This window comes from Haemaphysalis longicornis, unplaced genomic scaffold (genome assembly GCF_048455015.1).
Source record: "Haemaphysalis longicornis isolate Haplotype H1 unplaced genomic scaffold, Haemaphysalis longicornis Haplotype H1 scaffold_9, whole genome shotgun sequence".
NCBI classification, from domain to species: Eukaryota; Metazoa; Arthropoda; class Arachnida; order Ixodida; family Ixodidae; genus Haemaphysalis; species Haemaphysalis longicornis.
Window position 1 is genome coordinate 65539234 of NW_027526460.1, and position 72089 is coordinate 65611322.

The 72089-nt window shown below is 47.7% G+C and overlaps 2 long non-coding RNA genes across 2 annotated transcripts; both read right to left on the bottom strand.

The window, feature by feature from the left end:
- Positions 1-11562: 11562 nt before the first annotated feature.
- Positions 11563-21930, bottom strand: LOC144152313 (uncharacterized). Its single transcript, XR_013319142.1, has 3 exons — positions 21761-21930; positions 16998-17106; positions 11563-11709 (listed from the first exon to the last, which is right to left on the bottom strand). It is a non-coding gene; the product is annotated as an uncharacterized LOC144152313 (long non-coding RNA).
- A 19154-nt stretch (positions 21931-41084) lies between these two features.
- LOC144153795 (uncharacterized) lies at positions 41085-46232 on the bottom strand. The gene is made up of 3 exons (XR_013319381.1): positions 46141-46232; positions 43573-43603; positions 41085-41145 (listed from the first exon to the last, which is right to left on the bottom strand). It is a non-coding gene; the product is annotated as an uncharacterized LOC144153795 (long non-coding RNA).
- Between the last annotated feature and the right edge of the window lie 25857 nt (positions 46233-72089).

Sequence of the window (72089 nt, forward strand, 5' to 3'; positions counted from 1 at the left end):
GCCGCACAGTCCATCGCACAACATGTACACGCGATGAGAAGGAGCATCGAGACGCTGTGCGAGGAGCATGCCACAACCTCTTCGACTCGATGTATTCCTAACGACAAGGTCGGCACCGTTGCGAAGGGAGCAGTCGCCGGAAGTAATGCCGCCGCTGTCTCGGCGGACGGGAATTAACCCTCTCCGCATGCCATCCACCCTTTGCCCTACCATCCTCTGTTGTCTGTGTGTTCGCTGATAGCGACAGCACAAGATTTTACCCAAATGCTTCATTTATTTCCCAGGTAAAAATAAAAATAAACAAAATTTCGAGGACACATCAGTAATGCTAAGGAGTTGTGAATGCAAAGGCAATAATGTCCTGTAGAACACGTCTGAATGCTATTTTGAATAGTGTGCCGTCATCATCATTGCCTAGAGGAATGCCGAACGACGCCCGCCCTTGACAATAGCCCTCTGCAGGTATGTGCTACTCTCCGTAGCCAAACATAGCCAAGCGAAAGTTTAGGAACCGCTTCGATAGCTACCTTCCGTTTCCAAGTCATTGCAGGCGGGGAACTTCCGACGCGAGGCAGGACTTTAACTTAACGTCCTTATACGCTCCTCTCTGTAACTAAACTGACCTAAATGATAACAAAACAGTCTTATTTAAGAAAACAATCCATAGAATTACCCCAAAGAAGCAATTTCCTAATGGACAAAAGTTCTCCGAATTAAAAAAAACGTGGACTTGCTGGGGATAGAACACAGGGCTTAAGCCGCGACGCTCTTCTAGGCCACAGAGACCGGACAGCAAGTTTGTCTGTGCCATTACGCAAGGGGATTGCGCCAGTGTTAAAATCTAACCACTACACAGCGCGAGGTGAAACAGGAAGTCACACCTAGCGCCCTTGCTTCCCTAATTTCAACAGAAGCCAATTGGATTCAAGTGAACGCTGTGCAATGCTGGGGGCAAAGTTTTCAAAGAAAGTTGATAAGTCCCGGTTTATACTGTCGCTGATTGAATAATTGATTGAGTGTAGGGTTTAACGCGCCCACGCAACGCAGGCGATGAGGCGCGCCGTAGTGGAGGTCTCCGGATTAATTTTGTCCACCCGGGCATCTTCAACCTGCCACGTAGTCTCGACAGACGGGGGTTTACGCTTTCCTCCAGGATTAGAAAGAAAGTCGGTTTTCTTTCAACATTTCGAGCACCTGCAACATTTCTATCACCTGCCTACGTGGCCTTAGCGATCAATTCACTGTGCATGCCTCCTTCTCGTGCAGTTTACAGACCAGTAAACAAAAAAAGCGGAACAACATTTACGCTGTACGACAAAGGGGATTACGACAGTATGAATGCGGTGGCCGCTTTTCTGGTGGAGGCGAAAGGCAAAAATGCACATTTTACGAGATTTCTGCACACGTTAAAGATCCCTAGGTGGTCGTTAAAAATCCCCAGGTGGTCAAAATTAATCCGGAGCCCTCCACTATGTCATGCCTTTTGGCCCAGGTGCAGCTTTGGGGTCCTAAATTCACCATCAAAAAGAAGCAATATTTTCTGCAACTTTTTATTTTCCGCTGTGGAAAGTAAATTCAATCTATGAGCGCTGATAGTAGGCTGATTGACAGCCAACACTTTAAGGCTGGCCAATCAACCCCGTGTGGGTACGTCTTAAACACTCCAAGTTTTAACCAAGTTCTAAAAACGTTTTAAACACTCCATGCGTGTACGTTTTTAAACAGTGTTCACCGTCATTATTATTCTAGGAACCTTTTGCTATGACACAGATTGTTTATTGAATATCTGTAATTTTCTTAGAGGATTTGGTTGCGTTATAGCAGTGAACACCTGGTCAAATTCCGGTAAATTTGCCTTTAGATTTTCAAGTAGCTCGTTGTCGCTATCTCGAAACTACCGAAATCATAGTTACTTCTCTGGGTCTGAAGATTCTATTTGACGGTTCTAACTTTCTTGGGCAGAAATCGAACGTGCTTTAAGAAGTACGTGTTACGTAATAATTGAGGGGAAAGTACTTTTTTTCCGTTATTAATTTAGTTCTGTGCTTACTTCGGTAAGATTCTTTATTCGTATGCTGTGATGGTGATCATAACTTTATTTTGACCAGAACTGGGCGAAAGGAGGAAGGGGAAACGGGAGCCTTCCTGAATTGCTTCCCCTCAGATAGCGGCCTGGAGCCCTTGGGCGCGAGCAGCATCTTCGTCCAGTTAGACCACCTTGACCTGTATTTCAGGGTCGGAGCTAAGAAAACAAGTCACCCAATGCTCCGCACTGGAAATTTGTAAGCATGCTTGTATAGTTCGTGGCTCAGCATGCTGTTTCACCCGACTATTCGTTGTCTTTTAACTGCTTCGTTACCGCAGGAAATTGTCCAACTTCTAGGTGTCCCAGAAAACATTTTTTGAGTGCTAAAACATATTGGTTATTAGAATATTAAAGCGATATAAAATGCACATAATTTCACGCCCTCTCCAACAACAAACGTTTTTAAATACTTCTGTAAGTAATAGTTACTCAAAAACTAATCAAACTCAATATTTTTGTACAGACGCCAATGAAAATGACAAACAAAGAGTGTATGAAAATCTGCTGATAGTACACAATTTTAGAGAATGAATTTATTTATTTATTTATTTATAAACACAACAGGCTCCAGGTGGAGCATATGGTAAGGGGGGCATACAAAAAACCGGAACTTGAAGCATATAGCCAACGCACTGGCAAAGGGGAATATAAACAATATTGTCACGTAGACAAAGACGAATAGGCCTAATCAAACTGATTTATTTGGGGCGCACTTGGGCCCGCAGACAAGAGAACAAAAGGGGTGACCTTGCTCGCTGCTCGGCGTCTCACACACACCCGCGCCCAGCGTCTTCGTCAACCTGCGTCCCGCACGACGCAGTCCCGCACGACGCGGTCCAGTCCACTTGGCGATCATGCGAGGGGTGGCCGGGTGGATAACCGATGGTTAGCGCGTCGCGGCAACACCAGCGTGCGTCTGTGGGACGCGCTTAGCTCTGAGGCGTTTGGCGAGCATGCGGCATTATTCCCCTCTTAAGGAAAGCATCGACCCGATGCTCAACTAATAGGCACGTAATAAATGGAAAGTGAAGAAGGGGGAAAAAAATGTCCCGACAGTTCCTCGAGGTCGATAGGTGGTTATGACACGGCACAAACCACAGTTTCAGGCACACACGATGCTAGTTGCCACTACTGCGTAGATTGCAAGGTACGATACACCACACGCACACGCGCACAAGCACATCACACCGCAGGTTGTTACGTTGTTACCGGCGAAAGTACGGCTTTAAGCGGACTACGTGTACTGTTTCGGTACGCGGTTGACGGCGTTGTCCCGCTGTTCCATCCGGGATAACTTCGTAGGTGACATCGGAGAGGCGTTGCACTATCTTGTAAGGTCCGAAGTACCTGTGCAATAGTTTTTCTGACAACCCCGGCCGGCGTATCGGTGTCCACACCCACACTCTGTCGCCTGGGCGGTAGTACACTTCTCTATGGCGAATATTGTAGCGCGCGGCGTCCGATAGCTGCTGTCGTTGGATGTGAAGCCGGGCGAGTTGGCGGGTTTCTTCGGCGCGCTCGGCGAACTGCTCCGCGTCTGGCGTTGCCAGATGCTCTTCTTCGAAAGGTAGCATTGCGTCAAGCATAGTCTGCACTTCCCGTCCATACACCAAACGAAATGGTGTGAAGCGTGTGGTTTCCTGCGTCGCCGTGTTATATGCAAACGTCACGTACGGCAGTATTTCGTCCCACGTTTTTTGTTGTACATCTACGTACATCGATAACATGTCGGCCAATGTTTTGTTGAGTCTTTCCGTCAACCCGTTGGTTTGCGGATGGTAGGCTGTTGTTTTCCTGTGCGTGGTATGGCTGAGTTCTAGCGTTTCTTGCATCAGATGGGCAGTGAATGGCGTTCCCCTATCTGTAACGATGCGCGACGGAGCTCCGTGTCGTAAGACGATGTTTTCGATGAAGAATTTGGCCACTTCAGCTGCTGTTCCTCGCGATAAAGGTTTTGTCTCGGCGTAGCGAGTCAAGTAGTCCGTTGCGACTACGATCCATTTGTTTCCAGAAGCCGATAATGGGAAGGGTCCTAGCAGGTCCATGCCTATCTGCTCAAAAGGCTTGGCGGGTGGTTCTATAGGCTGAAGTAAGCCCGCTGGCCTTAATGGCGGCGTTTTCCGGCGCTGACATTGACGACACGTTTGGACGTAGCGTTTGACGCTTGCGGTGAGCCTAGGCCAGTAGTATTTCTGACGCACTCTGGCCAAAGTCCGCGTAAAACCCAGGTGTCCCGCTGTCGGCTCGTCGTGACACGCAAAGAGGATGTCGTCGCGGAGGTCTTGTGGTATGACAAGGAGATATGCCCTGTCGCTGGACTCGCCGTTTTTCTTGTATAGGACTCCGTTTTGTAAAACGAAAGAAGACAGTGCTCTAGAAAGGTACCGTGGTATGGTGGCGCTTCTACCCTCAAGGTGGTCGATGAGCGGTAGGAGATCCGAGTCAGCACGTTGTTTGGCCGAAAGTTCGGACGTGGTTATTGCACACAGAGAAGTTGTTTCATCGTCGGCGTTTTCGTATGGCGATTCGACTGGGGCACGAGATAGACTGTCGGCGTCATTGTGCTTGCGGCCTGATTTATAAGCTATGGTAACGTTGAACTCTTGCAGTCGCAAGCTCCAACGTGCGAGGCGCCCAGAAGGGTCTTTCAGGTTGGCTAACCAACACAGGGAATGGTGGTCGGTTATTACTTTAAAAGGGCGGCCGTAAAGGTACGGGCGGAATTTTGTTATTGCCCAGATCACAGCAAGGCATTCCCTTTCAGTGGTACAGTAATTCGATTCCGCTCGCGAAAGCGCACGACTTGCGTATGCAATGACCTTCTCGGCTCCTTCTTGCCACTGAACTAGCACCGCGCCCAGTCCCATGCTGCTGGCGTCCGTGTGGAGCTCGGTTTCAGCCTCCTCGTTGAAATGAGCGAGCACGGGAGGCGACTGTAGGCGATGACGCAGTTCTCTGAAGGCTTCCTCTTGTTCCTCGGTCCACAAAAATGGGACGTCCTCCCTGGTTAGGCGCGTGAGGGGTTCAGCGATCCTTGAAAAGTTGCTGATGAAGCGGCGGTAATAGGCACAAAGACCCAGAAAACGTCGCACGCCTTTCTTATCTCGTGGGGCAGGATAGGAAGCCACGGCAGCTGTTTTTTCTGGGTCCGGTCGCACTCCGTCTGCGCTCACCACATGCCCTAAGAACTTCAATTCGGTGAACCCGAAGTGGCATTTTTCCGGCTTCAATGAGAGGCTAGCCGACTGAACCGCTTCCAATACCTTTTTCAGTCGCTGTAGGTGTTGTTCAAAAGTTTCGGAAAAAACGACGACGTCGTCTAAGTAGACGAGACACGTCTGCCATTTCAGACCGGTGAGGACGGTATCCATCATCCTCTGGAAAGTGGCTGGAGCCGAGCATAGACCGAAAGGGAGTACTTTGAATTCGTACAGTCCATCGGGGGTGACAAAGGCTGTCTTCTCCCGATCCCTTTCGTCTACTTCGATCTGCCAGTAGCCACTCCTGAGGTCGATGGAAGAAAAATACTTGGCTCGCCGAAGTCTGTCCAACGAGTCGTCTATGCGCGGCAGTGGATACGTGTCCTTTTTCGTCACGCTGTTCAATTTTCTGTAATCGACGCAGAAGCGTAGCGTTCCGTCCTTCTTTCTAACGAGAACCACTGGAGACGACCATGGGCTGCTTGACGGCTGGATGATGTCATCTTCAAGCATTTCCTTTACCTGTTTTTCGATTGCCTCCCGCTCCTTTGAGGAGACGCGGTAAGGCTGTTGTCGTATAGGACTTGCATCGTCTGTTATGATGCGATGTTTCGTAATAGGTGTTCGACGTAGTTTGGTGGATGAGGTGAAGCAATCTTGAAACTTCGACAGCAGTTCCGCGAGTTTTGTTTTTTGTTCTTCAGAAAGTTCCGGATTGATGTCGACGTTCTCGAGCGTGGGCTTCCTATTGCAATCACCGCGATCTTCTTCGAATGCGAAGCATTCCACAACCTCAGTAATTTCGTCGACGTAAGCAACAGTGGTTCCGCGAAAGAGGCGTCTGTTTTCGTAGCCGAAATTGGTGACGAGTAATTCTGCCCGACCATCACGAAGCTGCACAATGCCCCTCGCAACACAGATGTGTGCGGTGAGCAAAAGCGAATGGTTGCCTTCCGCAATGACTTCACCATTTTTCATTTCAGCGCACTCAACCTGAACGAGCACGCTCGTTCGTGGTGGCACGTTTACCCCTTCTTCGATGACGCGAAGTTTCCGTCTGCAACCATTGTTGTCACTTTTCTCAGCTGCCTGCTCAGTAGCAAACGCGATTCGGCGTTCCCGAAGGTTTATCACCGCAGCATGTTCGCGGAGAAAGTCCATGCCGAGTATCAGGTCGCGAGAGCATTCGGGCATTATGAGGAAGTTGGCGACGAACGTCGATTCACGAATACTCACGCGGGCGGTGCACACGCCGAGTGGGGTGACTATGTGCCCTCCAGCCGTTCGAATGTTCGGTCCCCACCATGGCGTCGTAACTTTTTTCAGTCCTCTAGTAAGCCTACCACTCATGATGGAATAGTCCGCTCCGGTATCCACCAACGCATTAACTGTATGACCGTCAATTAACACTGGTATATCTAAAGACAACCGACCATTATCATCAGGTTTCGCCGTCGCCGTTGCTGCGTGCTGCGTTGGAGCCATCGGTGGAAGCTGTTCAGCAACTCTTCCTTCAGCGACCTCGCCTCCAAAGGCCGCTGCCCCTAGTTTTCCTGGACAGGGCTTGGGGACCGTCCCCGTGGGGCACTTGTATAACTCGAACGCCTTGGAGAGACCCGGCGTGGAGACGGTGACCTTGATTGATGGCGTTGCGGTGAGAGTACGGGGCGCTGTTGTGCAATGTACTCTGCAATGGCCTGGGGTCTTTGGCCGGGACGCGGACGAGGAGAGTCGATGGCAAAGCCCCGCAGTCCGAGTCGTCGGTAACGACACTCCCTGTACAAGTGTCCGGCTTCGCCACAATGGTAGCAGAGAGGCTGCAAATCCGGAGTGCGCCACACATCCGTCTTCCTTCGTCGGTCCCCAACGTACACAGCCGGCTGCGCCGACTGCAAAGGCATGCGGGGTCTGGGTACAGAGTACACAGAAGGAGCTGCTGCGGAGTGCACCGACTGCACGGGGATGATGGGTCCGGGGTACACAAGAGGAGCTGCTGCGGTAGCAGGACGCCGGAGAGCGTCTGCATAGCTCATGTGCAGAGGGTCGGGAACCATCACTGGCGGATCAGCATGGACAGGAGGCGCTCGCAGGGCATGTTGCACCTCGTCACGAACGACGCTAGCAATAGAACCCATCGAGGGTTGGCGGATGTCGCGGAGTTTTTGTAGTTCCTCGCTGACTATTGAGCGAATCAGCTCTCGAAGTGCATCAGGGTTCTCGAGCGCGTTGCCAAAGCCACCGGAGTGCGACGCGAAATTAGCTTGGCGCTCATACAGGCTTGCACGCTGCCGTAGCGTTCTTTCTATCATAGTAGCTTCGGTAATAAATTCCCGCACAGTCTTAGGCGGGCTTCGAACAAGGCCCCCGAACAGCTGTTCCTTTACCCCGCGCATGAGGTGTCGCACCTTTTTTTCTTCGGCCATGGCGGGATCAGCTCTTCTGAAGAGGCGTTCCATGTCTTCCGCGTACATGGTCACGCTTTCGTTCGGGAGCTGAACCCGGGATTGCAGCTCGCGCTCGGCGTTCTCTCGGCGGTCGCTATTTCCATGTGCCTGCAGAAACTCGCTTCGAAATTCCGTCCACGTCTTTAACCTCCGTTCATTGTTCTCAAACCACGTGCGGGCACCATTTTCTAGGCTGAAGTACACGTGTCTTGACTTCGCCGCGTCGTCCCACTGATTAAAGGCAGCTACTCGTTCGAACTGGTCCAGCCAGTCTTCCGCGTCTTCGAACAGTTCGCCATGGAACGATTTTGGATTCCGAGGGTTTTGGAAATTGATGACGGGGGTGGCCATACCTTGCTGCTGTGCTTGTGGTGCACCGGTCCTAGCTCTGGTTTCTTGGAGAAGTCCAAACTCTGGCGACGCTCCTTGAAGCCGCCGGCTCGCCCGGTGAACGGGAGTGTCCACAAGAGGAGGCTTCGAAGGGCTGGTGTTGCGGCTCTTCGATGGCGTTTGAAGCATGGGATAGGTTTACCCCGCACCTCCACCAGTTTGTCACGTAGACAAAGACGAATAGGCCTAATCAAACTGATTTATTTGGGGCGCACTTGGGCCCGCAGACAAGAGAACAAAAGGGGTGACCTTGCTCGCTGCTCGGCGTCTCACACACACCCGCGCCCAGCGTCTTCGTCAACCTGCGTCCCGCACGACGCAGTCCCGCACGACGCGGTCCAGTCCACTTGGCGATCATGCGAGGGGTGGCCGGGTGGATAACCGATGGTTAGCGCGTCGCGGCAACACCGGCGTGCGTCTGTGGGACGCGCTTAGCTCTGAGGCGTTTGGCGAGCATGCGGCAATATTAACAGGACATCACTATACATTTCTAATGAAAAGGTACCCTCAAAAATTCATAAACACTTAAATCAAAAGAAAAGTTTAGGGAATGTGTAAACAGAGACTGAAAGCATGGTTATCGAGTACGTGGAAGCACAAATGTCAAGTAAAAACATTAGAAAAAATGCGCATTTAGTTGTACCCGAAAACTGTCATGGTTCCTTATAGAAGCAATAGGGTCTAGAAGTTCATTCCAATGAGATATGGCTCGAGGTAGATCTGATGAATCTAGATATGGACACAGCGGCACTGTGCGATCTGCTCATCACAGCTGACGCGCCTTCCAGATTCTGCTTCGCGTTTGTTGCTATTTTAGTGCGAAGCACTCAAGCGCCCTCTACTCTGGTTTGGCGGCGTCGACGGCGTCGTAACCACGTGCACGATGGGAACACCGAAGACTGAAAGAAACGAAGGAGAAGAGTTTCGCGAATTTGGGAGGAGGAGGGTGGTTTGCCGAGGCGGACCGAGACGCTCGTCCAAAAGTGTGAGGCGGAGGGCAGTATGCCGAGCCAGCGCCATACACGTGTGTGAAAACCGACCTCGGCGTTTAGTGGCTCCTGAGAAAGAAAACGCAGAACCAAGCATCCATGAAAGCAGGCGTCTGCTTCTTTCAAATTCACAAAAGCACGGAAGCCAGGCACGCGCTGCGTGCTGCACGTTCATGGGTCCGTCGTGCCCATCATCATTGTTGTCCTCGTTGCGCGGTTCACTCGAATCACGTGAAATTTGCGCGGGAGGTTCAACACGATTCACAACAACATGCTTGGCGGCGCCGGCGGGCTGATAGATAACGGCGGGGTAGCGCGCGCCGCTCTTCGTTCGCTGATCACGCGATCACTTCTTGAGACACAGCAGCATGCGCCCAGACCGAGAAGACTACAGTTCCTGCTGCGCAGGAATTTCGCATCAGGGAACACCCTAATCCTCAACCATTTTTTTTAAATGGCTATCGAATTTTTTCGGTGCTGTAACTAACAGGAAGCCAGACAGTGGTCGGGAGACTGACGAGTGGAGTAATTAGTGAGCGCACACAATGCCAAGTGCGGAAAGTGAGGGAAATCTTTGGAGCAAGTTCTTAGGTTATCTCATAGGTGCAGAGCAGTAATTTGCGTAGTTGAAGTACTTCGTTAACCCCTATTCGAAGTACTAGATACGTTTGTTGACTTTGTTCTGAAAACAGTACAGCTTTTTAAAAAAAATTCCCCCGCAATTCCCCGAGGGGGAGAATGTGAAAGTGCGAATGCACGGTTGTCGGCCCGCTTGCGGCGCTTGCGCTCGGCCCCCGCAGCCCACCGCCTCGCCGCCTTCTCTTCCATCTCTTCCATCGGGTTTGTAGTATCACGTGTACACCACGCAGTTATCAAGCCGCTATAACGCCGCTGAGTCGCCAACGCACGCCGCTGACGACGTAGTTTGAATGCGTTAAAGATATAAGGCGCGTCACTAACACTGATATCAGCGTCGCGTCCGTGGCTTGGTCGGTAGAGCGTCGCGCTGCTCGGATCGAAACCTGGCGCCGGATGCTGTTTCTTTTTTAAATATACAGGAGCACTGCGGACGCCGCCGCCGCCGCCGCCGGCGGCGGTGGATGGTTTGGGGTCGCTTATAAAGTGCATTTGCACTTAAAAAAGTTGGAGAAATAGTGTTGTGGAATTCCAGCCTCTCAGTTTATTGTCATGACCGAGAACCTTGTCTGTTACTTTACCTCGTAGTTTCCATCCTCACGAAGGCGTGCCGTGGGTGATCGTCAGTGGTGCCACGAGAACAGAAATTCAAACATCAATGGCTGACGCAGCTGACGCAGCCTTTCTATGGCGTACATGTAGGTTTAACCAAAGTGAACAGAGGTGTGAAAATTGTGGTTGCAGTTTAAACAACAATGTATATTTAATAGCAGGTTTGAATTTATGTTTAATATTGTGTTTCGAATCTCTCATGAGATATAATCCTGATATTTAGCTTAGTACTACTACAGTGAGCGCACTCTAGAGTGTGTTATGTTCAATTTTCGTATTGAATATATGACCGGAAAATTTATTTCCTCACAACATAACAATTGCATTAATACTTCCTTAGCTGACGTTTACTAAAATTCTATTGTTTGCATTGATACAATACTATCCATGTCACACTACCGAAGAAAACAAGCGCAATTTAGCCGCGGAGAACACCAGGGGTCGGCGGTGTGCGTCTCAAGATATCTTTCTATGTTCCTTGAATGCAGGATTGAGAAATCACAAAATACTTTAACAGCGACACAGGAAGTTTCGAAACAAAAAGTAAAATTAAACGCCGTGGACAAACTCAAAACTGTTTTGATATACGACTGGTCAAAACAGGAGCAAGAGTATTACTAAAGGAAAAAAAAGAACAGGTTTACAACAGCGCTGAACCGAATTACAAAACGCACAATTTACCAAATGTGCGCGTCAAGGTTTTGCGCAGGGTCTTGTTGGCAACCCTTCACAATTTGTGAAAACTAAACGATGTGTTTTCCGGCTTTGTTGTATGAACGTAATGAACGTACACTTTCGACCATTCCGTGACTTTTCTTGCTCACCTTTTTTTTTAATATTGTCCTAAACAGTAATGTAAATATCGTGCAAGTGCATTTTTGCGTTTGCAGTATGTTTGCTACACTTCATTAATTAAAATAAATTTCTTGGGATGTATCTGGCGCGAACAACGTTCCTTGTTTGCGTAACATATAACACTTCGTCTCCGGGTACTTTAAGTTTTTCTATGTACGTATCTACTGCCGTGTCTCGTCTCATTTCTCCTTCGATTGTAGTCGTTCTTGCGTGCCTCATGATATCTTTTATATATGGGGCACACACACGTAGCGCCAATTTCTTAATGCCCTGTCAGGGCCTCCCAGGTATTTTAAATAAATGAAGAAAAAATAAAGAAGAACGTGCAAGTTTTATTGGCTGAATTTTTTCTACGATTATCTTGACGGACCATTCTTTCGGAGGGTGGAGGATATATTGTCAGGCGGGCATAGATTCTTCTTCGGGAGCAAATTCTGCTTCATGACGTTCGAAGGACAATAAGGAGTCCGACATCGGGCCTTTCCAACGGGACGGTTCTTCCTGCAAAAAAATGAAAATTTTGGCAGGGGTTATACAAACCATGAGATACGCTGAAAAATAATATTAGGCTACAGTTGAAGATGTGTAAATTGATTATCACTACAGATGAAAGGAACATCCTTAATTGTAGATACATTTATGTGTGCAACATTTTACCGTTGTCACCGTGTGAATACAGTACTCGGAGAACTTCGCACATCGCCAAGCCTCTCTTGTGGAAGTGCGCGGGGACAAAGACGGCTCGAGACGGCGCGCTCAGAAAGGTTGGTCTCCGGTAAGATAAACTGAATGACTACAGCCGCTGGGTGCAGGAAGATAAATGCTGCAGGTCACTGATGGACTTTCTGCACGCAACTGGACTGCATGCATACCTGTCGACCCGAAAACCTATCTGTTTCGTGACCATCTGCGCTTTTTGCAGCGCCTCTCTCTGTTTTCTTCTCTTTCTCTTGCCTTCCTACTTTCTTTTCTCTTCCCATCTTTAAACCTCCAATCATATGCCACGTGGCAAAAACACAAAGCGAAAAAAATTTATGTTGATTCCTCTGTCATAGGAATCGTTAAAACACGAAAGTGAAATGTGCAGCGAAATCTGCAGCTGAGCATGATTTGCTGGTCGGCGGCGGTCTTACGGGTGCGTTTGGCGAGCAACGTCCTGCTGGTGGGTAGCTTCGGGAAAGGTTTGCTGGCGTCGTTTTCGTGATGGATATGACGTCAATGGAATCTTGGTGTATCCCGGCATAAAACACTTTCGCGTTAAAATATAAAACCTGAAAACGAAGAACACTAAGTGTAACCTACTCTTTAGTACTAAACGTTGCTTCCCCGTAATAAAACCCTGTGTGCAGGGGTGCACCTCTACGGGCCGCATGGTCCGTTGTACTGGCGTCATTTTCGTGACAGATATGGCGTCAGTGAAGTCCGTATATCCTGGAATAAAACACTTTCTTGTTAAAAAAGAAAGAAAGCTCTGTTGTCAGAGCGTTGAGGGAGGCTATTTGGTAACGGTCGTTAAACATTTTTGTAGCGCAGTACAAAACGGGTCATAAGAAGAACAGCAGAAGAGAGGTAAGAAGAACAGACGCAACAACGGCACTTGTCCTGTGTTCTTACGTCCGGTTTTCTCGTGGGCTAGGTAATAATGTTTCGTAAAAACTAACGCTGCCATAAAATGTATCAGACTAAATCAGCTGAATGTCGGTATACCCGCAGGAAAGTCCGCATGCTCCGCGTAGCTCTTCAAAAACTGTCATAGCTTGTTTGGTTGTTCACTTAAAGCAAGTAGCGCACTGACCAAATGAAACGCTCACTCACGTGTGTGACTCTTGGCAGTGATTTGGCCTGCACAAGCATATGTTTTGGGTAAGTTGGTGCTGCTGTTGGTACTCAGCTAAAGAAGAAATATTGGCGCAAAAAGTCGGCCAGGGCGTACAAGACACAACGCTTGTTCCGTGCATCCTTTCTATCTTTCTCTTCATTTCTGGTTATTATGCCTTTTCCGTCAATTAATCTATTCAGGACACAAGCGGCATTTTGTTAGGCCACCTTAACCTCACCACTAAGTAACGAAATTAAACCAAGAAACGCGGCTATGAAGAACAAATATGTACATTGGTTAAAGGTGTTCCTACGTAGGCAATCCAATCACGACGTTTCTCATAAACGTACTCCACCAAGCTGTATTAAATAATCAAACTCCTAAGTTTGGACTAAAAAAAGAATTCCGAACAAGAAATCTCTCAGATGCTGTCACGAACATAATCATAAATTACTATTATGAATCAAGATAAACGAATCAAGCTTGAATGTGCGTCGCTAGTGCTGCTGCCGTTGTGCTACATCAGGGACGGGGCCTCGTCAGGTGGCCCGATCGGGCTCGATCAAATGGGCTCAAACGCCTTTTGCCCCGTTTGCCTCGGCAGAAGATTGGAAAATATTCTACCTTGCACGATGTACTTGTATTCTGCCTAAATAAACAAACAAATTAGTCCCACGTATTGTGACGAAATTGCCAGCCAACTCCTCAATATTTTCCTTGTTGGTGCTTCTGACTTTCGGCCTCTCCCGCAGGGCACATGTGTTTGGTGTGCGCCCATCTTCAAGGGCAAGGTTCGACGGCATTGACAGTTGTACGGAAATGAATAGCCGACACTGTCTTCAATGCTCCGTATGGTTGTAACTTGTAGTATGTTGACAAAGAAATTTTTAAAATGGTGGGCTGCAAATGCTGGGTTGTGTTTTCTTTGAGAGTTAATAGTGCTAGTACGAGCGGGAATATGTCCGTCCGTTAAGTGTTTGGAAGTAAACATCAGCGTGACTAGTCCTTGGTTCGTTCGTACGTTCAAGAATTGTGTTGAAGTGTGACAATCGTGTGTACGCCAACAGACACACGCAGGCACACGCGCTTACTTAACGATGCAGTTTGACGTTTTTATAATAAGCGGAAAGTTCTGAGAGCTATGCGAAATGTGGGCGTGATACCTCATTGTCGAAAAGCGGTGTTTACTCTTGCGGGAAAGCATGGCTTTAATTCTTCTGCACTCCCTCTCCGGGGCACGCATACTGTTACGATTTGGCGCACCGCTAGCCTCTTCACGCGTGCTGAAAGTTTTGTGTAGTGCTTCTGTGCTTTGCGGCAGAGCCTGCCTTCCTCAAACATGTCACTATGTGCGCATGACATGCGGCGCCCTCTGGCGGTGGCTCAAGTCGTTGCTGCTGCAAAATATAAAAGCCAATGGTTCGTTCAGAGGCATGACCTGGAGCAGCTTACGATGCTCGCTGAGATCTCTTCTCCCCCTCTCTGAGGTTCAACGTCTACCACTACTGCCGGCCCTCACGAACTCTGCAAAGAGTCTGTTCTGTCCTCTTTCTTGTGTCCTCCACTTTTAGCGCCAAAAACATGTCTCAAACTTCCCAACAACTCGCCCAGCGGCAAGTACTTCTTAAAAAGTGTTCGTGTGGGTCGGTTCTTGTTTCGTGGGCCGTGCCAAAGCACGAGGAAAGCGGCGGAACCGTTACGGATTGTGTGTAAAAATCCAGTGCTTTATGTGGCCGTTTGCAGATGGTAGAGCACATCTGGCTGCTCTTAGGAGTGCTGCTCTGCTCGAGTCCAGAGTGACTTCGCCCGTAAGGGTATCGTTTCTGAATCATCGCAATTCACATCTCGCCATTAAGTTTGCACTGGGCTTCTTGTCGTCAGCAACGCAGCAAGTTTTGCTGGCCGCTGGACCATCATGCTACCACACATGACGGAGGCGATGGGGCCCGGTGCGGGGACGCCTTCTCGAATGTAACCTACCTCGCTGTAGGAAAGCGATGCTTACTCTTGTGGGAAAGCACGTGCTGTTGCAACAGGGCCCAATGCAACACATAGAGTTTCATACTAATATATACTAGAGGGAAATCTGGTGCTGCATTCGCGGGCCGCCGTGGGCGGCGCCATTGCAGCTAGCGACGTTCCTCGCCTCCTTGGCTTGGTTAGCCATATGGCTTCTTTTTCGTCTTGAAGCCAAAAGGGGTAACATTGTTTTTTTGTTCATCTTCCCTGAAGCTTCTAAATAATCCCTGACAAATAGATCTTTCTGAAGCTTTAATTTTATAATAACAGAACAAATTCAAATGATCTTCTGCAGTAATATTGTAGCATTTTTGCAGCCAAAGCCAACTTTTCAGCCTCTTCGTGAGCCATGCCAAGGACAAGTGGAACGTGCCTGCCCGGTACATGACGGCACGCTCGCTGAAGGGCGGCTCCCCTAGACAGTGGCGCCAGATTTCCCTCTAGTATATATTAGTATGAAACTCTATGATGCAACAGGTCCCTGTGGTGCCCTCTTCTGGAGTTGGGCACCGCAACACCAGTGGGTGGAAACACATTCGAGTGGTTTTCATTCTGCTGTGGATATAAACTGGATGTTGATTGATTGGTTGTATGGTTTAACGCGCCGACGCAACGCAGGCGATGATGCGCGTCGGAGTGCAGGACTCCGGAATAATTTTGACTACCTGGGGATCTTTAACGTGCGCCGAAATCTCTTACACACGGGCGTTTTCGCTTTTCGCCTCCATCAGAAAAGCGCCCGCGCGGCCGGGAATCGAACCCGCGTCCTCGCTCTCAGAAGCACAACGCCTTAGACACTGAGCCATCGCGGCGAGTATAAACTGGATGTGATGCTGAAGACAGATGAATGTTGGCGACTGGTGGTATGGAAATAAAAACTCCGGGGAGCGTGCACTCACGAGCTAAATTTAGATGGAGAAGCTCTTGTTGGTGATCATTGAAGGATACAAAGTTGAGTTTTAGTATCGTTGTGGTGTCATCGCTGACGTCGGCGGCATGGCATTTGAATGACCTTATGTTGAGGAAGGCGAGAGTGTGCTCGTCGTCTTGGTGGACGTTTTCGTACGCCAGTTTGGAAAAGCAACTTGTCGTCTCTAGCGGATGCCTTGCACGCTGAGGATCCTCAAGAACGGCCTCTTCCTCAGCCGTGCGAACTGTCCAGGGTGGAACAATGTTGAATTATCGCCTGCAGCAGCTTCGAAATTCAAGTCGCTGCTCTTCTACAATACAGAACGCATGCGCATGGCGAATAGAAGACGAATGAACGAGCGCTGTACGCTATGACGCGTATTTCTCGATCCGAGAAAGTGATGCCACGATACGACGAACGCTGCAGTTTTTACTGGCCAATGTTGGTCAATCTCCCCAAGTGGGCACGCTTAGCTCGACAACAGTGCGCTCGAGTCACGTGTGCATGATCCCTCGGCATTTTCTTGGTATTCTCAAAACTGCGGACACCATACACGAGGAATTTGTTCAACCGCTGTTAAAAGAGGGTAGACGGGAATGGTCGCTCTCGAAGTCTTCATCATTGCAACATCGTTTCTCCGAGACACAAACGACAACCATGCCCTCAACGTCCCTTTGAAAACAAATGGCAATGAACAAGTCGACACGCATGGCAGGTGCAGGATGGAAACCCGAACTCATAATACGGCTAAAACATTTTCCTTAACGTACCGTGCACTGTCACAGCAGGATTGATGCCGATAAGACTACAGCGCCAAATACAGGCGAATCTGATTATTCACTTTTAGTACCATCAAGCCATCCTCATAAGTCGTTAAGTAAAAAACAAACTCGAACCTAGCCTTTCAAAACAGTCGCTAGTCCCATTCTTGGTTTAACCACATCCTAGCGAACCGGTGCCGCAGAAACTTGCGTCAGATGAACTGTACACTCACGCGTGCATCTATTCAAATTATATCAGCGCTAAACATACACAACTTGCCTTTTTGTCGTGCCGAAAAAGAGATTCTGGTGAGGTGTTGATCGTGGTGTCCTCCAGTGTCGGCTCCCGCACCTCTTCAAAAAGCTCTCCTTCGAGTGCCGACAACTGCACAAAGAATAAGATGGTCTTCTTAATAAAGTGACCTCACCCACATGATTCTGAGGCATGTCCTTTTCCGTTCAATAGTATATCGCCATCTTTCTGCGCCCTGGCATACCCAACCTGAAGGAAGTGGGGCTCGACATTCGTTAACTGTGCCTGTACAACGTTGCACTGCTTCTTAATTTAGAATTCAGGCTGCCCGCATGACACATGCAAGAGAAAGGCCACGAGAGAAAACCCTGTTATGGAATCACCAATTTTCTCTGCATGTTTCTGATGCCGTTGCTATCGCGTTTCCAAAACCGTCTGTTTTGCCTTCGATGGCCAACTTTTTTAGTTTATCTGACGAAAGAAACAGCACGGTTGCTTACGTCCTGGCAAAACCTTTTTTCAATTCGCTGATTCCCTGCATAGTTTGAGGGAACACTCCCCAAAAGAACACGTTAAGCCTGTATAGCCAATATCAAAAAATAATTGCTGAACTGGCCTTCACAGTGCCTTAACATTTAGTTTCAAGTTATCCTTCCCCCCCGCACTCGTTTCTGTGGTGATCGCGCTTACGTTACACGTCTTACAAACTGCAAAAAAAAAATGAGCAGTGATGACCCCAATCGGAAAAAGCAATGCGTGTTCTTAAGCGCACCAAGAGCGCACGCTAGCCGCGTTAATTCGAATTTTTGTCGGGTATACATTCTTCATTACGTCTACTTGCAGGGCCCCAGCTCCAGCTTTTGCTTCAGTTGTGGTGTGAAGCAGCTTAGAAAATTTGATTAATTGATTGATTGATTGTAGGGTTTAGAGAGATAGAGAAAGAGAGAGAATGCATTTAGTGGTAAAAGCGAGGTTAGCCGAGCTATAGCGCTTAGCATGCCACGCCATATCAATGATCAAAAACATGAGGGTCTGTGAACTAATATAAATAAATAAATAAATAAATAAATAAATAAATAAATAAATAAATAAATAAATAAATAAATAAATAAATAAATAAATAAATAAATAAATAAATAAATAAATAAATAAATAAATAAATAAAAAATAAATAAATAAATAAATAAAAATAAATAAAAAAACGAGGTGTTGCGCACGAGTGTTCAACCGCATTTACAGAGTTTGGAAAGCACGTACACAGAGTTTCGAAGTTAAGTTGGTCACAGCACTTCTTCTAAGCCACTACTACGCAAGGCCGTACGGGCTACCAAAGCTCTGTTGTATGGTTTAACGCGCCGACGCAACGCAAGCGATGAGGCGCGCCGTAGTGGACGGCTCCGGCGCAATTTTGGCCACCTGGGGATCTTTAACGTGCCCCGAAATCTCGCACACGGGGGCGTTCTTGCTTTTCCCCTCCACCAGAAAAGCGGCCGCCGCGGAATCGAACCGGCGTCCTCGTGCTCAGCAGCGCAACGCCTTAGCCACAAAGCCACTGTGGCGGGTAGTTGAGAAAAACTATCGAAAATTACAAGAAGGTCTCCCGGAAAATTTTACTCTCCCTGATTTTTTTTTTTTTTTTGATGTTTCGCAGAGGAGATGTCGTGGGCCAACTCCCCGATTTTTCGAGTGCGTAGATAGAAAAAAAATGCCCCCCCCCCCTCCTTGCTTAGGCGTACAGTCTCGCCTTGATTACCTGCGCGCCTCCGGCGCATCATGTTTTGATTAAGATGACGTTCTTTGCCCATAAAAAGATGGCTTTCCACAAAGCACCCACGTTTAGAAGGGAAGCCGACTTTAAACAGATCGGTTTATGCTCGGTTTTCTTAAAGCTGGCTTTCCAACATTTCGTTTGCACGGTGAAGGCTACTCATAAAGAAAATGTGAGGCAATGGGCGGGAAGGTGGCCGAAAGGGACAACCGATGACGATCGGGCCGCGGCGCCAAGCGTCAGCGCGGTGTCCGTCGAAATCGCGAATACTGGGATGCGGAAAAAGAAGACGATGGCGTGCTTATAATCCCGTCGGACGCCTTCCCGCCATGATGGCGTGGTTTGAGCGAGAGTTCGTGGCCAACCAATAATCCACAAAAATCTCCGGTGGTCATCCATTTTGGCAGAGTGGAATGTCACTGGATTTTGGTTTAACATTTCAAGGGGATAAGTCCGTATTAGTCACTTGGTCACGGCGCACTAGCGTTAGACCCGGCCCGGCTCTACAAAGTTACAAGGGAGGGTTGTCTACATGTGAACTAGCACGGACTAAAAGACGCCGACATGAAACAGGGGAATGGACGGGGTTTTTTGGTTGTTGTTCAGTCAAATACTTTTTTTTTGTTTTAGCGCATTGCATCAATGCTTGTTCACAATTTACTATTTCTAACTTGCTAAAATGTAAACCAAACCTAGACACATGAATAAACAAATTTTCACACTCAGCGCAGAAACTCCCAACTCAATACTTCAGAGGACAGAGCACTTGGCAGAAGACATATCTTAATTCCTCCCCCGTGTTGAAGCGTGCCACCCCAACTGTCACGTCGTTTGCAACAAAATTTAGTTAAAGGGGCATACAATCGCTTTTTTGCAATGCGCGTCTTATAGATCACATGAAATTTAGCGTTTTGTTTATACAGGGTGTCCCAGCTATAATGCACCAAGATCAGGGTGTCCCAGCTATAATGCACCAAGATTTAAAGAAAAGACTAATGGCGTAACTCGGACAAAACCTAGTGCGTAATGTTGCCAGTGATGTGGAGAAGCGGGCAGCATTTTTCGTAAATGAGACTTAACTAAGTAATTGTATTAACACATCTAACTCGAGAAGTACCGTCCTAATCACTAAAGTGTCAATGGGGCACTTGTAGGTACCCACGAGGTGCATCTAACTGCGGTATTTTCAGCGACGAACTAATTGCGTACACATTTATCCTGACTGATAAAAAAACCCGCGAAATAATAAAGATACCACGTGACGGCGCCTCCGCGCGCATCGTAAAGCAATGCCCTCAAACAGGCTGCATCTGCGTTAGCCAGAATGAAATAAACAAAGGAAGGAAAGAAGAAATTGCGACCTAGTTTGTGCCTTATCTGCACACGCGCCCCGAGAATCTTGCTGTTGCTGCTCCCTGCATGCATGCCATAATCAAGGTGATGCGCTGTCTCTCCAAGTGGGTGACAGGCGAAGCCGTTACTTTCAATCACCTTATTTGGGGACGCTGTTTTATAATGCGCGTGGAAGCGCCGTCACGTGGTATTTTCATATTTCGCGGGTGTTCTTTATCAGTCAGAATAAATTAGTACGCAATTATTTCGTCGCTGCAAATGCCACAGTTAGGTGCCCCTCGTGGGTACCTACAAGTGTCTCATTGACACTTCAGTGATTAGGACAGTAATTCTCGAATTAGATAATAAATTACAATAATTAGTGAGTGAAGTCTCATTAACGAAAACAAAATACTGTCCGCTTCTCCACAGTACTGCAAACACTATGCACTAAGTTTTGTTCGAGTAACGACATTGCTCTTTATTTTAAATCTTGGTGCATGATAGCTGGGACACCCTGTATATGGCTAACAATAAGAAATTGTGAACAAATTCACATAAATGTCTTTAAGTTGGAACTAAAATTTCTGGCACACCAAAGGTGGCGCCATGGACAGAGTAAACTTGACACGACCTTACGTGTAGAAACAGCTCCGTGGGTTTCAATGCGTCAGACTAAAATGGCATAAAGAAAGACGGAATACAGTATTTTAATTGTTTTACCCGAGGACAAGTTGTCAAATGCCTATTTTGATGCTGCGTATAGTTTAAACTAGGCTTATGCATGGCGCACTGTTAGGGCTGGTAGCAAGATAAAACTGGTAGATGTGAAAATACCGCTTTGCAACGTTCTAGCAGCCTATCAGGAAAACCGTTTGGGCTCGAGACGGTTTAAGTGATGCCCTTTGAATTGCGATAGAGAGCGCGTACCGCAGAAAACTGGGTTGTATCCCACTTTCAAGGGACTCTGCAAAACTTCCAATAAACATTTCGCCTTCCCGTGTGGAAGCATTTTGAAAGCGATAGTTAGGTTGTCGCCAACACAGGGCAACATTAGGTTTTTTTTTTTTTGTCGCAGCCGTTCCGCCTTCCATTTCTGCTTCGCTTATATGGCTTTTTATGAAGTGGCTACCGAGGGCGTTTATAGCTTGAAATGAAGGAAAGCCGGTCAATAGCCGCTACGCTGCTGTAATGACGTAATTTTTGCGGTCAAAAAACGTCACGATCCGGAAAGAGCGAAAAATCTGTGGAGAAAGTTGCTGAGTTATCTGATGGGCATAGAGCATTAGTCTTTGGCTCATGTAGACCCTTTGCCCAAAATTCTGTGGGCTAATCCTAAGCCTTCCCAACCACAAAGAATTCGAAGAATCGTTTGTACGTTGAAATGTGACAAAAATATATGACAGTAAGAAAGAAAAGTGTTTTCTCTAGCCCTCCTGCATAAAACATTTCAGCGTCGCTCGGGACGTAAGCTTGTGCATAGAACTTGAAGCATCCTGCGCGTTTCCGGCTTGGCCCACAAAATTCTGACAAAGACTGTACTTTTGTGACCCTGTATTCTAAGTACTGGATGTGTTGGTTGATTACGCTACGAAAGCATTCATTATTTAGGGGGAAAAATGGGAAAAAGTGTTGCATGGTTCCTTTAAAACCCGCAACTTTCAGTCAGATCACAGAGGGGCTCACCCGAAGCGGGGAGCCACTTCTGCAGCCAAAAGTGGTTTCAGCGCTTTCGTCGCCCTCAAGCACTGTGCCGAGTCGGTTCGTCCTGCACTGAAGGGGGCGATCCTGTGTCGTCCCTTGCAGCGCACTCCGGAGCACCGGAGGCGACGCCCTTGCGGGCGCCACTTCCTCTTCTCCAGACGCTGCAAATTCCGAGAATTATGTAGACCCATTCCACCAAAATGACCTATTTAAAAACAATGCGAATGCATGGTAATAACGCATAAATATTGGTCAGCCTGTATGCCTGTCTGTCTGTCTGTCTGTGAGTCGATTCAGGCAGCCGCACAAAGTGAAACGGAGGCTGCACAATTATATACCCACAGCAAAATCTAAACGTCTAAGTCCGGTGGCAGGGTACATACTTGTCAACATTGTTGAACAAGAACAAGACATTAGGCAAACATGAGGCAGAAAATCAATACATAAGTGATATTTGCCGGGTTCATTTGTAAAAAATGCACGGGTGCTTGATTTTTACGATAGCAAGTGCTACACCCACTGCAGAAAAAAATATTCACTCCGTCGCTGCCGTCGGCCGCACCAAAGTAGCTTCTGGGCGCATTTTAAGAAATCAAACGGCAACAGTTACGATAGGTTCCACTAGATAGGTTCCACGTTCCGCTAAAACGCACGTGGAGAAGGGCAACGTAGTTCCATAAACGTTGAAGTAGGGCGCCTCACTTTTATTGAAGCAAGCTTGCATTTTTTGTTCATGGTCCTTTAAAAAAAAGCGGTGAAAACAAAATACAGGTTCCGCTCCCAAGGAAGGCTACTTTGCCCCGGTAACAACGATACCAATTGTATCCCAAACTTCAATAAAAAATGAAGATAATAAATAAAATATATTCAACAGTGGCGGACTTTCGCGCCACTTTCGCGGCATTTTTTATGACGTCACCGCGTACTGTTGTTGCAATTTGCGGTTGGTTGCCGAGCAACTGTAGCGCCTAAAAAAAGTGCGGCTGGGCGATTGTAGGACATCCCGTAGTTCCTCTTCATCGTGTTACTGGACTGCTAACGCAGTTAACGCATTGATAAAACTGTTTTAGTGTGCGCCCTTTAAAGGGGCCCTGCAACACTTTCGATAAACGCTTTCACTCTTTCCTTCGCGTCTGGAAGCACTGCGAAAGCAATCGTTTTCGCCAGCACGGAGCGGCACTGCGGGATTTGGTGGTAGCACCAGATACTCCTTCCATTTGTGCTTTGTTTTTGTGGCTTTTTTTGTTGTTGTTGCTATCGAAAAGCGTTCATTGCTGGAACCATAGAGTTTTTTGGCTGCAACTGAAGGAAAGCCGGCCAATAGCCGTTACATGGCCTTAGTGACGTTATTCGAGCGGTCGAAGAACGTCAAGACCGGGAAAGAGAGAGAGTTTCCACGATAACTGATGGACATGGAGCAATAATTTTTGGCTGAGGTACTTTGCGACCCTCTAATCTAAGTACTGGGTGCATTGGGTGACTACGTCCTGCAAGCGTTTAAGATTTTAAAGAAAGTTGAAAAAAGTGTTGCAGGGTCCCTTTAACACGCACTCCTAGCTATATTATGTCCCTGTGGCCCGAAATTTGAACGTTTTTCAGCTTTCATTTACTTTTTTCGTCTAAGAAAACCTCCCGTGTCTGTTATGGAGCTGAGGGATCTAGAAAGTGTCTAGTTCTTTGATACTAAACAAATTGGTATTTCATCTTGATGGCCCGTTTATTAAAGAAGGTGGCAGAAAAGACTCACAATCGCTATCGCCGGCGTCTTCTGTCCTTGTGCCTCCCCATTGGACCGGAGATCCGACTAGCGGTGGGAAAAATTGCCTGGGTTGGCCGGGACGTTCCAATTCGTTCCTGGGGACGCTCGGGGATTCTTCCGAATCCGGCGAGGAACACCGGGCCAAGGCTGGCGTGGAGGACCTCCCACTGATGTTGTTGTTTGGGACTTGTGGCAGTCCGGGCGAGGAGCAGGAGGCTTCTTTCGTGTACCTGCAAATGAACAATGACGGTTTTTCTTATTGTCAGCGGGTATGAGCAGGCAGGCGCCATTTTGGGATCGTTTCCCATTCGATCACCTTTAACCAAAAGAGGTGAAACGTTTGGATTTTTTTTTTTTTGCGATTACAAAAATAATAAATTATGCCCTTTATGACAGCAACTACAAATTGCAAAAATGTTTCAAAAAGATTTGACGTGTTTGTGTTTTTATGTTTAAAAAAGTATTTTCCGGTACAGAAATTAAGTAATTTTGGAATTTTGGATCGCGCCCCGCAGTTGAAGTTGTTTCTTTCAAGAAAATATGTGATATACTGTTTGGTGAAGGCGTCTTTCAGCTTCATTCTTTGATGCCGAATATTCGGCGCGGAATTCGCATGCCTACTTTTAAGAGGATCGTTAAAGTATAGGGTAGAACCGAACACCTTCCCGTGAGGAAAGTAGGTGAAAAGACTCACTTCATCCCTAAACCGAATCTTGCTTGAAACTCTTCAAACATTTTAATCAGTACTTTCGCGCCCACTTTACTTTTCAGATTTTAAAATTACCAATACAGGAGAAGCGCGATCTCCACATTGCATACGATACAATTTCTTTTACATGTAGCGTTGGCACCTAAAAAGTACAATTTAGTGAAGGAAGTTAGCTTACGTAGGAAATGTAGTAATGACTTTGCTTTGTGCTATTTTTTCTATTGCGATTGTGCTATTATGCTTAAATTTGTGAACCGCCCTGTTATTACGTACGCTGTAAATCGGGTGGCTGAGGCCTCTGTCAGGCCACGTTCGCCTTTAGCCTCAGCCTCCCCTTGGTTTTGCCAAGAAACAAAAATCAAATACTTAAATACTCAAATGACCGCATTTAGGGAATTATCAAGGGCAGCGACACCTAAAGACTTCCCAGTAAAATCTTTCAGCTGTGAAATTGCACCCCCAAGACCTCGTTATCGGCCGCATTTCATCACATTCTGAATCTTGAGTGGAAGACCAAATCTCTTTTGCTAAGTAATGTTCAGACACTTTTTTTGCGGGGGATCAGGCACGTATATAGGTACTGCTACCGGATATTAAGCTGACGTAGGTTTTCGTTTGACCGTCTAAAAAGAACGTTGTTCCTACAGGTTTAAACATCCGGACAAAAACAGAACACCGGTGTGAAACGTCGGCCAAGAATTTGCGCTGCCATATGTACATATGCATGCTCAGCCTGAAGTTTCGGCAGAATAAAAACTATTTAGTTTACTACTTGGAAAAGCCTAAACTGTGATCAGTTCCGTGGAATTGTTTCTTGCAATCAGGGGCGCTAATCCAAAAGGCCCGAGTTTCCAGCTGCTTGGGTTATGATAGTAGAGATTGTGGAGAATTTTATACACCTACCCGCCGCGGTGGCTCAGTGGCTAAGGCGTTGCGCTGCTGAGCACGAGGTCGCGGGTTTGATTCCCGGCCGCGGCGGCCGCTTTTCTGATGGAGGCGAAAAGCAAAAACGCCCGTGTGTGCGAGATTTCGGCGCACGATAAAGATCCCCAGGTGGTCAAAATTAATCCGGAGCCCTCCACTACGGCGCGCCTCATCGCCTGCGTTGCGTCGGCGCGTTAAACCCTACAAATCAATCAATTTTATACACCTGGAGCGAAACCACCGGAATCGCGCGCAGCACGCCTGGCACATTTAGCGCCCTGTATTGGGGCCGGTAACGCGATAACGTACGGCTTGCGCTATCTTTCGCATGCAGCACCATCTGAAATTGATCTGCAATACTGATTCCGTAGCATAAACTATAGATAACCCCATTGCTACTTTGAAATCGCCAGCCTGGCTGTTGGCCACGCCCGGCGCGGGGCGGTCCGTTTTTCTCGGTGTTCTTTTCTGCCACTGAATTATGCTTGTTAAGTGGCTTGAGGGTAGTCCTAGTGCCGCTCTGCGCAAGCCTAAACCAAGTAATCAAAGTCTTCCACTGTAGCCAACGGAACGCGCCCTTCTCCCGACTATCAAATATGGCTTTTGTTTACGTAAGGCTTGCTTGAGTGTGCACGGCGGGTGCTTATCAGTAATCGTCCGAATTCAGCGTGTTAAGAGCGTGTTGCAGCATTAGCGAGTGCGTTTTAGACGTTGAAGTTGTGTGATTTGTCATCGACTGTGTTTTTTCACGGTGTATGAAGAAGGCTCCCGCGGTAAAATCGTGTCGGCTTGGCCTCTCCTATCGGCTCGTGCAATAGTGAACTCCAGTTCGGACCAAACACGCCCGCGACTGTGGCCCCATCGCCTGACGCTGGCCTGGGGACTTCACTTTTGTTTCGTGCGATGTTCTTGTCGTTGCTAGCGGGGATAAAATGACGACTTCTTGGCTACGGCGCTACACCCACACAAAGTGGACGCCACGGGTGGGTTTGGCTTCGGTTGTTTCGCAGCGCCCATGAATGGGCTGGGTATGTTTAGCTGACATTAGAACTCAGAGAAAACTCGGGCACGGTTTTATACGGCCAAGTTGAACTTGGGACGCCCATTGTGGCCGCTGCTGCGGTGTGGTTTATTGTTATGGGCGCCGTAGAGGGTATATTTCTACTCCTACAGAGCTTTTAAACGAAGGAGGAATGTCGAGCACGTTTTTAGCTCTCAAAAAGTGCTGTGCATTCGTTGAGAAGTAGTAGGGCGACAGACCCCTGCTTTCGACGACTTAGAGGCGGCTTTCGCTCCATGGCCGTCGAGGAGAAAATGTAGTGTGCGCTGCAGTTTTACGCGACGGGCAGCTTTTAGAGAAGCGTTGGTGGCGTCCGCACCATCGACCGCCACCAGTCGACCGTCATAGGATCAGTGGAGACGGGTTTCCGAGACTTCGCTTTTCTTTTAGGTGATTTGGCGGGCATGGCTTCCGCAGGTTCATACCGCGCGTCTATCGTCTGCTCGGAAAATAGTTTCGAACGAAGCGTTGCATGACTGTGTGTGTTTTGTTTATCATGAGCCCGGCAGATAAACTCCCTCGAGGGTTTGCGTGACGCGCATTCCTTGGGAAAACTTTACTGGCAGGATAGCTTATGCGTATTACATACAGTGTGTTGCGACGATAACTGGAACACTTTAAAAATGTTTCCTGAGCGATCCGCCGCTCTGTTCACGCTCAAACTTCACACAAAGGTCGCATTTTGTGGTCTATTTTGTTTGACACCGGGAACAACAACCGTAGTTACCTGTTTATTCTGAAAATAAATAAAAACGATTTTCGCCTATGGGAAAATGGCGGCGATTTAGACGTGCGAGCCCGAAAACCGGGTTTTCTGATCGTCTGTTAGCTCATTTCTAGGTGCATTTTCTGATCGTCTGCTGCACCATTTGGCTCCGTACGTGAATCCCAAACATGCGTTTCACTCTGCAGGTGGTTCCGTCGTTCCAACATCAACTTGCGCTGGCTCGCACGTCCAAATCAGCGGCCATTTTCCCATAGGCGAAAATCGTTTTTATTTATTTTCAGAATAAACAGGTAAGTACCGTTGTTGTTCCCGGTGTCAAACAAAATAGACCACAAAATGCGACCTTTGTGTGAAGTTTGAGCGCGAACAGAGCGGCGGATCGCTCAGGAAAAATTTTTAAAGTGTTCCAGTTATCGTCACAACACCCTGTATATTGTCAAGGAGACAGTCGACGCACCGATAGCGAGGTTTATTTGCAGGGAAGCCGATAGGAACGATAGGAGCGTTGAGGTAACCGAGCTCGTTTCTCGGGCATGCATCTTCTGGGGTTCATCTTCTTCCCCTGACACGTCTTTGGAGCATATCCTCGCGTCTGTATTGGACATAATCCTACCTTCCTCTTCCACATGATTGATGATCATACGGCGCATACCCCGATAGCTTAATGGCCTGTTGCATCTGTTCATTATCCTCGCTAAAATACAATCAACAGCGCGTTGCTATTGTTAGAGGCGATCTTTACATATTTCAACGGGTTTTATTTAGTTTCACCGTCTTATTGCAGGAAGCAGAGCATTGAAACCCTGTAAAGGGAAGACTTAAGAATTAAAGTAACCGTGTGACTCCAGACGAAGGGGGAGCGGGAAGAGCGCGAAAGAAGAAAGGGTAATGAGGGGATTGAACTCTATGAAAAAAAAAAAAAACGACTGTGGAGAGCTTCTTAGAACAAAAGCGGTGAATATAAAAATAAAATAGAGCAAAAAAATCCGAAAAGTTGTTGTCCTTGTTGCTATTCCTTCCTTCGTGACACATCGCCACTTGGGGGATTGGCCCACAATTGGGAGCTTTGAGGAACTACTGTGCCCGGTTTTCAAAATTCATAACACTGTGAATTTGAAGAGTAACAGTTGTAGAAGAGTGCGTCCAGCGTGAATCCTGAACGTGATGTCGCGGGAGTAGGACAGGTGCACACCACCCTCGCAGAACCCCGATTCTATGGAGACTGTGGCGTGTTCGAGTCTGCTTGCACACTAAAACGAACAAATAAAAGAGAAGAAACTGACGCAAACACGCAACAGCTGAAAAAAAAGGCGTTTAAAGTAATCCGTGCCAAAATAAATAGAAACGAAAGCGAGAGAACAGGCGCAAGTACAATAAATTAAAAAAGTTGCTAATACGTCTCACCAGGGTTTCGCCTTAAAAGCACGTAACCAGACTGGACCGGGACGAGGAAATGTAGTGCCGAAAAGCGGAGGGTTTCGATAACGTAATACAAACAGCAAGTATTTTGAATGTGGCGCGCTTGCATCACACGCTTTCTTTTTTTTCCCAGTCAGCCATAGTCACGGGATTGCACTATCTGCCGCCGACGGCCGAAACTACTTCTTAGGACGAAAAATTTCGAACAAAAAGCTCATTTCTACGCCTGGAATAAAACTCAAGTGAACTTTGTAGTGAAATGAAGTAAAAGTACAATAAAATAAATTAGTGTGATCTGATTGTCCCCAGTAGCCACCAGTGCAGCAGTGGAACGAGAGGACGCACTGAAAGATGTGCCACGCCCCAGTCGCGAATTCTTGGAGCGCGCTGCCCTGGAGCGATTACGTCACCTCAATAATCAGCGAATAGCATTAATCGCATTTTGAAAGCATTTTAACCCTGCCCCGAAATATTATCATGAGCTTATTATTATCACCACTGCTCCGCCTTGCCCGAGTTTCGCTCAATCTTGGCCGTCTGGATTAGCACCCCAGTACTCGGTTAACGAAGCAACTTCATGGCTCCGGATATTCCGGGTTACCACATCAAAATCGCATGAACCGCTAAAGCCCTGCCGTCAAAGATGATCAGCACGTGTCTGCGTAGCAAAGTCAAAATAGGAGTATAAGGTTATGCCTACAGCGCAAACAAATAAGTCGCCCTCCAGTAGCAGCACCTAGAACGCAAACCGTACGATCTTGAGTAGAAGTACGACTTCGCGATAACGATTGCCTTTATCTCTTTCCTGGTAAGGTATCCCTGCGGTTACTTCTCTGAGGCACGGTGCTTGTGAACATTGTCTGCTTGTTCTCTCTCTCGTCATCAACAACATCCGTTAGCCCTGCATCCATGCTACCTCCTTGCACTGCATTGACGACTAAACCCGTGAGGTCGGCGGAAGTGATGACCCCACTGCAAGCGACCGCAATTTTAGTAAAACAGTATGTTAAAGTGAACCTTTTTATGGCCAGTGCTTGGTACATTTTCCACGTGCACAAAAAATAAAAGCTGTCCATGCTCTATCTGTCTTTGAAGCGCTAATCGTCTTATAGCGAGGTGTTGGAAAACGAACGCCCTGTTGAGTGCGCCATTAGCACGCGGCAATCATCAATGTCGCACACCGTTCAATACATGATTTGGACCTCAAGCTTATACATCTCATATGCCTAGGTTTGCCCTGCCCTATCTTTCTCGGTGTTCCAACCATTGGCGTGCCTAGCTTGCTTCTGTTCTTCGGGGCGTAAAATAATTTTATTGATTTGATTGTAGGGTTTAACGCACCGACGCAACGCAGGCGATGAGGCGCGCCGTAGTGGAGGGCTGTGGATTAATTTTGACCTCCTGGGGATCTTTAACGTGCGCCGAAATCTCGTTCACACGGGCGTTTTTGCTTTTAGCCTTTATCAGAAAAGCGGCCGCCACGGCCTGGAATCGAACCCACGACCTCGTGCTGTAAAGTAAAAGTAGCCATTCTACATATTGAATTGCGCTTCTCTTCTGCCGCAATGAGGAGGCCGTATATATATATCCGGACTCATTCTCCGCTACTGATCGGCCATTCACTTACAGAGTAGAAGCGGTTACGAACATTTTCCAGTGTGATGTATCTGCCACTATATATGATCCTACTTTATCGGGGCTGCATTGGATGCCGCCATACGTGCAGGGTGCTAGTGGTTGGCCCCAGCAGTACAGGCGTATAGAAAGCATATACATTCGTTGGCTGCAAAGTCTTCTACTGCACTGTTATCTGACCGATTCACGGTAACCTAGTGCTTGGGCAGAAGACGGACACTCACTTTTGTGGTCGCCTGAGGGTCACGGTTGGCGGTAGCAGAAAGTTTTCTGGACTGCCAGATGGGGGTGACGCCTCTCCTGGAAGAACAAGTGTGCTCGTAAGCTTGTTCGGGGTTTAATTTATGAAGTACCACTCTAGTAGTACGCTCTTCATGAGCAAGAAGTACACGTTAATATTGAAAAAGCACTCCGTCGCGATGGACATACAAAACAAGCTTTGCCGACAGCAGAAATATCAAGACATTTTGGTTTTGAAGTGTTCGTATTGTATCTTCTTGTCACTCAAGGCGAACGCAGCTGCATGACTGTGACTTGAATATTGTTCACACGAGTTCGCACAAGCACAGTTGTTGAGCAGAAATCCGGCGGATGTGGATTGTCCGTGGTAGTGCTGCCACCCGTAGTGGGCTGCTGTACCCATGACTAAAGGAGTGACAGTGTGGCGCTCTTTGCAAAAGACACGCAGGACAGATATTCCTTTCTTTCATGCATATAAGGGGCACACAATGCTGAATAGAAATGCCTGGTTACAACGGATGAAGAAATGCCATACAGTTGTGTAAGTACATCACGTACACAATCGAAGGCAGAGACAAATTCACTGTGCCTGTCAGTGGCTTTTCTATGAAATAGACAAGACATTCACACAGAGGGCAGTGAGGCACAAAAGGCCCTCAACATAGGAAAGCGATGCAAAAGGGACCTCCATGCAGCCAAACAGCCGAACGACGCCCGGCGGCAGCTTCCCGGACATCAGAGCAGCAAAACTGGTTGTCCCGCGAAGATCTTACTTCCTTGCTGAGAAAAACTCGCGAAGTACCGAAAGACGTCGAAAAATCAGCTTTCCGCCTAATATATATCCGAGCTATATATCAAGCGGACAGTGTTTGAGGCCACCTACTGTATGAGCTAGGGAGAATCAGTCCTGCCCATTTTGGTGGATGTGAAGGTGAAAAAACAAAGGTAAATATATTTCACGTTACTCTGGATATGCAAAGGGAAAGCTTGATTTAGCCTTGTATGCTACGGGCGATTTCCTAGCTGTATAGCTAGCACTACCTGAGGCTTCGGCACTAGTATGGCGCGCTTGGCATTCCGGACCCCCTCCAGTGAAGCACCTCCCGGGCGATATCAGCGGGGTGGTCGGACGCCGTTGCCGCCGACGGCTCAAAGCCTCCCGCTTTCGCCAAATGCTCAGAGAAAGCGGCCCGTCCTCACTCTCATCCATGACCAAGCTCGCACTGATTAGGCAAGCGCGATGCTCCTCTTAGCCAGGGGCACGTGGTCAAGAGGCGACACAGCTGCGGAGAGCTTATGCGCCAAGCCGGAGGTGGCGGCGTTCGGCGCGGAAAGTCACTTGATGCGTTGCCAAGGCTATGACGCATCTCCGGTGAAAGAATGAAGGAGACTCACACTAATGCGTAAGACTTGAAGCTGCACGCAGCAGTTGCGTGTTTCCTTTTTCTTGGCCTCACGACGTTGTTTAAGTATCGCTACTCTACGAGGGATCACAGCTTGATGTTCGTCTTGCTCTATCGCACTCGGTTCTGCCACAGGACAGGGTTCTGCGCCGCGCATGGCCTCGTGGCCTTCCTTTGTGGCGCGCGCTTACCGCTGCGGTGGCGGCCTCCTCACCTTCCTCCTCTGCAACCCGCTCATGTCTCCTTTCTCTCCTCGCCTATCGCTGCCGCCAATCTCTCCCGTTATCGGGACGCTGCTCTGTGCCGGGCGCTTGCGGAAGGGGGCGTGGTTTGACCTCTAGCGCTCAAGGGCAAAACTGGTCACCTCGCGAAGACACTGCCCGAGGTAGCGTAGTGTAGCCTGCGCTACAAAAACAGGTCCAATTGTTTCGACGGCGACGCTTGGCTCGACTAGGTTAGTAACGGTTTGCATTAAAACAAGAGCGAAACTATCGTATGCTGTTCGTCTGCTGGGAGGCCCGCCCACAGTTTACACCGGTACGCTCCGCCGCTTCCGGCGGAGGCAAACGCGGGCAGCCCGGAAGTACAGCTATACAGCTGCGGTTTTTTTAAGCCGATGGCCGTGCACCCGCCGCAAGTCCGCCGTCCGTACTTTCTTTGCCGGTTTTTCGCTGCACGAAGTGTGGCCTTTACATGGCAGTCGCTGTTGGGGCAGGGTGGTTGGCTGGGTTATTGTTGTTTAAACGACCACACTGCGGCCTCTTAGAGTCTCTGCAGCAAAGCTTGGTGCGCCTTAAACAAGAAAAAGTCACAAGAAGCACTAGAAAAATAACAGACGCGCTACAAAAATTGCGCCTTCTGTCAGCTTTCGGTTTAAGAGGTACGCTGCCAGGTACTTCCAATCGAACGTTTAGCGCCGTTACGATGCAACGGAGAAGGTGGGAAACAACGCTTGTTGTATGGCACTTCAATCAGCCCAGAAAGGCTACCTTGAAAGCATTTACCAGTCATACGTGTAACGAATAAAACTAATTATTGCCTCAAATGCTACGATCATTCATTCTATCAACTGAAGTCAATATATTAACAACTTTATTGTGTCTTTATGGGTTACCATGATGGATCTCAGTGTGAGGGATACGTTTTCTCTTGGCTTGGGTGAAAAGCATGTGCAACAAACTGTATTAGTAATAAGCTTCCTTTTCATATAATTTCGGGTACAATATTTCTTTCTGGTTTCTGTGCACGTGAAACACTTGAAGGCTCTCCCCTTGTTTTTGTGGCTGGCGGTATCTTGAAAGTAAATAAATAAATAAATAAATAAATAAATAAATAAATAAATAAATAAATAAATAAATAAATAAATAAATAAATAAATAAATAAATAAATAAATAAATAAATAAATAAATAAATAAATAAATAAATAAATAAATAAATAAATAAATAAATAAATAAATAAATCAGCGAATAAACAAATAAACAAAAATAAATGGCCATAAATCACCAGCTGTATCACTCATCTGTATGTATATTATCGACCTGACGACCCTTTTTCGGGAAATTGCTACTGCTATGTCCTATACTACCCATTCATGTCGGCACACAAATACGTCAAGCGCTTACACTGCAAAGAGGGATGACAACGCCACCAGCATTATGGCCGTAGGATAAGGCTGGTTTGAAACCTAAATTCCCCGTGCACGACCTACACCAGGATGCACGACCTACTCCTGGTGCACGACCTACACCTTCACCTACACCTGGTGCACGACTTACACCAGCCTTCGCCACAGCTACCGAATGATTGCAAGTCCTGGGAGCCTCTGCGTGCACTATCTACTATCTGTAATTTCTCTCTGCGGGCAATCTCAAACACGACGTAGAAAAAATGATCGCACGATAAATATGGTTGCTGGTAATTGCGCAGCTCTCCACGTAAATACAATAGTATATGCATTCTGTCTGTCCTTCTTTCAAAGATTCCTAAATCGTAGTACGTGGAATCCGTCTCGGTAAGGTGAAGTACAGGGTAGAATTAACCTCTACCTTTGCATTGATATAAACAGTACACGTATCCTAAAGCCCACACAATGCAAGGAGTATATATAAGCTTGTCTGTCGAGCTTAAATTGCTGGGCTGCACGAAATAATAAAACATCTTCAAATACGCTCTGAAAACAGTCAATGAACTACGGTAATCACGATGTTACGTCGGGCTAGCTGTAGATTTCGCGACTGCGTGAGGGCACTTATTGTGAATCCCCGCCATGCTTCGTGCCGCCTTTGCGAGTCGCGATGCCGAGATTTCTGCTGTTGGCTTTTGAACTTTTCTAATAAATTCCATTGCGTTTTGATTGCACCTGCTCGTCTCAAAAGGCACCGAGACCTTTCGTTTATTAGAACAACTTACGCCGCACGAACGCGTGACCATCTTAGTCCGTACTTGTGCTTTTTAGGCTTTTTAAGACGCGTCATATTACAAGACAGTGCATGGTCCTTGAGAACAAAAACTGTGTGGCCTACGGTACGCCGCCGTTGCAAAGGCCGAAATGCCTCGTCGATTACTGCGCGCATTGAAATGTTTCGTGATGGTGACTACCAACTGCTTCATAACTTGCTTCTCTGCAAAAGCGATAGGGCCGAGATAAATAATTTTGTAATAAGAAAACGAGAACTGCTGCTCGCCACAGCCTTTCATTATCTATGCCTGTCCACGATATCTTTCCAAAAATTTTACCATCTTCCCGTAGGGGAACCCTGAGTAGTATGCGAAGCAGCCATGGGGTCGACTCAAGTTCCCATTAGTTTTCAGTTCGATCGCGGCGTTGCGGGAGAAGAATGAGCGAAGCGGAGCGCGCGCGCGCGTCATTCATACCGCGGAGCTACACTGGCGCCCTTAGCGGAGTATGCAGCGGCTACCGTCGCGCCTCTAACCCTAAGCTGCTTCGTATTATCGCGCGCGGAGCCGCAGGTGTTGCCATTCGTTGCGTAATCCCGGAGAGGAGAGGAGCTTCGTAGAGGAGAGGAGGAATGCCGGGGAGGAGAGGAAATGAGACAAGGAGAGGAGAGGAGTGGGAGAAGGGTGCGCATGCGCAGTGGGGGTGTGGACGCCGCACAACGGGACGCACAACGGCGGAGAGAACAGGCGCGGCCATAAGCTGCTCCGCATAAAAACTCCGCTGATTGTAGTTGCTACTGCCCGGTGAAATGCCAGTAGAGCGAGGCATGTTACACCGAAATTCATCCAAAGTGCCTACGGCAGCGTGTGTTGCCTTCTCTTCAAATTGACGCATTGATCTTCCAGCCGGAGTGGTTATAGTGAAACTTCGTTTCATGTAGAAGCGATGTCCTCATTGCATTATCCAGTAACGCGTGACCGAAACTTATTGGATAATTAGCGAAACTTGCGCCCTGCCACCAATCGCAGCCAGCGGGGCTTTGTCCACACTTCTGACAAAAGGCTCGTTAGAAAAGAATGGAAACATGCGCGTCTTTGACACGCGATAACCCTTTCAATTCCAAGATTAGTCCTGCTGTTTGCTCACAATTAGCGACTGTGGGCGCTCTATGGCTCCAACATCCTGTCAGCTTAACAACACATCTTGTATCTACAGGGCGGTCTCTAGCCCCAAAGGTGTTTGTAGGCGCCACTGATTAGCAGTTTCTAAACGCGACCAGTTTTACTGTGTGATTGCTTCACAGAAACGCCTCTCACCTTGTAGAACCATACCCCCGTATTCTCAATACCTCTCCACTCGAGTCTCCAGTGAGGAGATCATTGAAAGCGATTTTTGCGTTGTTACGAATCAGTGCGGCGCTACCCTGCACGCGCGTGCTACAAGTCGGTGTAGTGTGGCGAACCACCTGTGCTTTGCAAAACGTTCGCCTTCCTCGAACACGCTACTACATGCGCCTGCTGCACGGAGCCCTGTGAGGGTGACTCAAGCCATTGCAGTTCCAAAATACAAAAATCAACTGTTCACGCTGAGACATGCTCCTGCGAAGCGGATTCCGCTCGCGGAGATCTGCTCTCCCCCCGTACTCAGACGCAACGAGCGCCGCTATTGCAGGCTCTTCCGAACCCGGGAAAGAGTGTTCATGTGTGTCTGTAACATATTCGTGCAATGTGCAAAGCCCTAGGAAAGCTGTTTGACCTTTAGCGCGACGGGAACAAATGCGTGGTTCCTCCCACAACAGAACGAGATCATCTCTCGCTCGGCAGTAAACCAGTTAAGTTTTGCCTTCGGCTTTTTGTAGTCATCTCCAAGTCAGCAACTTTTCCTGGCCGCTCGTCGCCACGCTACCACTATATGACGCAGGCCACGGAGCCCGGTTCGGTGATGCCTTCGCGAATGTCATCATCATCATCATCATCGTCGTCGTCGTCGTCAACAACATCATCATCATCATCATCATCATCATCACCAGCCTATCACGCCCACTGCAGGGCACACGCCTCTCCCATAGATTTTCAATTACCCCGGTCCTATCCTAACTCAAACCAACATATCCTCGGAAGCTTCTTCACCTCATCTGCCCACCAAACTTTCTGTCGCCCCCTGTTACGCTTGCTTTCTTTAGGGATCTACTCTGTTACCCTAATAACCAATGGTTATCGTGCCTTCGCATTACATTCCCCGCCCCCGCGCATTTTTTTTAGTCCAATATAACAGCACGTAAGGCATTGTGTGATGCTCCACTCAGCCGACTCGATTGAACACACGGAGTGGAGGACCGACTAAGAGAACCGCCATTAGGTTTTTACGTAAATACAAGAGGGCCTCACCGTGAGGCTGCGTTGTCCATGGGGAAGGTTCAACCACCGCAAGGGCAGTGCTGCCGGGCTTGGATCTGTGAAGCACAGGGGGCGACTCTTCAAACGTGTCCTCTGCAAGTAAAAGCCGCATGAATATTATACTTTAGTACGTATGACCTGCACAAAACGTGGTTTACAGTCAATACCCTTTCCGTATTGAAAAATACCTTTCGCCGGGGAATCCACCGCAGGACTGAAGGTATATTTTGGGTATACATTTATTTCAGTTATCTCGTATAGGATGCTAACATATTGCAGCGAAAGCTGTTGGCAAAAATCTCTGTTGAACATAGCTGTTTCTTGGGCCAGAAGTAGAAACACATTGAGGCGAAACTAGCTTTACATCCAAACCCAACGATGCCTGCTCACACAAAAGAGCACGTGACTTGGAAGTTCCCGTCGATGATTGGGCAACATCGGTCTATACAAAACGAGATCTCGTTGAGTCGTGTAAGAGGTGATGCCAAGAAACAAATTGCCGCGAAAATTGCATTATAACAACCGCTAACATTACAGCAAAGCAAACGATGCCCTCTGGGGCTGAAGAAGAGAAGTAATTGTCCCCCCCACCATGCGTTGCAAACAAACATGACACTGTACCTAATATGAACCTATAGAGTTGCCAAAAGAGGCTATATGGTCACATGACGGAAACGTTTCTATTGTACCGGAATAAGTGAGCCAAAACTTTAAAAAAAGGTCTAAAAAAAACGGCCTGAGGGGGCGTCCCAACCGTATTTCGCCTCACCGGAAAAAAAACGTCATTGGGTCGCAACGTAGGACAGGTGATGCACCAAGAAGCAATGATATCACATTCCGTGAATTGATTACACACAATGTCACTGCAGGGAGGTGAAGCAGCTGTGAGATCGGAAATGGTACGTAAAATTGTAGTCGACAGAGACGAACGGCCCCCGCAGACTGAACACGAATGACGAAGAGGGTGACCATGACTGAAGCCAGTGCCACAAAGTGATTGGGTTGTGCTCCAGCACAAAACTAATAGTGATGAGCAGTGGGAGACCGCCCCGCTCAGCTCAGACCCGCCGGATCAAGTCTCTGCAAACCAGCTAGCCAGAGACGCCGCAAGGGCCAGAGGGCTCCTGGCCGAGGCCGCATAGGCGCCCTCCAGAACATGGCGAAACAAAAATTCTTTTTTTTCTCTTTCTCTCAGTCTTTTTCTCTCTCTAAGCGCTTTTTCGACTGTACCTGATCGCCCCGTACACAGCGCGCATGTTACGGAAGCCTGTTTAAGCTTTTTTCACGTGCATGCAGCTTCGCACGACACAGCTACGCGTTGCAGTTTTCTCATCGCGTTACCTTAAAAGGGACCGACATTTCGTAACCTGAATATGTCAATTTTGTCCATTGGCTGAATTTTCAGCGTAGATGTGGTAACTTTGATCCCCCCTCCCTCCTACCTGCCCTATAGCCGAAATTCGCAAGCTGCGTGAGCTGCTTCAGCTTACCGCGCTGTTTCGGGTTCCCACGGTAAGAAACTTGCAACGCGTTGCTCTTTGTGGAATGTCGCATGCATGAGCAAAAACTGTAGAAACGACCCGTAAAGCACTATGTATTCGAAGACATCAGGCAAAAAACAACAGTAGTTAACGTTTTCTGCGCATCACGGGCTGCCAGCCTCCGTAAGCATACCGAGAGCATTATCTCACACCCTTTGCCTGCGGCTTCCTGCCGCCAAAGGATGGTACAGCGGATGTTAAAGGAAGACCCGGTGAGTTGGGCTCCTCACCTGTGAGACCCTAGGAAGAGGAATGTAATAGAATGCGCTCACTCCTAACATGGTCTACATGTGACAGTATGCTCGCAAACAAAGGTACTGCGTTTACTAAGACAACTTCTGAGACTGGGTCATACTTGCTGAGCTTGTTGTAAGTAAACCCTATTTGCAGATTTTTGGAGGCACACAAGAATGAGCGGGAATTTTCGTCTGTATTTTATGTAGTGACCTGATTTGCGCAGGTGCATGGCGTTATGTTTGTGACAGTTCCAGCTGAGAGAGAAGTGTAAAGGCTCCCACACGTTTGCTTCTGGAGCCCGTAAATTAAGCTCGGTTTCTAATAAACTCGAAAAAACATACAGCTTATTGATAAGGGTCGCAAAACTGGAAATTAGAGATGCCTTCTGGGAACGAAATACCAGTCTAAAGATATAATGTAATGGCGGCAAATGCGGCAAGAAGAACAAGTGGCGAACACGAACGCCAATTTGAACAGGTGTTTAGAAACATGGCGGCGATCGAGTGAAGGCGACGAAAGGCGCTCGGCGCTTCGTGGTGCGGGTCTTGTCGTTTTTAAGTGGGAGGAAAACGGCAAAAAGAAATTACTGCCTAAATTATTTATTCCTATGCCAACAACACATCGTTGGTCGCCTAACAGACGTAGAAAGACCTTAAAAACGTGTAATTTTTCAAGTACAACAAAAGTATATTCACCCTTAAGCGTTGCTTCAGTGCAAAGCAGCAGTGTTCGATAAAGAGATAAGTTCGACCTACGTCAACGATTTCCCGTAGTGTTAAAGGCACCCTGCAACACTTCTTTCAACTGTTTTTTAAATCTTAAATGCTTGCAGAATGTAGTGTCCTAATACACCCTGTACTTAGATTAGGGTGTCGCAAAGTACCTCAGCCAGAAATTACTGGTTTACGCCCATGAGATAACTTGTAAACTAGCTCAAAATATTTTCACTCTTTCACAATCTTGACATTCCTCGACTCTTCGAATTACGTCACTAAGGCCATGTGGCGGCTGTTGGCCCGTTTATTTTTTTTTTTCAGTTGCAGTAATGAACGGTTTTTCATCGCAACTTAAAAAAAGCCCTGCACAAAAACAAAGCAGAAATGGAAGGCGTATCTGGTGCGACGAGCAAATCATGCAGTGCCACTGCGTGCGGGCGATAACTTTAGCTTTTGCCGTACTTCCGGACGCCAAGGAAAGAGTGAAAGCGCATATAGAAAGTGTCAGGGTCCCTTCAATCAGTCCAGATCACTCCCTAACGGCGTATGTTGTAGCCCACGCAACGATGTGGTGCGGAAATCCCCGAAATCTGATTCTGAATTTGTCGTTTATGCAAATATAGACTTTAGGGTCCCAATACACTGATACACAATCAACATAAGTTCGTGCGTGAAGTTACTTTGCTGAGTAGCGCATACAGCCATCTGAGATCAAGGCAAGGACGTTTCAAAGCGACGCACTCAGAAAGTGTCAACTGTGCGGGAAGTGCATCTGTAGGTCATTAACGGTAGACGTGGCGTCATCAGTGAAGGAGAAATAGCAGAAAACAACGCCAGATTAGTGTTAGAGTTGGAATGAATAATTGTTTCCAGTTCTGATTATGATGTCCCGCGCTCTTTGTGTAGAGTGCAAAGAGATGTTCGCTGGAACGAGGCACACGATTTGCATTATCCTCAGCCGTTTGATATCTGCGACAGGACAATTATCTCTCAGAGACTTCGAACCAAGCTATCTTTCTAGGACCTCATTTAAGGCAATTGCACCTGCGAATAAAATGTCCCCCCCCGCAAAAGATTTTGAACTCACCAGATTTAGCGTTGGGCGAAGGTTTGTCATGCCCCCGAAGATCGCACAGGGCGTAACGTTGAAACTCCGATATGTGGCGCTCAAAGTCTGGTATAGCCATAGGTTCGAACGCCGAGGGAGGTGGGCTGTACCTCGGCGAACTCGAGTCGACATCCGTGTCACTCCCTCCGCCCAGCGGACTGTCGCGCAACGGCATCCTATAACAGCAGACAAAGGCCTGACAAATTGGTATCAACTACGAATCGCCACAAGCCTAACCTTGCACCATTGTGACCGCGCAGTAACCAGAGTACAGGTTCCTCCTTCGAAATATTGTTGAATGAATTTACTGGTCTGGTAAAATTAGATTGTTACCTCTAGAAACATTTTTGTATAATTCTGTTTCATAGTTTTTATACTGTGGTGTAGAAAAACTACTCCTCTCTGATTGCAGAGTTCCGCAACAAGTTTACACACCTTGCGTTTGCAGAAAAATGAATTATTACACTGTTTTGTCGTGAATTTGGGAGTTGGAATGTGCTGCATCCGGAATGCTGAGCGTTATCACTGCATAAAAAAGACTACTTTTTTATCCCTTTTATCCCTTTAATGCTTCAATACTGAATCAGAAACTGCAGGGCGACTGACCATGTTCTATACGGTTTCTCGCCTGATAAGTACGTACTGTGACGTAAGCTGGCATCTGGGCTGAAGTTTTAAAGACCAAGCACCCACTTGAGGAATAACAAAAAATCTAGCTGACTTGTTTTTATTTCTTCTTGCTGCAGCAATGATCAAGTTAAATCTCTGAAGATTAGATTGCTTCACGGAAAACTTCACTTGGGCAGGCCTTCTGGAGACGACATGCTCTAATGCTCACCCAGTTCACCCAGTCCACGCAGTAAGAGTGATTTTTACAGCGACACAGGGAAGCACTCGTTTGGCTGAATGTTACGGATAGGGCGATGAAAGGGCGGGGCAGTGCAACAGGTCCAGGTGCGCCCATGCACGCCTCTAAGAATGGTTTGCCTTGCAAAGATGGCAAGTAGACGTCAAAGACGATCAACTCACCTGGGAGACTCGGCGGTAGGCGTAGAGTCACCTTGGCCACTACTGGCTTGATCGATTTCGCCACCTACGGGTGGAGTAGAATTTCTCAAATATTTTCGAATCTTTGACCCAATACTGGTCACAGCGTTAGGAAAAGATCATATGGCTCTCTGCATATTGCCAATGAATTCAAACGAAAACAGAACAAGTCTTCTGCATTGAAGGCCCGCCGAAGAGCTAGACAAGAATTGGGGTAGTGTGTCAAAAACGCCGAGCTACAAAGCGCTGAATTTATTTGTTTTCTCGTCCGCCATTACGGCTTCCTGCACGGGGTGGCCATTTCGTGTAGCTTCTTTTTTTCTTGTCAAGGTGTTCAGCGCGCAGTCTGTTTTGTTCGTTTGCGTTTTGCTCTGTCCTCACAACACAAGAAGGTGCTGGGCGCGTGATCAGCGGGCCCGTGGCGCTTACGAACATGCCAGTATCGGCGATACCACAGGAAACGAGGAAGAAGGCTCCATCTTTAAACTAGCGCAACCAACGGCGTTTCCCGCAGTCGGCGCGTAGGGATTTAAGGGAAGCACGGCATGCCAGCAGAGGGATATATTGGAGACGCAGTACATTTAGTCCGCCGGGCGGTGAGGGGTAGGGGGGTGGGGGTAAGTTTCTAGCAGAACTCTGGTCGGTAGGCTTGCGAGGCTAACCGAATCGAGTAGACTCGTAAATTCGTTTCGCGGTGACTTGTCCGTCTTCCTAGGTCCTAAATATAGACGACCAACGGTCATTGCTACCCGCACTCCTCGGTCCCGGGCGCGTGGGCCAGCGGCCCGGCGAAGCCGATGCGTGCTAGCGAGGATGCATAGTGGGTTGTTTTTTCAGAGCCACAGGGTTAGCGGTGACGAGTTTACTGTCGTCGGTCCCGCGAATCATTCAGTGTAGGAGAGCCTCTATCCCGTGTTTGGTTAGAGCTCCGAGGGGAACAGTTGGGAATTTCAGAGTGCTTGAGTTAGCTGTCGCTTTGGTGGGGCAAGTAATTGACGGCCACGTAGAAATCCAGCCACTATTTGTTGATGATTTTGTTACTGTAGTGGGCAGCCCTCCTGTCATGTTGAGTACAAAGAGTCCCCTAATGCTCCTCTGTTTACGTGATCTCCACTCGGGGAGTAGACAGCCGTATTTGACCGTTGTAGAAGCTCCGAGTTGAGCTTCTTTAGTACTTACTTGGTTTACTTGTGCCTCCTTTTTTGTACGCGCGCGCGTGCGTGCGTGCGTGCGTGCGTGCGCGTGTGTGTGTGTGTGCGTGTGTGCGTGCGTGTGTGCGTGCGTGCGTGTGTGCGTGCGTGCGTGTGCGTGTGCGTGTGCGCGTGCGCGCGCTTGTGCGTGTGCGTGTGTGTGTGCGTGTGCGTGTGCGTGTGTGTGTGTGTGTGTGTGTGTGTGCGTGCGCGCGTGCGCGTGTGCGTGTGTGTGTGTGTGTGCATGTGTGCGTGTGCGTGTGTGTGTGCGTGTGCGTGTGTGCGTGTGTGCGTGTGTGCGCGTGTGCGTGTGTGCGTGCGTGCGTGTGCGTGTGCGTGTGCGTGTGTGTGTGTGTGTGACCGTCAGTTTTAGCACGCGTGATGTTGCTTTTTTTCGCGATACATCAAAGTGTGTGTGTAACCGCCAAGGACACTGTGTAACATAAGTGTTGTTTGCTGTGCTTGTTTTCCAAGCCTGTTCATTAGCGGCTTTGTTCACACAACCTCGAAACATCTGCTCCACTATGATGATGATGATGATGGTCTAATGTTTATGGGGCAAGGCCAACTGGGGCAAAAAGAGCTAAATCACTGGTTATGTATGAGGGGTGAAGATGTAAACACTAAAATCGCTCAGTAAAAACGAGAGCAAAATCAGTTGAAGACAATGGTGGTGGCTGGTGTATAGGACCAATTCTGATTATGCATGATAGGAAATCAGCTTAAAAACTTAACACCCGACAAATACTTAAAAACACGTTTAGCGGGATCCCAAATCATCACGCCTAAAACAACGATGGGTGGAGTGGAATGTGTTGTCTGTAGAGTTAGGCAGTGTGTTTGTGTCGTGTTGTGTCGAGTTCCTTGCATTGAATGAGTATCTAAACTACGGATAGGGCCTCTCCGCACCAGCTCCACAGGAACATCTGCGCTCTTACGTGCCCACCAACCTTGCAAATGTAAATACCTGCGGCCGTGCCCAAGCGGAGAAGGGGTTTTTACAAGGACGTAATACAAAAATGCATTGCCCAGAAGTTTGCGCTGGAGAATCAGAGAAAAATACGATACAGTGCCTTCGCCTCCAGAAATCCTTTATCGAATTTTCTAAATGTTAGAACTTTTTCACAGAACTGTATGCCTCGTGCGGGCAGAAATCTGTCCATGCGCTGGACAATCATTATATATGTTAACTCTACCATACCCTTTATATCCCTTTATATACCTTATGCTGCCAACAAACCTTCCGTACAACGTTCTTAGTGAAGCAACAATGATAAATTTACCTTTCTTTGTGATGGCGGTAGCGCTGGTACCCTACAACAAAACACAAATAGGTGCGTAAGAACACTAAAAGTGGCTTTTAAAATAGCGAGTGGTATTTTCTTATTTCACAAAATTTATTTAACACAAAAAACACGTAAAAAAAATCTCAATAGTCTAAGAAAGCATGCGCGTAGAGAACTCCCCTGTTGAGCTTTAGACAGTTTCTTCGGTAGCTTACATTAATGAATAAATTGTACAACGACACCTTAGCACTTCCTATGGGTACTCACTGCGAAAGCCTTAATGCTTAATTGAACGCTTAAGACGCTTTGCTGCTACCTCGCGTTCTCGAAAGGCATCTTCGTCTTGCAACTGAAGCGATTTTCTCCGCGATCCGCTTCACCCCCTATGCTTTCGACAAGCTTCGATCTGTCTCCTAGCGTGTTCCGCTGCTGCTTGGTCCGGCCGTCGTGAATTGGGAGAGTTGACTGTGACGATGGGGTATTTCGCTGGTGTATTGACTCGTTTGACTGCGTTCTTCTCTTTATTTATTTATTTAAAATTCCTTACAGGCCCCTTTACAGGGCATTGAGTAAGGGGGTAATTGGTGAAGATTATACAAAATTGCCTTGCCTTGCCTTGCTTTATTGCCTTGCTTTATCTCCGGCGCAATTGTGTGGTGGGTCCCTTTTGCGCCACTGTACGGTTTGGACTCGCGCTATGGAATGCCTCGCGCTGTGGAAGGCTTCAAATACGCGTGTTCTAGGAGCCATCGCTGATCCCGATTCGAACACTGGTATTTTAGTCTAATGGGTCGTTTATGTTTCTCGGAATTATGCAAAACTTTCATGCTTCATTTAGGGAAGCATGAAGGCGAATTGAATTTTTGGTCACACGCACAGAGAAAGTGACAAACATATATCTACGCACAACAAGTTACTTTACTACACCACTGATTCGTCTGCTGGCAGTGGTGTTGCCAGAAATATTTTTAGGGGTGTGCTATACGCCGCCGATAAAAAGAAAACAAAAACGAACCTGCGCCTCCGCCTCTACTCCACCCCTCAAAATTTTAAGACATTTTTCGGCTGCAATTACCCGCCATTCTTCTTATTTTTCCTTTTACATTATAGTGTATAGATTCGCTGCGCAAATTTCATTGGCGAAAAGAAGGCCAAAGGAATAGGGCGGGAGGGGTGCGGCTGTTCTGACCCCAAACTTCTCCTCACTGCCGGCTACGCCCCTGCGTCCTGGCAATCTAAAGCAGAATTGTTCCAGTATCAGCGTTAAGTAAACGCTTAATGACTCACCAACCACATCTAATTTAACCCGCTAATAGAGCAGGCACGTTGTTAGAGCCCTTATAAATTGGCATGTTTATAAGGAAAAGATTGAGCCGTGTTGCTTTGTTGAAGCTTGTTTCTTTAACAGTAAGCATTGAAGCACGGTACTTTCCATAGTTGTCGATACTCAGACGTCAAAAACAGGGAAAACATAAGTCGAAATACACAAAAACAGCAAGCACTCTGCATCAGCTAAGATGTTTTGTAATGCCAGCTATGTACAATACTTTATATGTACAATACTATGTACGATACTATGTACAATACTATGTACAATACGTTCCACGCAATCAGTACAATAGCGACGAATCCTAATAGTTTACCGTCATATTTCAAGCGACTTCCTACTCGGCTAACTGCACAAACCCCACCAAGGAAACGAATAGCGTGCAATCAGGGCGCTCGCACGCCCGAAATTTGCAACATACGTTGCGTTGGCGGGACCATTTGTCAGCAAAACGAACGCTCAATTCTACCTCTTAGAAACAAGCGATTGGCTTTCGTTGGGAATATTCGAGTAAGAAGAGGCGGCTATTGGTAGCCGCCGCCTACTATCACCATCATAGAAAGATAGCAGTTTTTTCCCCGCAATTAAAGAATCATCAGTCGCATCCCGCAAAGCGTGCCTCGGTTTCTTCGGCACATTTCTACCGGTACTCTCGGTTTGTTACGCGGTAATTTATATTGCAGCAACTCCTGCGGTGCAGTTTGAACTTCCCACTGTGTCCATAGCGGTGCACCTTTCTGTTCGGCCGTTAGGTGTGGCTCAAAGGGAAGGAAGGGGAAGAGGAGCGCGCTCCGAAGGGGGAGAAAGAGGAAGACGGCCGCCGAACGGTTGAGGCTCGCAGAAGCTCATTGCTTGTGGGCACAAGTTCGCCTTCTTAAATAAACGGCGTTTACGATTTACTTGTAATAATCATTACAATACCCGGCCCTTTACGAGAAAGAAAACAAATATTTGGGAATCATCCCGACGTAACAGCGCTCTCTGCATCTCAAATAATGATGGCGTGGTTAAAGCAAATGCAGTGATGATGCTTCAAGGTTAATTATGCTAGCGGCATAAAAGAAATCGCGATAAATTAACACCAAACCTCTTAAACCTTGTGCGTTCTGTAGAGGTAAATGCGCTAGAATAAAAAGAACACTGTTTCACGATTTCAGGAGGCACATGAGGTGTCAGAACTATTTTTGGTAGCTTTGCAAGCGTTACCTCCCGTAGACGACTTGAGCAATGGCGCTTACCGGATTCTCAATTTCAGTCCTGCTCCATGTATGTTTGGGGCTCCGTGCACTCTGAAGCGATGCAGCACTATCAGGAAGTTGAGTCCGAGGCTGTAAAAAGTCCAATTGTTGTCTGACCTCAAAGGAAAGAAAGTTCAACGCCGCTGGGGCGATGAATGGCTGGGGTCTTGTGCAACTGATAACGAAGTCACAAGTTCGACTACCGGCTGCGAACGCAGTTTTTCTCATTGCTCAGTACAAATTCCCGTTTATTTCCCCTACACAAAAACATTCCCCCTAAAATATCCCCAGTAGGATATTTTCCAGATAGTGTATACATTATTCCAGATAATGTATATATCACCAGATAATGTATAAATTATCTGGTGGGGACCACCGCAGCGCCCCTCCTAGCACAGTTGCTGTCCCGGCACGTTAAACTCCAACGTTAATATTTTACTATGTCATTCCTGTAGTATCGGGTTTTCAGATCCGGGCATTTCGTTGGTCTTCTAACAGGGGGCGGGCGGTGACTCGGCTATAAAAGGCGTCGCCATCTTCAGTAAACCCTCTGTTGGATACTGATTGCTGATTATGAGATTTTAACGCGCCGACGCTACACAGGCGATGAGGCGCTCCGTAGTGGAGCGCTCCGGATTAATTTTGTCCCAACGGGGATCTTTAACATGCGTAGAAATCTCGAACACACAAGCGTTTTCGCTTTTCGCATTCATCAGAGAAGCGCTCTCTTGGATTCCACCTCAACGTGAGCGTTGTTTCTCTGTAGTGCCCAATGCTACACCTTTCCTATGGCGGGGCTGGTTGTAGAAACCACGAAGAAACGTAATCAGGGAAATTCACTGCTCCATCCATAGAGGTCGTATATGTGTGGTCGTGCCAACAAAGCGATGTTGTAAGTCCTAAGTGATGTCTAAGTATGTTATCAATAGGCATTTGTGCTACAATATGCGCGCAGCACTAATTGTTTATGCACAGAGCCAACATAAGCGATGCATTTCATTTCGAATGTCTCGTTATGGACTTCAACGCTCCTTACAAGGAGGCACTGGACGATTGCAGAATGTGGTGCGTCACTTTCATTATCTCTGCCAACCGGCTGCGGGTTTCTTGTATTAGCGGGTTGTAACTTTTCGTACCGAAATTTCATAATTTCGAGCAAGCATTACGTTCACACCGTTTCATAGTTCGGTTCCACTTGCGTAGGGGCCGGGTGTGGCATTTTAAAACCAGCATACCACTTTGTATTCCTGAGGGAACTCACTAAACAAGCAACGCTTCAGACATTACCTGCCCGAGCATTTCGGATAATTAGACTGTAGGTAGTCATGAAAATTCGGCCAGTTGAGCGAAGAACCGTGCGAAAAATGCTCTGCCGGTTACTATATTTCCTGATTCAAGAACAGCAGTGCTAAACTACGCTCAAAACAGGGTGTGCAGTGTCGCGGCGCGTGTCCTCCGTACAGCAGGAGTGCGTGACAGTGCGGTGTGTGTGAAGTGGTTCCCGGCACATATGGGCCCCAGTGTATCCCGCCGGGGCAATGACAACCACATCGAGACGGCCCATGCCGCCGCGCGAGGACTGGCCGACCGCGCGGTGGCTAGCGGTGTCGAAATCTCGGAGTGGCAAGCCCCAGAAGGTAACAAGGACCCCCTGACCACCTACGACGAAGTGCTACAGCGGTACCGATTCAACAGGAGGACTATGCCGCCCCCGCATCCGGGACTTACCCGAGCGGAGGCGGTGCTATATAGACAGCTGCAAACTGATTCAATACTGACTCCAGTGCTAGCCAGACATGTGTGCCCGGAGTTATATGAAAGTGACATTTGTAGACTGTGCGAATGGGAGCGAGCCACTACGGCTCATCTCCTCTGGAACTGTCAACTACGACCGCGTGAGGCCAGCGAGACCACTACGCTCCCACCGCAGTACAATGCGGCGAAGAAGGGCAAGGACTATAACACCCAGCTACAGGCCGTCCAGCAGGTTGCGGCGGCCCTCGAACGGCAGCGGCCGGAGTGCGACGCGGGGAAGGGGGTACGATCCTCCCGACTTCGTAGAGCGCGCCCGGGAGCGGCTCAAGAGGTGCTATCGTAACGACGTCGCGGCCGCGTCACGGCACCTGGGCCCCTGTTATGGGCGCCCCACCGTCTGCAGGCCCAAATAAAGTTTATTCTCTCTCTCTCTCCTAATGCAAAATTTGTACGCAGAGCGGTCACGGCGCATATCTGCTGCGTCTCAGCAAGTGATCGCCTGATCAGTGAACCCAAGGAAGCGCGTGCTACACTGCTGTTATCTCGCAGCACGTCGCCGCCGGCGTTTGAGCCTCCCCCGCAAGTGTCACGTGGTTCGGACTAGCGCCGAACGAAATAGCGTCTAGGGAAAGTTACAGGGTCTTTGGGGCGTCGCATGAAACAAGAGTGAAAGGAGGCAGTGAGAGAAATGACGCCATAGCCGCGTGTGCCGCCTCCTCCTGCCCTTAGCCTGACCCTCCTCATCGTATTTCTTTCAGCCGTGGCTGCTTCGTTCGCTCACTCGGTTACGCGGCCATAGACGGACGCCGCTACAACAAAACCAGCAGCCAAAGGGATGCACCCGAAAAATAACTACAGGGTGACAGAATCGCCCACGGTCACCGCGCTGTGCATCGTCCAGGATGCACCAACTGGCTAGGCTACCTTCGGCGTTGACGTGAGTTAGTCAGCGCTTTATACGCAACAGTCAGTTTTGCATCTCGCGTTGGAATTGAAAGACAAAATTGTGGAGTGGCGAGTCACACACGCGGAAGGCAATAAAGAGCTCGACTTTACCATTCTGCTGTTACGACGGCGCTCGTTTTTTCAGGAGAAGTGCACGGGAACACTTCGTATCAAGGCCACACCGAGAAAAATGTTAGTCTGCCGGGAGCTGCAGGCGCACCACACTGTTGATGGGTGCGAACAAGATGATGATGACGATGATAGTGCTGATGATGGCCACAATGGTGCTGTCGATGGGGCTTGGTCAACGCTTGAGTGAGGGCGGCAAAAAAACCTTTTTCTCGCGAAAAATTGCTCCTTTTTGTGCCGAACGCGTCACGTCAGATTTGCAGATTCGACGCAAAAGAATTAGTCGTTCCCAGACAGAGAGAGAGAAAAATCTTTGTTAGGCAGGCGAGGTCAGTCAGGTTAGCCGCGCGACTTGCTTCCCCAGATGAGGGCACGAAGTTAGGGGCATCAATCCCACATCGCGGTCTGGCAGTTGCTCGAGATGAGCCCAGCGAAAGGGCGACTGGCTGTGTGGACCCCTTCCTACGTCGCCTTCCACAATACCTGGTGCCATGAAACCCGGGACTTGACGCGGCACAGACGCCGACGTACACTAGGGTCGAGATTCCTTTTAATCCATATGACTCGGGAAGCCTCGTTCTGGAACACTGTTCGTCGCTTGCACTCGTGGGGAAACCACGTGGTCTCCTGGCTTCTCCGATACCTCAGCCGTACACAGACTCCGCCACCAATCGTGGTGCGGTTCGGAACGCTATAACGAAAGGAATTGCCGCCATCGAGATTATGCTGCTGAATCCGGCCCCGCCTTCCGTTGCTCTCCACGGGTCCATGAACCTCATCAACATGAAGTGAGATGAGATGAAAGCCCTTGAGAAAGGCCCCTGAAACGAAGACTTCGACTCAGATTTGGCTGCCCCTGGGAGTACGACGCAAAGGTGATAGATATTCGTACGCGCGTCGAGTTGGTAACTAGGTGCGCGGCTCCTTCCAGCCAAATCGCTGGGGATCCTGGAACGGGAGATGGTCCGAACGAAGCCTCGCACGCAAACCTGTATCCACCGGCTGTCCCTCCCGTTGTGCCCAGCCCAAGCCTCGCCGCGCTGTCCAAGCTGCACATCCCTAGATTTTCGGGATGACCATTTCGACGCAACAACTGACTGCAATGTGACCTTGCCTCCAATCAAGAATTTGAAGTACCTGGCGTCCTACTTTACTGGCCAGGCAAATACGGCGATCGAAGGTATATGACTCTTGGAGGTTAACTGCGATGTGGCTATAAGCACCCTCGCCCCCTTATTGGCCGTACCTACATGTTCGTCGAGGACCACATCGACAGCCTTTTCGTCTTGCCACTTGGGCGGCGCTACCCCGATGGCAAGAGTTCGAGACCTCCACGGCCATATATCCTTGCGTGTCAACGCGTTCGAAGGTCTGGTGGAAGCGGCCACGGAGTAAGCAGTGGTACTCTACCGTGTGAAAGAAAGCCGCACAGCCGGTCCCCTGTTCGCCGTGAACGTAAGCTGGACCGCTTCTATTTCCACTCCTATTGCGAAGGGACAGGAGGTGGTTTCGTGCGTAGTTGCACGCCCCCACAAAGTGGTATGCAGTATTCCTTGCCGGCAATAGGGACAGTTGTAGGTATATACACTCTGTAAGATGGGGTGGAATTCCCGAGTATTGTGTGTGTTGGTCTGCGGTCCATGTCAGATGTAGGAAGGGTGGGGATAGGGAGTGCGAAGTCGGTGTTCTAAGTAGTGGTACAAGATTTTTGCGTATGTGGAAGAGCTTAAGGGATATTGGGACGGTTGGAAAAGGTCCCTCTTGTTCATTTAATGAGCCCCGAGTAAAATATCGCAGGCAAGAGCATGTGCCGCCTTGTTCACATCTTTCAAAGAATTGACTGGGGTCCACGCAATACAGAAGTGGTGGGTACTCTCGATTGCGATCAAAGCCTTGAAGGCTGAGAGGCTGTCCTTGTAGTAGTAGCGGCAAGACTGCGGGGAATCAGTGCTAATACTGGTATGGGGCCGTTGCCACCTCCAAAGCGACGGCTGTCCTTTTTGCTGTCGTGGTTCAAGCGAAGGAACTGCGAGGACGGCAGTGGTAATGCGGTTTGAGTCGACGGCAACTCGCGCTTCAGTGGGTCGCGCAGTGTAAGGTGGAACGTCCGTGTCCTAGATGTCCGGTATGTTGCAATCCGTGCCCAGAAAATTGTGACGGGAGCCTCTGTTCTGTTGCGATTGAACAAAGGGTGCATGCACCTGGAGTTGAGAAGCACGAAAAACCTGGGAGTAGGTGACCCAGTTTGTGGAGCGCTAAGAGGCGCGTGGGCGTTAGGGCAACGAGACTGAGTTCATGGAAACGCGGGGGTTCGAAGAATACAGATAATGTGTTGTGAATTAATGAACTGGTTAACGAGGCAATCACCGGGTTGTTGGTCCAGTTGCTACACATGTTTTTCGCATGAGGGAACCCGCCACGTCCGCATTGGCCTTGTGTAGCGGTTTCGACGAGCTCCACTAAAGCTTCAAGCTGCGCGGTGTTTTCACAAGAAATAGAACAGGCGTGTCCTGTCTGCACCTTTATTTTAACGAAAAGTTCATACATAGCTCCTTTTGCAAAGGGGAAACGCATGTAACGATATTTTGTGGAAAAAAATTCTCGTTTTCTTAAAAAGAATTCCCAAAGCCGGCTCGGGTCACTGGTGCGTTGAGCGGCTCGCGGAAAATTGGAAACTTTTAGCGCTTTAAGACAAAAACTATTGTATCTATTGCCCCAGTACTTTTTATGTAAAGTCTTTGCATACTGTGAAATGGCTTAACATAATCATGTGTGGCTAGCAGAGCGAACTCCTTTTAATAAAAATTTCCAAATTGGAAAATACTTCAAAATTGCCCTAACATGTTTTTTTTTTCTCAGAATCAAAACACCCTACGTAGTTGACATCTTTTATTGTTATTGTGCGATCTTTGTTAAATCTTCGTGATAATTTTAAATTATGGGATCAAGACGCTTCAAATGAAAAAAATTGTACCAAGGTAACGCATTTTGGTATAGTTTGAAAACCAATTGTAAAAAAGGCCGTCTGTGATTTCTTTCAAACTTTCTCAAATTAAAGCCAAAGTTTCTTTCTATACCCTACATTAAAAACATGTTGCACTGGTTTTGTAGTTTTTCAGCTACAAAGCGCCAAACATGCCCTTGTTAGCGGTGGCATACACCAGTGGTTTTTAAGCTTATGACCGCAATGTAGGGCTACAAGTCGCCGTTACAAAGAGAAACTCATTATATAAGCATTGCGGTAAGCAAGCTTATTAAGTTCGGCCAGCTCACTCCTTAATTAAAACCACCTGGCAATTGGATATCGTTGGTTGGGTATAGTGCGCTTACCTGTATTGTGTTTGTTTTCACGCCGGCCGAGCTGACTCGGGCGCGATGGGCGTGGAGAGAAACCGCAGAAGCTTCTTTTCTTGTTTGCAACGCTATTGTGTTCACCGGCCGAGCGCGTGCGGAGAGAACTTATACAATTGCGTCAGTCCTACTAAAATTGTTGAAAGCGATGTTAGCTTTCGAATAAGGATTTCCTTTCGTTCAATCGGAAAACTGGCGGAGGGGGACCGTTGGGATTTTACCGACCGCGATTACCGCCATGAGAATACCCGAACCGGACGGGAGCTGTAAGATGGCTGGAAGTCAGTCAAGGGGTCAAAGAAAAAAAAAACTCCCCCCACCTCCCCGAAGGGGATCGTGCGGAAATGCGAATGCATTGGGTGCACCGATGAGTGCGCTGCGGCAAGCAGTAACGGAGAGAGGCGTGCGCTCCACTGCATTTATATACATTTTCCGAGCGCAGCGAGCGGAGAGAGGGTACGCGGAGAGGGGAGAGAGACCCGCACAACACGCCCGCCCCGCGCGCGAGCTCTCTCTCCCGCCGAGCTCCGCGATGCGAGCGCCCTCACACGCCCGAGCGCGCTCCTCCTCTCCACTCACTCTCCGCTACTACGCCCGAGCTCCGCGATGCGAGCGCCCTCACACGCCCGAGCGCGCTCCTCCTCTCCCCTTGCCCTCCGCTACTCCCGCCCTAGCTACCACCTGCTCCGGTTGCTAGGCGCGCCACAGCTGTTGCTAGGGGCGAGGAGGAGCGCGGAGAGATAACACCTGCGGGCGCACGCCGACGGAGCACGACAACCCCCGACTAAGAAATTGCATTCGCGCCGAGACGACGACGACGACGACGAAGGCAGAACTACTAGGCGCGCGCTCACGTGCGCTCGCGCTGGAGGAATGCAGGCGCATGCCGACGGAGCACGACAACCCCCGACTAAGAAATGCATTCGCATTTAAAAGGAATTCGCAGACGACGCTGCAGCCAACCCATCGCCACTCCGTTGTTATATACGGAAACTGTTCCTTTTATGATTGGCAAACTACTGCGCAGTTTGTGGCGCATACCCACTTGGGGGATTGGCCAGGATCGTTTCACGTTTCACTTACTACATGCCGGTTACGGCATGTAGTAAGTGAAACGATCCTGGCCAATCCCCCAAGTGGGTATGCGCCACAAACTGCGCAGTAGGCCGCCTGGTTCTTGCTGCGGCAGGAAACTAAACATCCCCCTCGCGAGGGGCACGATGAAATGTAGAGCATTTCCGGGGGCGCACGACGTTAAGTAGTTTGCGTTACGTTAATGTTGTTGCACTTGTTGCTGTTGGTTGTTGTATTGTAATTAAGTGAGGAGACGTAATGACGCGGTCACGTGACATCATTTATTAGCAGGCGGGTATGATTATTGTGGCGCAGTGGGAAGAGCACCATGTACTTCGCGTTCCGCCCACAGGTAGTGAATGCGTTGTATCAGCAGCTTCTTGACGTAGTTTGAATGAGTCAAGGATATAAGGCGCATTCGTAGCCTTCCATTCTGTGTCGGCTTTGTGGCGCAGTGGGTAGAGCACCGTGTACCTTGCGTTCCGCCCGCAGGGTCGTGGGTTCGAAACCAGGCGCCGGTAAGTATTTTATTATATAGTGTAGGGGGAGGGATGCGGACTACGATGGACAACTAGAACGGGTGACATCGTGAGTTAAAGAAATGAACTGCATTTAAAAAAAAGAGCACTAGACTATCTATCTACCACGGTTAGACTCCTCAAAGCTACGGGGCGAAGTTTGCATTCGTCACAGGTCTTACCCTGGGGTCTCGGCGGCTGGGATGCGTCAGTGGGCAGGCGACCAGGCAGTGTTATGTGCTCGACGTGTTTACAAAGCAAAATAATTTTGGCGGCGCGAAGCACAATCATAGGCGTGCATTGTCGGGACAACACTTTAAGATAAGCCGCCGGACAACCGATGGCGGGTGCTAGGTTTGCTTTTAGGTGGTTGCTTTTAGCTGGTTTGCGGTATATTTGCATTTTGCGGTATACCTCCGGGTTTCGGTATAAGAGGTAGAGAGGTGGGTCACGGAACTATTTCAAACCCGTCTAGAATTCTTTTTCACTGTGGCCAATCAGTGGCCTAGGGTGGGTTAATCAATCGGCCATCGTCACTCTAAAACTGTGACGTCACGTTTGTGGGCAGGGTTTTGAGAAGGGTGGGACAGGAGAGAGGGGAGACCCACTAGATGCGGGCCTTGCTCGGCTTCTTTTTGCGATCATGAGCCTGTAAATAAAGTGTGCATATAGTACATTTTGCTTTTCCTTGGAGTAGACCATCGTGGGCTTGGTGGCGTCGGCCAACGAGCAAACCATTCGTCATTTCAGCGGCCATCGCTTCGATTATCGAGTGACCAATCCACCTGATTAGGGTCACAGACATGATCTTCATCATCTTCTAAACTTAACTATGCTTTGTTGAAATGAGGTGTGAACACAGTAGCCAGCATTTCTTCAAGTTGTAGGAAAACACTCCAAGTAGATCGTTCAAGCTAGCGCCCTCGCTATTGTGGATGCAGCTCTTCATGCGCTGCTCAATGTTGTTGTATGCGCGCTGTGTATACCCACTCCCATATACAGAGTTGGTAAGATGAGATCCGGACTTCTCTGGATCGATCGGCGAGGACAGAGTATGCTCAAACTTGGTCTAACTTGCAGCGCAGGGGCAAGTGCTGCGGCGGAAAGAAGTACTGAAGTATGCCGGGTGAAGTTCCTCTTTAATTTCAGAAAGATATGATCTCATGCTTCCAAGCATAACTAAAAGTATCGCTCAAATTACCTCAACCTCTCTGAGCGATAACTGGATCAGGTGGCGTGAAAAAACCGCCCTAACTAGAAAAAGTTTCAGCCTGTTCATCGCCTGCTGTGATTCACGCACATCGACGAGCCAGAGGAGGCTAATACCCCAAGGGTAGTCAGGAGCCCCTGCTTTCTGCTGATTGTTTAAGGGGATAAAAAAAGAATTCTCTGAGGAAGCAACTTTTCAAGCGTGAAAGATCTGGTCACTGGAACAAAAACTGAAGTAAGCTTACGCTAACGCGTCAGACTTGACAGTAGCGAAAGTGTACGCAACCTTCACGACAATCACGACGGTTGAAGTCCACGATTGCAGCCGATTTGTTCTTCGCTGCTGCCGCAACGACCGTCATTTCATAATTGTCGCTATGGGTGCGAGCTTCCTTCATTTTTCGCTCGCGATAATCATTGGACATCACCTTGGACCGGCATACCCCATGGCCTGCTTTTCTTGTTCCAAGCAAGTGTTGCTACGATAACGGTGAACGCCGGAGTTTTTTTGGCTAATCTTCCATGTGGGTATGCTTGGCTTGCAAGCGCGCGCTGGTGACACTGTGTGCTCGGCGCGAGGCAGGCATGCACGAGCGCCCTCATTTTCTTGGTTTTTTTTAACTGCTGGGCGGTCGCCGAAATCTTGTCCAATCTCCCTAAGTTGGCATGCTTGGCTTGGCAAACGTGCGCAGCGGATGCGGGGCGGTCGTCGCGAAAGACGCACACACGAGCGCTAAGCAGTTTCTTGGTTTTGTGAAGTGCCGGGTGGTCCCCGCGAGGCCCACGCTAACCTGCGCGCGCTCGGCAATTTCGTAGTATTTTTAACAGATGACAAAAAAATTTGGATTTGCAAATGAGCTTCGCTCTTTAAAGACCCCGTTCAGCCGACTAACCAGCATGTACATCCTGGACTGTATTGACGGTCACTAGACGACTGCCGCCCTGGGACAGTTAGCATCTAAAACGCTTCGGTTGCCGCTGACCCACTATTGCCAACTTGGATCAGCGTCACTGCCCTCATGCTTCAAGCTCAAGAGAACGACAGTAAAGAGGTATGGCCTCGTCGGTGCTAAGTGTTCTGCAGTAGCATATACTGCCACAGAGAGCCTCGGGAACCGGTTCACGTGTACTTAAATTATCAGTGATCAGACAATTGCACAAGGGTGCTATTCCGGAAGTTCCAAGAAAACGCGAGTATCAGGTCGTAGGACTGAAACGCATATGGTTCAAACATAATGATAATTATCGTAACATAATTAGAGGATCATAAGTATACTTAAAATTATTTTGCATATAGTTCGAACATCAGGATTGGTTCATTAGACATTTCTGTATCACTCCATGACTACGCTGTTCTTTTCCAAAATATTACGGCGATAATTTCAAGCCAGGAACTGAAAAAGGCCACGTCGCAAGTTGCGCGGTATACAAAACATGGGGTCGGAAGCCGGGGCTTCAACACGGGATAGGTGCAATGTACTCAATACGCGCCCAATTTCAGCAAAGCATGCTCAGCGCAATGTTCAATTAAGGACTTTCGGTTTGTAATGGCCGCTCTACATTGCAGTTATAAGCTTTTTTACAAACCTGGAGGGTATGTCACCGCAATACGGCTTGGAGTAGATTCGATTGGATTGCTGAACTTTAGCTCACGCTACGTATATCCTGGCATAGCCGAGCTAAGCCACTGCTAACTTTCTATGCCTTTTTTCGCCCACGTTTCTTGGTACGAATTGTGATACCATGCAAAATGTTTAAGAACACACTCTCCGGAAAACCACAGGTTGTCTTTTGAGTTGAGTAAAATGCGGGAAGACTATGACTTTTCCCGAAAAGTTGTTGACGCGTCCCCTTCCAGGAGCCGTAAGGCAAAAGGTAACTATGCGATGTTGAAGGTACGAAGCTTGCCAGGAAGAAGTTTTCTCAAAGCTTAGTGACAGGTGACAATGCATTACTGCAGGTTTGAACATTTCAAAAACTTACGATTTACCCTTTGTTGCTCCTTATGTGTGACTGGTGAGCTATGATGCTAATTCCATAATCTTCCCCCGACAGTTGCAACTGCCTCTCCAGGTAACAGCCTCGGCCACAGTAGGCGTAACGATGGTAACAATGATTATAATATTGATAAGAGTGGTCCTTAGCGAATGACACATTAGCGAATTAAGGACGACCGCATTTTTCATCGTCCTTCTTCTCTAGCCGCTCACTAAGTTGACAGCTGATATGTTACGTTTCTCTCTTCTAGCGCAGTACTTCACCTGGAAGTTGTTTTTGTGTGTGTATTTAGGCTTTTTTGTTTTCGTTCTTGGTTTGATTTTGTAAGCACCGCAACTCTTTTGATTCCTTATCTTTCCCGTTCCCTATCTGCCTCTAATTAGGCAACGTTCTTGAGCGTCCTGTCTACATACACATTTTGAACCAACTCCCTGCATTCAGTTATGACCGTGATCATTGCCTTCGCCTTCATTATCTCTGTCGTCGTCATGTTGTTAGACACAGATAAATGCCAATCAGGCAATAAACAAGATCAACCAGTGTTCCTTTCTCCCAATGGAGCACATTCAGGTGTAACCTTATCTCATAGCCGAACGTGGCCGGGTTTGAAATATTCCCACAGTATTCCGACTACCCTCATGTCGCTTCTGTCTATTTTGTGTCTGTTTTTCTCTGCGCGATATTTAAAATGCTGAATGTTTTCAGGTTCCCAGCTTACAACTCTCTCTGCCTCACGGCTTTTTCTCTACCTACTAGGCGACCCATGTATGCGTTGACCTCGCAGCGAAGATTCCAAAGAGGAGTACGACTGAACAACGAAGAAGAGATATCAGTGAACAATGCAAATGTGTCAGAGATATAGTGGAAGGTGCATGGATTGGAGTTTGAAAGAGTAAGATTGTATAATTTTTGGTGAGTCAATTTCTCCTTTCTAACCATGCTGAGATGTCGCGAACCAAACTATTAAAGGAGCTCGCTCTTTAGTGTTAAATTCGTTCAACGTAATTTTCAATAATTACCTTTCTCAACCGTGGAAAAAGAACCATGTTTTCCGAAGTGTGTCGCACCAATCATTCAATGACGCCCTGGAGAAAAGAAACGTGACACAAAGCACTCGAAGACACTAATACTCGAGCGTTAAGATAAAAAGCGTCCGAAACTAGGCAATTTACATTGAATTATAGGATTTTAGAATTTCAAAATGTGGAGGCTACGTATAAAGAAACTGGGTAATTTTCAAAATGGGAAGTTGCAAAAACATGAAAAAGGAGCGCTGCTAGATTCACAGAAAGAGTGCAAGATATTACAACGAAAGTATTTTCATAAATATTTTTGAAGCCGCATTGTCCGTAGATAAGGTTGTCGCTTCCTCAATCAGTGGACCCGCACGGTGACTCCTATCGCAACTCTTACGCATCGTTGTTACATGTGCAGTTGTTAGCCAAAAAAATATTTGTCACCGCTGCCGTCCGTGTCGAAAGATAAGTGGGTCCAGCAGGTGAATTGTCAGAATTAAAAACCACCAGACACTTTTTTTTGGAAATGCCTATGTTGCAGTCCTCGAACGTTTATGCACGCTCTGACGGCCTGCAGCCGATATTTTGGTACGCATCACTTTCATGCTCGATTTACTCTACTGTGAGTGTCTGGGGAGACGCATACGTTGTCGAGAACGGCGGCACATTCATTCTCAGCCCTTACAAAAATATAAGACATGTGAAGGAATAGAATGAATGGTAGAAGTGCGCCATGTTATCAGTTGCGTAAGTAGACGTTTTTGGTCGGAGAAAAAATTCAGGAAAGCTTGCACTCATGCGCAAACTTGAATGGCGAAGCTGGTTTTGGTCGTCGTTTTGGTAGGCGTGCTCGTACACCACTCATCAAGCGCGACTGATTGTCTCAAGCGGATGCTTTCACACCGAGCCTCTCGAAGCTCAGCCTCTTCGTCGGCCGGGCGAACTATCCGCGGCTGGGCCATGTGGAGTGAATGGTCACCTACAGCAGCTTCAACATTCAGGTTGCGGCTCTTCTATGGCTATGCGCACAACACGAGGACGAACGAATGAAAGGCGTACGCTATGACGCGTCTTCCTCGTTTTGAGGAAGTTTGGCCACGATACGGCCAACGCTGGAGTGTTTTTGTGGGTAACGTTGGGCAATCTCCTTAAGTGGGTATGCTCGGCTTGAAGAACTTGCGCTTGAGGCATGCGGACAAGGCTGGATTTGTTTTTGGCCAATATTGGCCAATCACCTTAAGTGCGTATGCTTGGCTTGACGAACGTGCGCTCGATGTACGCGCGCACGAGCGTACCTCGGCCTTTTCTCGGGGAGTTTTCGGCATGCACGAACCCCGAACTTACGGCCAGTACCAACAGCCCCACTGTTAAAACGTAGCGTCACACAAATGACGAATGCGGGAAAACTGAAAAATGCCAGCTTGCTTGATTAAAGGTCAATTATATCAGAGTGAAGAAGCTACAAGCGAAAGTTACAAGAACTGACCAGTTGATATCGAGCACATATCATTGCGTTAGTTTCATTTAGTAAATCACGTCACGTGACTGTGCGAGAATGGAGAAGGAGGAAGTAACTTTATTTTGTCCAGAGGAAAGGCCTAGTTATGGCCGGTGTGCTTCTGACGATGGCCAGGATGCCTTGGCTCCTAGCGGCGTCTTCGGCCCTCTGGACGGCTCAAAGCTGGATGGCAGGGTCCGCGCTAAGCATCACTGTCTCCCACTGCTCTTTGGTGTGGATAATAAATATTCCATCTGTATTGCTCAAGCCTTTTCTTTGTATAGCAGGGCATTCCAAAAGCATGTGTGCCAAACTTGCAAGCTGGTTGCAGTGCTTACATTTCCTGTCAAGAATTTCTGAGTGAAAGTGCCTGTAGATGCCTGGGTTGGGATATGTATTATTGTGAAGACGCCTCCATGCAACTTCTTGTTTTTTGGTCAGAAAGGGGTTGGCTGCAAGGTACTTCCATATTTCGCCTCTGTATTGGTCGAGTATGTCCCGGTAGGTGCACAGGCGATCCTTGGTGTTGTCGGCAGGGTGTAGGGCGGATTGCAGGGGCTCTCGGTAGGTGAATGCTCGAGCAGCCTCGTTGGCCCGTTCAGTACCCTCAAGCCCCGCGTTTGCGGGCGTCCATATTAAAGTGCTTCGGGTGTCTACGTTCTAGTCCTGCTGGGCAAGGACTCGCAGTGCCGCACTGGAGATTCTCCCCTTTGTGAAGTTTCGGATTGCAGGTTGGGAGTCGCTGACAATTTTTCTCGCTTGGGTTGTGGCTAGGGCTAACGCTATGGCTTCTTCTTCACCTTTTTCGGGGTGTCGTGTTCAGATAGAGCAGGCGGTGAGAACCTTTCCTTCCTGGTCGGTGACAACTGAGACCATAGCCCTTCGTTGTTGGTAAGAGGCAGTGTCCGTGTAGACGACTTGAGGTTCTCCTTGGAGCTGTCTCCCTAGCGCTAGGGCTCGCATATTTCTTCGCTGTTCGTTGTAGACTGGATGCATGTTCTTGGGGAGGAGAGGAATGTAGATGTCTTTGCGTAGTTCGGCTGGCACAGTGTGTTTTTCTCCGAACGTTCTCTTACGAAATGCTAGTAGGTCGAGGATTTGCCTGCCGTTGGCCATCTTGGTCAGGCGTTCGAGGTATGCAATGCGATGCGCCTCGATGAGCTCTTCGAGGGTGTTGTGTACACCCAGTGCGTCATGTTTTACTAGAGGCACATATCGGGATTCCCAGAGCCTGCTTATGCACCCTCTTGACGAGACTGTTGATTTCATTGCGCTCTGCCTGCTTGTGGGGTAAGAAAGGGGCTACGCACGTAATTTTGCTAATTACGAACGCATAGACGAGCTTTAGCAGCGTCTTCTCCTTCATGCCTCTATTCTCGTTGGCTACCCGCGCAATCAGTCTCGTGATCTGATGGGTGGCTTTCTCTAGTGTTTGCCCAGTCTTGCCGTTGTGTCCGTTGGCCTGGAGGTGGAGGCGGAGGATACGTATCTCGGCCACTTCAGGGATTGTGGTATCACCTACTCGCAGTGTTATGCTGTGATTTTTTGAGGTATCCTTGGGCTTTCGATCTCGTCGCGAGGGCTTGTACGACAGTTGTTCAGACTTTTCCAGAGAACAGGAAAGGCCGATTGTTTTGGCATGTTGCTCAACAGCTTCCACCGCCAATTGAAGGCGATCTTGTATGTCTCCATCGCTGGCCCCCGCTGTCCACAAAGTGACATCGTTGGCGTAATTGCTCTGATGTACTTCATCTATGATCTGCAATTTGTTGGCGAGGTCGATCATGCTGGCGTTAAATAGGAATAGTGAAATGACTGATCCTTGTGGAGTTCCGATACACCCCGTTAATATTTCAGGCGATTCATGGGGTCCCACCTTAAGCTGTGCCGTTCTGTCGATCAGAAATTCCCTGATATAGTTCTAGGTATTCTCCCCTCGCTGTAATTTCTGGCGATTGCGGAGAATTGCATAATTTTTTAGTCTGTCGAAGGCTTTAGTTGGATCACGCGTGACTATCACGCGGGCGTCAGTGGTCGCCTTGTCTTCGTTGTTGACGATCTGGTGCTGTTGTTGCAGCATGAAGTCTTCGGTTTACAAACCGGCCCTGAAGCCTACCACAGAGTGTGGATAGAGGAGGGTTATCTTCCATGTGGTTGTGGATCCTATTGAAAACCTTGTGTTCGAGGAGCCTTCTGAGGCAGGATGTTAGGGAGATCGGTCTAAGGTTCTCCCCGCAAAGTGCCTTCCCGGGCATAGGTATAAGCCGTACTAGCGCCTTCTTCCATTGCTTGGGCAGTGTCGCGTCGTGCCAGCACTTGTTGAAGTAGTTCAGTAAGAGCTCGCACTCTTCGTCTGCGAGGTTGCGCAGCATCTGATTAGTGATGCCGTCTAGGCCCAGCGATGACTGTAGGGCCGGCTTGAGCTCTTCTATGGTAAACGGTTGGTACATTTTTTAATTGGCAGCGCCTTTATAGTCTTCATGCTTCTCACAGGGGTGCTCGGGTGGGTATCTAGCTTGCATCTCTTGGATTGCCTTGTGTACATAACCCTGATTGTGCGTGTGGAGAAGTTTTTCCATACTCCTGCACTGTTCGGATTTACTTTTGGCGGGATCGATAAGGTGCCGAAGTATATTCTACACTTTAGCCGTGCCAATCTGGAGTTCCGTGCGCTCACATAGAGCGTGCCAATTTTTCAGCGTGAGCTTGTCTGCGTACTCTTGAATTTCAAGGTTGTCTTGCTATGCGGCGTTTGAGTGGCCTATTGCATTTATTCCTCTTGAAGCGTTTTTTGAGGCTTTCTTTCGCCTCCCGCATGTGTAAAAGCCTGGAGTCCACCGATTGTAATTCCGCTCCTTTGGGTATGGTTGTGGTAGCATCTTCTGCCATCCGCTTAAGTCTAGATGTCCACTCTTCGATGTCACGTATTTCACTGCCGGTTTCTTGGGAATGTTGCCTGAACTTTTCCCAGTTAAAGGAGGGAAAAGATAATTGTAGTTTTATTTCAAGTTGTTCAAAAACTTTGAAACCCGAGGACGCGGACCACATTATTCCTTCCTTCAGTTCCACCTGTATTTCCCCAACAAATATACCTAGTTAAAATTATGAAATAATGAATATGAAATTATAAGGTGATGATGCTACTCGTGGTCATGGCTGTTGTACAAGAGTCGCTAGATAGCGAACATGCTTGTTTTCATTTTTCATGTAATAGTCTTCGATTTAAAGCAAAAAAATTCGATCTGCGTTCGTGATAGCGACTTTGACGCAACTAGTTGCTAAATTTTATTACCTCACAAGCAGCTACATTAAGGGTTACACCAACGGTTGAACCCTGGGAATTAAAGCAGCTCTAGCACTCGACAGAAACGTTGGTGCTCACGCTTACAAAATACTTTGGTATAATTTTCCTTTTCTACTGTTTTGTTTCCAATGCTTGTTAATTTTCTTATCTCTGATTCTCGATTGAACAATTCCAGGAAACACAATACTTACATTATCACTAGAAGAGGACGAATTGGACAGTAGCGAGCACAGAACCTCATGCATACTCATCTCCAAGGAAGAAGAAGCTGTGTGCAGAACGTAGCCAGCACGGGCTCTGTCGTGGGCGCCACGCAAACACTGTAAATGCATCATTCGCCTATCTCCTGGTCCATGTCGGTTGTCATGCCACCACGTAACAAAACTACTTCATTTTATCGTTCGTCAACCCTTGTTTTTTTTTCTTTCAGGTGTCTTCGGCTAACAATGATTTGGTGCATTTTGTATCCTTGTATTGATTGAGATGAGACTGCTATAAGAGGTTTGACTTCGTGTTCTTATCTTTCAGATCCTCGCACCAAGATATATTAGAAAAGTTCGACTTTCAATCAAGGTGGTCTGGTGACCTGAAATGACATAGTATGGATGATATAAACAAGACATGAAGAAGACTAATTTTAACCTAGTTTTTTACTCGCTTGTTTCGGTCCCGTTGCCTCACATGACTGCTGACAGAACATTTTGTTTCAGGTATCCCGCATATATCAACGAGACATGGCTGGACCATCCATGTTTCCACTTTTCAGTTCAACTGTTCACAGGACGTAAGGTCAAGCGTCGAAATTGCACCTACTAGTACTATAGTAGGGTTCAGTGCCATTCAAGAGCTGAATGCGGCTAAAATCCCAATTCCAACTTCAACTATATCTAATCTTTTATGTGCTATTATTGCCTTGACGGTGCCAAAATATTCTCCCAGATATCTCAATCACACCAAAATAACAAAATAAAGATTGTTGTCCGTCATATCTAACCTCGTAAACTGCAAACGACTAATTTTCACGCTCTTCTGTCTTCTTGTTTGCAGCCAAACGTAAGTGAACGACCCTCGTACACTGATTTCAAATGTTCAGACCGAAATAACCAGCCCATGTGCGGCATGAGTGTAAATTCAACATACAATATTTAGTTTATTATATCTTGCGCGGAAGTGAGAACAAATATGATACCCACGTAAATTTAAACGTTTTATACCTTTTGAACTGTCTAAAATCTCAGATCGAAGTTTACGGATAAAAGCGTACGGTAGGGCGACCTCCTGTAAGCCCACACAACCAAAAAAAGTTTTTACAGATGCTGGCAATGACCAATATTGAATTTTACACCAGTATTATGGAAATCAAGGAACAATAAATACGTGGTAATTTAGTAATGACGTAAATTATTTCAGTTATTCTGAACCAAAGAATGTGCGAATTCTGGAAGCCAAACGAAAATTTTAAAGAAATGAATGACAATAAATCGAAAGAATAAAACGCGATTCATTGTGTAAGTGGCAAATAAGCAAATATTAAGGGAAATGAAATCAAACACTTCACATAACAAAACCTTACATAAATGTTGTGCACTCGTTTTTTCGACGAGAGGAGCGACACTAAATGAAAGTTGACAGGTGCATCAAAATTATTTGATTGTTTGAAATAAAGGACCGAAAGCCATGTTTTTATAAGGTTGAGAGCCATGTTTGTGTTTTTAAGGTCTTATCGTAGCCGCATAACTGCAGACATAAGTAAAAAGGAGCATTTGTGAACCCTAGTAGTAACCTACCGCTGAAAGTAACACGTTTTCTCTGCCATGAAACTTCATTCTGATCAGTTTTTTGTAAATTAGTCTCATTAGTAAATCAGCTTCAGATAACTTCTGGTTCGTGGGTAAGAAGCAGTATTGAAAATACTAAGTCCTCCGGGAAAAAGAAAGACAACGTTATCACCGTAAGCTAGCCTGAATCCTTGTTCAAACCAGATTTTCAGAGGAGTTTGCAGCATAGGCCAAAAACTCACTGTTTGTTAAAAAAGCGCTAAGGTCAACCTCCAAAAGATACATCGTATTCTTCGGTGTGCAGCCAACTTTGATCAATTATTGGAACGTTTTGCTTATGTTCAAGAGCAAAAATTGGTGAGCTCTTCTACATATTTTGAGTCCAGTTAAAGCACCGCCACGACCAGTTTTCTACCACCCACAACGCATCATTCCCTGTCCCACAGAGTGCAGCTAACCAGATAACTCACCTCAGGCTGAACTCTTAGCTTTTCTTCCATAAAATACTGATCTCTCTTTCTTTATATATCCCTAAAAACTGCAACGATGTACTATTTTGTTCGAGTGCAATACAAATGATCACTCTATTCGAACGAAACTTCTCTTTTGCTTCCCCCAAGTTGCGGAAACGACGACGACGCCTCCATACACACCTAATCCCACAGGTACGTTCAGCATCCATGGAACTCTCGAAATTATAAATCGGCTTTACTCTTGCAGCAGCTAAAGCAAAATGTACCATTCCCACTGCCCCAGACAACGCATTCATTATCCCGTATACGCGAACGGTATGTACCACGGACGTTGTTGGAAGGATGTTACACAGCCTTAAGCATGCACACAGCATTTTGATTATCCCTATTATCGCATTTAACATGGACTTTTATGGTACCTTTGTGGTTTCCGGTTATGTTTCCAGAGAGAAATTAATTGCCAAAAGTAGTCCTGTCCCCCTCCCTGATTGCTAGAAATTAATGACTAATTATTGCGACACTATAAACTGAGTCAGTTATGTGCTTAGAAGTGGTTAAGCCATTTTCGAGCGACGAAACTCTCGCTCGGCGCATTAATTCCCGTTACCTTTTCATTGGCATTTTCGGTACAAACCAGCATTCCTGGGCATTTCCGAGGCCCACTTTTCTCCAAATCCTCACTGGTGATGACTGTATTCAATAGCCCTCAGCTCCCGGAAGGCGTTATTACTACCCCCATTGACGGAAGGAAAAACAAGCAAGATTGACACGACAATATCTAGCGACAACGGGTTGGTTACATTATACCCCAAAGCAGTATGAGCGGCGATGTTAGCAACACACCAAGAAATTCCAAACAGAGCAAGTGCTGCGTACAAGTGACTCACAGACATGCTTAGTACTGCACAACAGACTGTTAATTTGTACGAGTTAATGAAAGCGTCCAGACAGTGAATCTGGCGTGACAATAACTGTTATCTAATTATTCTGCAAGACATTGCGAAACAGGTACAGAAAAAATTATTTCACTCTTTATTTCAGACGGGTAAAGCAAAGCCCGAAGACGTGGAATGCAGCGCTAGTTCGAAGTAATAAAGAACGATTTTCGAATAGTTTATATTTCCGCCGTGACCAACGGCCGACCTGGGTCCTCTACAGAAGTGTCCTGTCCAACTTTCCAACATACGAGAGATTTATAAAATGAAGAAGTGTAAAGGACGTGATTGATTGATTGATTGATTGATTGATTGATTGATTGATTGATTGATTGATTGATTGATTGATTGATTGATTGATTGATTGACTGATTGATTGATTGATTATAGGGTTTAACGCGCCGACGCAACGCAGACGATGAGGCGCGCCGTAGTGGAGGGCCCCAGATTAATTTTGACCACCTGGAAATGTTTAACGTGCGCCGAAATCTCCTACACAGGGGTGTTTTTGCTTCTCGCCTCCATCAGAGAAGCGGCCGCCACGGCCGGGAATCGAACCCGCGACCTTGTGCTCAGCAGCGCAACACCTTGACCACTGAGCCACCGTGGCGGGTGTAAAGGAAGTTGGAGCTATAATATAGTTGCGGTGGGGAGAAAAGAGGCTAACCTGTCGTTGGCTTTACTGCCGTGATAGAAAATTGGAGGTATTCCCAACAACTTACTTCTCAGTTACCTCCCTAGGCATTTATGCATTCTGTAGGTTTACCTTTTAGAAGTTACAGTATTATATAACGTAAATGTTGCCAGGATGACTAGAAGATATATTCCCAGTATTTACGAAGTGTAGCCAGCACGGAGAGCACAGGGGCAATAGCGGGCAGAGTGCCCCCAAGCCGACCAAAGAACGTTCTCTTTCTCTTCTAAAATCACCGCATCATCAGCATCCACAGTTATTGAACTTTTTTATTTATTTAGTTTCCTGCAGCGCCAAGGTGGAATTATAGCAAGGGGAAATTGAACATGTGGTCATATACACGTGGCATGCAGGCTAAAACACATCGCTGAACATCCTCATAAATACACAAATAAAAGCAGAACTACAAGTCTAACAGATACTTACTAAAAAGCGCGTCAGTGGTAGAATCAACTATAGCATTTGGACCAAGATGGCACGCTGGGCGAGTTGGTATTGGTTCACGGTGATAGAAAATAGCCAGCGCAGGGAAGACGAGGACGAGGAAGGTAACAACAGACACAGCGCGGCTTTTGGCAACTTACAGCTTACAGCGCGGCTTTTGGCAACTTTAGCATTTGGCAACTTACTCGACAAGCTAATGGTGTCAGGTAGTGTCAATAGATAAGGTTACAGAGTATCGGCACTCTTTTCTCCTATTTTTCCGCGCCACTGTCACGATCACTGGCACTTGGTATCACGTGACACTTTTTCACACTACGACGGTTCATGGCCGCCGCTATTTTGTTGTTTATGCGTTTTCTGTCGGTCAACTGTGGTAGTCTCGGCTTGTCCTCTCTGCTCTGCGGCTGCACGCCATGGCGCCGTTCTTAATGCGAATCAAAGATAACGCGCTTAGCAGAATTCCATCCGCAGAAGTGTTTCCGAAGATGCCATGTTGTTGCGTCTTCGGCAGTGTTGTTTACAAATGTCCAGACAGCGGTGAGGCCACAGAAGCGGCAGGCTGGAAACACTGATAACAACAAAATGGCCGCGGTTGCTCGCTTGCGTGCCTCAGTGACGTTACTCTGTATCTTATCTAGTCACACTACTGTTAGGAAAGCACGAATCTTTGAAAATATTTGTACGGCAAGGTATTTCACGGATTTTCCAACTTTGGTCACGCCGTCTAGATGCAAAATTGTTTTGCATCAATTGGTGAACTTCGTCGTTTGCCAATGCCTTCGCTAGCGTCGGCGAACAATATTATCATGCTTAAAAGCGGCACTGTCACAGGGTCTTTATAGTTCCACATGCATGATCCCATCATCAAAAAAGTCATGCATTCCTCCGTCTAACGGCGAAGATGGCTGAACGCGAAGCTTTCTTGTGATGGACTTTTTGTTTGGCCAATCCCACTCTGCGAGTATGTTCTACTCTGTAGGTACGCATCACTTTCCTAGAATACACACAGAAACTCTTGGGTGTGCACTACGTAAGCCTGACGTTTGGGGTTGGGGCGCACGGTGCGAATCTGTGCCTGGTGTTTCGCGTTCGCTTCGACCATGTCAAAATGGAGCAGTCCGATAGATTGAGAATATTGATAATAGGCTTTTATAGGCATTTAAGAAAAAAAGCCAGCAAAGGAATTTTTGCTTTTGTGCCTAAGAGCCCAAGGAAATTTTAATAGGCAATATTAAAATTCCTATTTCAATGGTGCCTATAAAATCGGAATTTATAGGCACTGTGATGAACTCAGTGTTCGGTGGTGGGAACCACGAGACGAGCACACGGAGTCAATGACGACAGAGGCCACAACACGAAGGGGAAACGTAGGAGCGATGTATTGCAGAGAGCGGGAAAACTGCGATGCGCAGAATGGGACGGGGAAAAAAAGAACAAAATTGTGAAATAAAAGAATGAAACTCAAATGGACAGGAAAGCGTAAATAAGTCCTTCCCTGTCGCAGTTTCTTGGCGATTTGCGAGACGTAGCACAAGCGGGAAGCAAAACTTATGCAGTTATACAAAGTCTCACTTATGCAGTCCGTTGAGACTCGGTCGCGAGTGGCTCGATGGCATCACGGTGACCGGAATGGAAGGCGAAGCTGCCAGGCGCAGCGAAAACATCAGGAGAGAGATCCCGGCGCTGTTGCCCGGTGCAGTAGCGGATCCGGCTGGTGACCAGGAGGTACCTGGCGATGTCCCGATGCGGTAGCACGGGCGCCGTCGATGGGTGTATTCGCCGCTGATGTAGGCGCACCCCGAACGCTCGTCCGCTCAGAAGCACGGTCGCGTTCCTTCTCTTCTTCCTCGTCTCCGGAGGCGCATACCCATTAGCGGGTGATTGGCCTCCTCTCCTTCCACTGGTTTCTTTTCTGCGCCTGTTTTCTCCCTGGAGCTCATCACAGGCACTAATAAAAACGCCGTCAAAGCGTTCCTTTATCCTCAAATTAATGCTCATATATCAAAGTGGGGCGATAGAAGCGCGATGAACAAAATACGTATTTAGCGAAAATATTCTCTAAAATAGCCTCTAGTGAAAATATACGGGCGGAGACTGTCGATTGCACTTAAGCTACCTTCCATTATACCAAACCGCCTTTTGATATTGTTTCAATAACTTGCAGCTACACTGAAATACCCTTCTGAAACCCCTCAACTGACTGCGTTAAGTACTTTAAAATTGCAAGTATTTTGTTCCTTTTCTGTCCTGGATCAGAATTTTCACTCAAAATTTTGAGCTCAAATTATCAAATGAGCGACACAAATCGAAACCAAGAACCATCCTCCGCCAAGACGCCTACAAGTAGCGAGCGAGGCAGGGCGCAAGCATAGTGGTGAACATATGGGCCATTCTATTTAGAACGTGCGAAGAAATAACCGATCCTTGTCCGCTATGCGCACAGATCAACAGCCTCACCCAATACCTGGCCTCACCCTGGCCTCACCGCTATGCGCACAGATCAACAGCCTCACCCAATACCTGGCCTCACCCAAGACCTTGAAAACTAGGGGTCGGTAGCAGAACAATTCGGAAGTGAAAATGAAGCGCTAGGATTTACACACTCACCTCACCATTCCTACCGTATATTACCGTATTTACCCGATTCTAACGCGCACTTTTTTTCCGAAAAAATATGCCGAAAAATCGCATGCGCGTTAGAATCGGATACAAAACCGAAACTGCCGAAACAGCAGAAATTTCGTCCGACCCATCGCCATCACCATCTCAAGATGGCGCCAAAGCTTTTAGCAACAATTTTTCGGACGCAGCAAGCCTAGGCGCCTAGGCATTTCTATTGGCGTTCACAAAATCGTCAAATCCTTTCACTTGCGCGCTTGATAACAGCAATGGCAGTAGCGGCTCCCACGCTTTCAAAACGAGCGGTCGGCTGAAGCGTGCACCTCTGGAGAAGCTCTCGGGATGGGCGTGCGAGGCGTGGGCCACGATCCCATAGACCATGGTTGAACGTTCGTTCAGAAGTGTGGCATCGCGAATGCGCTCGAAGGCACCTAGGCTGAGATGTGGTCAGCGGAGAGCGACGAGGAGTTAGATGAGTGAGATTACTTCGGGAAATAAATCGCCCGTTTCTCTCGCATTCGTTTGTCTGTGTCATAAATCCCGTGCGCGTTGCGATCGGAGGTGCAAGTTTTTTCGGTTTTTTTTGCCAGGAAAATCGGGTGCGCGTTAGAATCGGGGCGCGTTAGAATCGGGTAAATACGGTAATTAGCTATCGGGCATGAGGGCGCTCCTTGCGATGCCAGTGTCGCCAGCGACGCAGATCACGGCGCATCTCGTGAACGTGATGGAAGGCACAGGTCGCGAAACAGATGATGGATGACCCGGTAGTCGCAATGAGCTTGTGCTGTTATTGGTGTTGACTAGCAGCTTGCTCCTTCGAGATGGCGACGTATTCAAACATGAAAATAGCGACCTGAGGTGAGGCCTCTGCTGCAAATCCCCATTTGGCGAGTTTAACAGCCAGCGACAAAAGCAAACACATCACGCCGCTCGCATCGGAGCTGTCTGTCTGTGATTGTATGAAGTCGCGTGCGAGCTAATGCGCGCCTGATAAGGCGCCCGAGCGCGGGGCGTTGGCCAACCAATGTCCCTGTGTGCGCAGTTACAAGGTGGTCACAGCCAAAGTAGCACGCCGTGAAAGTAGTTTGGACCTCAGGCTTACACGTATTTGTACTTGCATATGCATTTACAGACACTACTGGATACATTTTACTAGCGCAAAAGACGGACCTCAGGAGTACTGAAATCACAGCACGAACGCTAGACATAAACTGAATTTATTACAAAATACACATACACACTATGCCTACGGCGCAGGCGCCAAGAAAAAAGGAGAGAGGAAAGGAACGCCTATTCATCAACACGTGTGCGGGTATATGTTGCTGTATAAGTATCCCTTTTCTCTCCTTCTTTCTTGGCGCGTGCGCCGTTGGCAAGTGCGTATGTGTATTTTGTAATAAATTCAGTTGATACCTAGCGTTCGTCCTATGATTTTCTTAATCTTCTGGTTCGTCATTTGCGCTAGTGAAATGTGCCCAGTATCGTCTAACCAACTATCCCCACTTTCCGTCCTTAATGTATTTAGAGACGTTAATTTATCCTTATTATGCACAATTTTTGAGATCACTACCGTAAAAATGAAAGTGCGTGCGTGTATGTATGTATGTCGTGTTTAGGGCTGAAGCCCCTTAGGGGCCCGGGTTGTCGGCGGCTCCTGTCGTCGTCGTCGTTTCATGTAGTCAGGGTACTAAAACACGAGGACACTCGTTTTCAAAGGCCTCGCCGTAGAACGTTTCCTGTCCGTGGACAAAAAGGCGTACTCGAAAAACGCACTGGGAGACTCGTTTTCCTACACCTGGCGCTAGAATGCTTAGTGCTTCAACTACACAAGGCTTTTATAAAAAAAGCTGTATACCTCTTCCCCCCAAACGGTTTCATCTCCGTTGGCAAAAACACCAAGGCGCCAAGAATACACTTACAAACTGCACGCTTCACGTTAGTAGAGATGGCCGGGATTGTTTTGGAACACCCCAGGTTACACGTTAGGGAAGATGGCTGGGATTTGTTTAGGTATCACCCCCGCTAGCGCTCAGGAGAAATCAAGTTTTCTCGTACCTTTGACAAAACGTCTATGTCACCTCTACGTAATTTACTAAACGTATTCGTTGATCATCACAGGTTCTAAATGGCGATATAGTTCTTTCAACCTTGTGACCATTTTTTCGTGAACCAGGCATGAAACACATCACTGGGCGTGTCTTACACCCCC